Raw genomic sequence first — 72,089 nt, forward strand, 5'->3', positions numbered from 1 at the left:
CAAAGATGAATATTTTACTCTTATTAGCAAAATGAACTGCCCTTAGCTTACCAAAATGGCAGTATAAAAATAACAGATTCCTAAATTTCAGCATATTATCACTGCATTCAACTGTCGAGGGGAAAGAATAACTTATGGCACACTGGCAATTATGCTTGTCCAGGAAGAAAACCCAGCTGACTCACAACATTTTCAAAAGTATTTGTGGTGTTCCTGCAGTCTCATGACCCAACAATCCTGCTTAAGCTGAATTTTAAATAACAATATTCACACACCCCATACAAATACTAATATACTAAACCTTAGTATATTTTCTTCTAGCCCATAAACAACTCTAATGACATCGTATGACTTTAATTTTGATCTTTGGGCTTATTTATATCACCCTACTGTTTTACAGTAAAAAAAATTTTTTTGCCAGATTGCAGACACAAGGACAAAAACATAGTTGACAGTGAATTAAAAGCTCAAAGGAGGATCAACTTAATGTCTTTGAGGTTTGGCATTTGGTCACATTAAACCACTGCACAATATAAACATCACTAATACCAGAATATCCCAATTATGCAGCCACCCTTATGAAAACAGACAAACATTGATGAATGACAAGTTATGGCTAACAGCGCTGATCTACTTGCTTACTTTTACAAACCCTAACATGTCTACTTCAGGGTCTTGCAACAGTTCATCCAGAAGCCTTGTATATTGTGCATTGTACTCAATATATGGCACAGAACACCATACAGGCACTGCAACATCTACAATGTTCTGTATTTTATTTTGTTTTATATACATTCAGCAAAGACAGATGTCTCATCGCGTATCCAATACTGTGAATATACTGCAGTGAAAATGGATATTATCAGCATTAGGATTTTGTAGTTTTTAGCCCATATTAGAATGTCATTTTAAAGCTAATGATTGATGACGACTAACATCACAGTAACATACTACAAAAACTGAACATAAGCATACTGTCAAGATTTATGGTTTCATTTCCCATGGTCACATAAGTGTGGAAGGCACTCACTTCAGAGCTAATGACTTTGTCAGTAAAGCTGGGGCCCTGTACATCTTCAAAAAGTTTTTAAAAATACATACCTATAAGTCCATTAAAAACAAGTCGTGCAACTCTCTAAACATGTACACCAACGAGGAGGGGGTGAAAGAAACAGATCTCTTGAAAGATTTAAGCATACTCCAAAACTGGATAAAGCAAATCTAGACTTTTTTATTTTTTTAACAATTTGCCAAGACTGGAATGAGAGATAAATAGAAGGCACAACAATTTTGTTTTGTTTAATACAAATACAAACTAAACATGAAAAACCTCCCTATTTCAATAAAAAAATTCACAAATTCAGGAAGAGTGTTTTAAAGAGTCAAATTCTAGACATTTAAAACCTATCCCACAATCCTTGTAAGTGGTAAAGCAGTAGTGAGAATTCCTTTTCGTGATCATGTACCAAACAGAAAACATTCTATGGATACCCTTTATTCCACTTTTACAGCGCCACAGAGAAAAGGGTGAATGTTGATTTTCGAGCGGCAACACCTTCAGACCAGGGTTGGGTATTTCAGGTGATCCCCACCTCCCCATGTGATAAGCGGCTTTCCTTGCCCTTGAAATGTTTGTCAAGTGCTAGGTTCTCTCTCCCACAGACTCCAGAACACATGCAGCTGAAAAGGATAATTCCACTGACTGAAACGCTCCCCATTTCAGTAAAAATAACAAAAAAGCCACACATTCCATTAGGAAAAACCACTGGTACCAAAAAAAATAAAAATCCAGTCCATATGTCTGCAGCAAGCAAGGATTCAGTTCAGTTCTTTTTAAAATCCACTTTTTCCTGAAATATTGTTCCACAAAGCTGGAATCTGGGACAAGGACTAGAAAAAAAAAATCACGAAACCAAACACAAACAAAATGGCCAAAATAGTATCAAACGTAGCAGTCTATAACAGGCTAGGGCCACATTCCAAGATACCCAAGGCTGAAATTCACAAATCTGCAGGAAGAAGGGTTTGTCTCATCACATCAATCATTGGCGCTGCCCGATGCCCCTTCCAGTGCCAAATCCTGGTTTTTGAGACATCCCTCCACGTGGAGGACCTCGAATCCCACCTCCCAGCCCCCCACGGGTGCCACCAGGCCCACGGGGTCTGTTGTCTCGGCGATCACCCTCCCTGGCTGCTCGTGTTTTTTTCTCTTCCACATTCAAACGCACTTCACCTCTGAACATGATTGGCTGTAAGAGAAAAATAGTAAACTACTATCAATAACCTAGACACAAGAAAACAATCACAGTAAGGGCAAATCTGAATTCATTTGAGGTGTTATTTCACAGAGCAGATACTGATATTAAAGAAAAGGAGACTTGACCCCCAAGTTATACGAAGTGTTCTTATGGATCCAGAGATCCCTTGCCTGAATTAAGGGCTCTTCCCTCCCAACCTCTACTTACCTTGTACTAGCTGGGTGCCAAAATCACCTTGTCCAAAGTCATGATGAATTTTTAAAAAAAGAACTTAAGCTTCATCAATTCTTCTGACTTGCAGCTTCAGCATGCATTCAAGATTTTATAGGAAGCTTTGCATGACAATGATTTCAAACCACCACCAATTAATGTTGTAGTTCAGCCAAGGGTTAATACATACTCAAGGCATGACATTCACACTTTGGCCTTTCTCTATGGTTCCTACTCTAAAGCAGGGAGAGTGTTTGTTGTTTTGTTTCTAAATGGAATCTGGGAATGGAACCTTGCCTGTTGAGTATCCTTGCTCTGAACAAAAGCAATGCAAACAACATTCTAGTTCGCATCCTTGAAATGGTTATTTGAAATGAGCAAATTTAGTAGATCTCAAGTATGACCCTTGTCACTTAAACATTACTTGTTTGAATTTAATGTACCCTATTGCCCAGGATCTTCTGAACCGGTTCTGGATCATCAAACACCACAAATCCAAAGTTAGGGAGTTTTCCTCCACTGTTGATACGTAGTTCCACCACATTCCCATAACCTGCAAGAGAATTTCCAAGTTCTTTGATCACACATTAGACTGTTCCAGAGAAAAAGCATGTACTCTTAGACACAAACCCCCAAGCCCCACCACTAGAAAAACAAAGCCCGTGACTTACTTTGGAAAAAGTCCTTTAGTTCTGATTTATCCACATCATGAGGGAGATTTCCAACGAACAGCTGGTGACTGTCTGGGTACCTCACGATTCGTCTAGTTTCCATATCACTCTGCTCACCTTCCCGCACTTAAATTAAAAATAGAGATAATATACTGCAAAAAAATTGCATTTAATATTTTGAATGTCATGACACTTTTTACAATAGTTTATGAAAATCATTCTAGAGATAAATTTGCAGTTCAGTCCACTGCTGCCAAGAAGCACCGCCCAGAGCCCTCCGGGGATAGGGTGGTATAGAAAACGAAACAATAAATAAATAAAGTTGTGGCAGATTTAAATGGTAAAATTGATTGTATTTTATTTGACCTGTCTTAATTGTTTTCTGACCTTCTTTTCATTGGTGATTTGTAATATTTTGGAATACCAGCCCTTATGGTTTCCCTCTGGACATTAAACTCTCTACTATTATAGAGATAACATTTCAGATACAACCTACAAACACTCACAATTTTCCCTTTCAAAGCCTGAGTCATCAACATGCAAGTGCTTAAAACAAAACAAAAAATTTGTTGCAGCATTTCAAACATCAAAATATTGGGATGAGCTTATTTTACAGAACTGAGTGCTTCTGGGTATCATCAGAGAAATTAAAATGTTCAATAAATAGCACCCAACTTAGTAGGTTTAAATAATGAGGGGGAATACTTTTAAAGCTCCTCTTACTTGGTCTGGGACCTCTTTGTGGGGGGATGTTTGTCCGTTGCTCTCGCACCCTCTGGTCCCGCTGAGATCTCTGTGGTGGAGTCTGGGATTCAGTCTTAGACTCAGGACGGGGCTACAAAAATGCAACAATAGAAATGTGATATGCAGAAACCAGGCAATGTTGTATCTTACAAAAATATTCCTCCAAAAATATTCCTCCAGAGCTCCTTGGGGATGGGGTGGTATAAAAGTTTAAACAATAAATAAATAAATACATTTTAACCACTGTGACATTTATGGCCCTTGGAACTTCAGGAGGTAAGGGATTACATTCAACAGTCAGACTACAGAAAGCAGCCAATCTTCTTCACTTTTCAGGGTCTGTCTTTTTGACTGATGAGATATGGAAAATCAATCTGAGCAGGAAGCTGTAATGAGAAGGTGCTCCTTCTCATGGTGCACCCCATGTGCCTGAAAGGATGGTGGCTGCTTGTTGTTGTCACAATACTGCAGTCTCACTGGCCGTTCAAATGCAAGGGTCCTTCCTAAAAGCTGTAATGGTGTGCCAGACCAAAAAGGTATAGCCAATCAACAAACTAGGATGGTTATGATGTTGAAGACAGGGAAGAGACTGTACCTGCAGCAGAGAAATTAAGACTAGCAAGCTTAGTAGCCTGTCCCAACACAATGAAGAAGGGTGGGAAGGAAAAGGAAGCTGAGCTGCAGAGGAATGCGTTTACAATTTGGCCTATTTGTCACTCCAATACTTAGACTGGAGCTGCCCATCTAGAACTAAATGACAACAGAAGTTTATACACTTCACTCCTCCCCCTTCCCAGACTAGCTCCAGTGAGCACACAGGCAGGCTTGCCCTCTCAAATTTTAAGAGACTGAAACAGTACTGACAGAAATAAAGAAACCTTCTCAAAATAATTTGACCATTGTCTGGAATGACAGTGAGCAAGTCCATCAGCACTAATCAGTAGGCACAAGTGACACTTGTGCAAACAAAATACACAGCACTTCAAATTACTATGGACATACCAGCTAAGAAAATTCATAAAGAAGGCAACACCAAAAACGCAAAATTACATTTTTTCCTACTACTTGTATGCTAACTTAAAGATGAAATGCTTGGATTCCCTATAACAACTATCATAGTTATTTGGTATGAGAAATTAATGTTAACTCAATATTACATCTAGTGGGCCTTGGCAGTTAAGGTCATCAGTTGCTTTAAAAATATATTCCTACCTGTGAAGCAGGTAATTTGACAACATGAGGCGGTATGCCTGATACTGGAACAGCTCCACTTGGTGGAAGATTCTTACTGGTTACAGAGGCCCATGATGATGTCTAACAGGAACAAACAATATTTTAGGCATTTCTGAGAGAACCTACATGTCAGTGCTCTTCAAAATTACACAGGGTACCTGTCACATTTTCACATTTTTCTTCAAAATGACCCCACATATCACTAGCTAATCTTTTCAGGAGGAACCATTTATACGGATATATATCAAACAACATCCTTTCAAATTCTCCCAAAAGCTGGGATGAGATGTAGACATGCTCCAACAGTGTTGTTTCCAAGATTAACCATTCACAAAATCCATATGTTGAATAATGATAAGGATTGAGACAATCCCTCAAGAATGACAACAGGAAAAGTGGCTATTTTTATATTGAGCTGAAAATAATTACTGCACTGATTGAACATCAATTATGAAAATAAGCCAGTAAATCCACAAACTTGCACACACCCACCAAGTCATTCTTCTCCTCACATGACTCAAAGTAATTAATAACCAACTAGTTTTGTTGATGTTCAAATACCATGTCAATTTGACTACAACCCAGGATTCTAAATAATAAATCCAATTTTAGAATCCATGTCAGTAGCAGTTTATGTTCTACCTGATTTGGGCATAACAAACTGCAGTCTGTGTTTTCATGCCTTACTGTAGTCTTCATGTTGGAAGTCTTCATGTCACACGGAGGGACAAAGTATAGAAGCCCAAGCACTTCCCGACTCATTTGTATTATGAGCAAACCAGAAAGAGCTCGGGCTATCTGAAGGGGGGGAGGGGGGTCTGCAGGAATTCTGGAGGCCATGGCTACCTAACATTTCACAGCTGCACAGGGCAACTACACAAGGGCCAGAATCAACAATAATGTTCTGTCATAAATCTAACACTATTACTGACACATAAAAATTATGAAACATGACAACTAGGGAAGTGTGTTCAGATATTTCCAGTCTCAATAAATATCCTTAAAAATACCTTACTGGTATTTTCCAGATATATTTGGGTATCTGGATGGTATCTAGGATATAGGTAAATGGGCCCCCAAAATTCTGGAAATATTCAGGAGTAACCAAAAATAAAGGGCCAACATTTTAAGACTCCCAGGAACGTTTTTCTTTAATTTTGCTTTGTGTGTGTGTCAGTGTCTTCTTGCCAAGTTTTGGTGGCATGAATTCTGTACTTTGAGATTGGTTCTGTTGACCCTGAAACACTGTGTTTGGCTGAGAGATACATAACTGGATTTTTTTCAAGCAAGCATAATGGAGAAAGATTTGTGACACAATCTACCTAAGAACAACATGAGGGTTTTGAAAGCTTTTGACAGATCTCTCCCATGTCTGTCTGTGTGTGCATGTGTAAAGTATTGTCAAATCACAGCCGACTTATGACAACTCAGTAGGGTTTTCAAGGCAAAAGTCTTACAAAAATGGTTTGCCATTGCCTTCCTCTGCATAGTGACCCTGGAATTCCTTGGTGGCTTTCCAACCAAGTACTAACCAGGACTGACCGTGCTTAGCTTCTGAGATCTGAAGAAAGCAGGCTAGCCTGGGTAACTTAACAGAACACCCTAAACATGCAGAAGAACTTGATGAAGAACCCCAATGAAAATATAATTCACATATTACCCTGGAGTCCTCTTGTACCACTGGAGCTGGGTCTGCCGGAACAGGAGAAGGACTTTTTTCTACTGTTTCCTCAGGAGTTGTCTCCTCCAGAACTGGCTCAGGTTTTTCTTCCTGGGTCTCTGGTTCGGGCTCCTGTTCAGGCTCAGGCTCAGCCTCTTGTTCTGTCTCTGCAGCTGGTTCTTCCAACTGCTCTTCCAAGTCATTGCTGCAGAAGAGAAACGTATTCACTATGGCAATCAACTCAATGTGGGTAACAACTAAGTTCCCAAAATGACACCGGTTGGGGCAGTCTATGAAAAAAAAAGGAACCAACATGTAGCCAGGAGGCAGAAACCTTTTCCCTGGGTTGATTCCTGGAAGAAGTCCCAACATTCTCCCCTTCTTGGTAAGCGTTTGGCATGGGGTTGAAGGAAGACAGGGTAGCTTTGATTCTGCTATGAAAAATTGGAATCAGGACGCTTGTACTGCCAGCTATTAAAGGAATGATGAAGGAAAATACCTCTGCTTGTTATTTTAGGATTGGGGTGAGATACCCAAAGACTATGACATGGATGTCGCTATCCAGAATTTGCAGAAGGTATGTCAAGCATCGCTAATTTGCTGCTGGCTGAAGCCAAACCCCTTCAAGGGGAGTCTCCTGGCCTAGAGCCTTAGGATTGTCTGGCAATACTGAAGGCAAGTTGTTCCTAGGCAATCTGGTAGTAACACGTTGCCATAAAGATAGCCACTTTCGTTTCCAAGGGAGCAACTGAATATAAACTTATGACCAACTAAGGGGGAGATTGAATTGCAACCCTGCTATAGGATGGGACAATAGATACAACCATAGAGCTTGTCTATGGGAAAGGAACTTGCAGCCTTCCTTCTGAACTCTATACCGACTCTGCAGTTTGTTAGTAGATGAAAGCCCATTAGCGAGTCTAGACCAAGCAGAACTCGACAAGGTCAGGAAAGATGTGGCAATAAGCAATACAATAAAGGGTATTGTCAAGTGGCACGAAGGCATGTTGTGCCCCAGGTGGGGCAGAGTGGACTGATAAGATCAGAGCTTTGGCCATCCGGACCAAGTGCTCCGAGAAGCGACACTAACCACCTGAGGGTGAAGACACGGGCTGTCTTCCTGTCGAGTCCTCAGGACAGGTCTGAAAGGTGAAAAGACCTATCATCAGAGCCTCTTTTATCATGGCGCCATGTGGTTTGGCTCCAACTAGCCTTGGCACCAAGCAGATCAGCTCCAAAGAACGTTGGCACTGGTTAACAATTTTTCACCAATCTTCACCTTAGGACCGTTCCTTTGACAGAGTTCTGAGTAGCTCAGGTTAGAGAAAGCCTGGAGGGTCCCATGAGGCACAGAAACAGAGGCTGGGGAATGAGATACCTTCTCGCCTTGCTCTGAAGTGCCCAAAAGAGCAAGAGACTTTCCATACAGGACCAGCTACAGATCCTATTCTGCCTGGCCCTCAGTTAGGAGGCACAGGAGTTTCCAAAGAAGACGAAGCTGGAACCAAAAGAGGCAATTCTCATGACTAACAGTATTAGCCATATTGAACGTGTAAGTCACACAGCTCTTGAAAAATATAAATGAAAATACCCCACAGCGTCTGAGGTCTGATGTGTAGGGAAGAATGTCAGCAGTGATGAAGAAAGAGCTTCTTGAAAGAAGGGCAGAGGCCTACGCAACTTCCATGGTAGAAAAGAAAAAAAAACACAATTTTTGACAAGAAAATAATCTCACAGGGTCAGAGGCCTGATGTGAGGTAAAGAATAAGAAGAGCTGAAGGAAAAACTTCCTTAAGGGCAGAACCCTTCTCATCATCCATGGTAAAATAGAAAAAACTCACAATTTCAACAATGAAGCAACCTCACAGAGCCTGAGGGTTGGTGTGAGGAAGAGAAACATCACCACTGAAGCAATAACTACTGAAAAAGGGCAAAGACCTTTCCAACTTTCATTGTAGAAGGGAAAAAAATTCACAATTTTGATGAAAAACTGCCTCACAGGGCCTGGTGTGAGACAAAGAACCAGCAGAGCTGAAGCAAGACCTTCTTTTCCCATGGCGGTAAAAGAAGAACTGAGGGAATAGCACTCCTCCCCCTCCCATTACGTGACCAATTGGGTGGGAATTTTCCCTCCCAAGAAGAGGGAAAGCAAGTGCTCCTCAGAACTGTCGAGGAGACAAAAAGCTCGAAATCTGTGACAGGCCTGTGTAAGGGCAGTCCCCAATGTGGGGCTGCATAGAACACCCACGAAGATAAACTGATATTCTCAAATTAATATTCTTCACAAGCACTGTTAAAATAAAAATAAAATTTCCAAGTCGTGTCCTAAAATAAACAAACTATATACTTAATAACCTATTAAATGACTTAAAACTTATGGGATCAGTTAAATACTATTATTCAGGAGAAAGGGATTGTTGTTTTTTCAAACACTGCAGCCATCAGTAGAAGAAGAAGAAGAGTTTGGATTTATATCCCCCCTTTCTCTCCTGTAGGAGACTCAAAGAGGCTTATAATATCCTTGCCCTTCCTCCCTCACAACAAACACCCTGTGAGGTGGGTGGGGCTGAGAGAGCTCTGAAAAGCTGTGACTAGCCCAAGGTCACCCAGCTGGTGTGTGTGGGAGTGCACAGGCTAATCTGAATTCCCCAGATAAGCCTCCACAACTCAAGTGGCAGAGCTGGGAATCAAACCCAGTTCCTCCAGATCAGAGTGCACCTGCTCTTAGCCACTACCGCTCCCAAACTGTTAAGAAGGGGTGAGAATTTACCTGACAGACTGATCGTAGTAGGCTGCAGAATCATCAGCAACTGCCTCAGGCGTTTGCTGCCTTTCTTCAGGTTCTTCAGTCTCTTCTTCAGATTCTGATGGCGTCAAAAGACAATTTGATCCATCAACAAGAAAAAGGTTGATCGTACAAGTCAAATAGGCTCAATAATTTGTATAGGAGTTACATAGAAAGGCCACTGCAGCTACCTGAAATACTTATTTGACAGTCCTTGTACAAAATAATTTTAAATCTTTACAAATTTGAAGGTGGCCTTCTATTACTTTCAACTCTTACATCTATACAGCATGTAAATGTTAAAAAATATTCATACAATATACCAGTCTCAACTCGAAAGAGGAATGGGAAATTGAAGGGAAGTGGATGGAGCATCAATACTCGTTAGTATGGTTATGAATCCAATCTAGCAGTTCAAAACTATTTCAAAAGTAATTGAAAGAAAACCAACATCTAGATTTGAGACCAGTAGTACATTCGAGACCAATGAGATTTTCAAGATAGAAGCTTTTAAGAGTCAAAGCTCCCTTTGCCAAATACAAAGCTCATACCCAGAAAATCCTGTTTGTCTCTAACGTGCTACTGGGCTTCTATCTAGCTGATCTACAGCATGGCTACCCTTTGAAACAGCCTCTGAAATACATCCGCCTTCTGTTCTAGCTGAAGTTTATAAACACTTTCCACCATCACCCCACTTAATGAATGTTATAACAGTCTAGTCGTAAGATTACAAAAAGGCATGATTGAGTAGCTATTATAGCTTTATTTACTAGATTAACATCCAACTACTACAATAAAAATGCAACCCTTTTCTCAATGTTTTGTTGCATAAAATATTTGCGAGAAGCAATCTTGGGATCCTTCATCAAGATCTAAATTCTCGCATTCCCAGGATGTATTTGGGGAGAGGGAGAGAGTCAGAATTCTAAAACCATTCTCTGCCACATCTGGTGTTGTAAAACACAATTCCCAAAAGACAAAAAGGTGAAAAACATGTACAAAGCATATCTGCCCGTAGGTGCCAGTGTTACCAGTTGAGGAAGAATTTTTTTAAAAAAATTAATTTTTACCCAAATACTTGCCAAGCACCTTGAAACTGCAGTAACAATTCCATATTGAACCACAGGAAATTCATCTCTCATTCCTTCAAAGTGGGTGGACTACTACTTCTACTGCTGAAGTTTTAAGGCCCAGTTAATTGAGCTATTTCATTTGGTCTGATGCTGTGAATTCAATTATATTTCCTTTTGGTAAGTAGCTTGAATATAGATCTTTAAGTTATAATGTACACTGTTCAATATTCACAATTAATCCAGGAGAGAATTAATCCAGGAGAGAATATACTAGTGGAACTTTAAAGAGTAAGACAAATCACATTACTTACCCTCAGCAGGTTCAGTGTCTAAGTCACCAAACACTTCATCCTGATAGCGGAAAATGTCATTATGAACATAAAACTTGTTTGCAACAGATCCCTACAGAAAAAAATAAGGGCAAAATTAAAATTTCAATCAAGCATTCTCATTAATTATGGGACTACAATAGTAGTGTTACTCTGTCAGCATAACCCTATTCACTTGTAGGCCAGCTCTGTTTTGCTTCTTCATCACAGAAGAAATTCTGCTGCTGCCATTACTGCCAGTCCATAGATGTCCCCAAGTTATGCTCCATCCAAAACAGGTATTCCAGACACTGGCAGACAAGAGCTAGGATACAACAGATTCACCAGTGTGTAACAGAGCCGAAGAGAAGGGCAAATTGAGATTGTTCCCATAGAAGTTGAGCTGATGGGGCTAACCCTAACCCTAACCCTATCTACAGCTATTTCACTATTGCATTCAATAAACCAACTGAACAATTTCTAAGCTAGAAAAAATTAAGTTACCAAATGAAAGTGGTAACCCCTTAGCCCAAAATACTTTCGAATATGCCACACCTATTATTTCAGATTGCCATCAAGAAACAAGTTCACTCTCAGCATATACTTGTCCTTCCCAGGTGCAAACTACTTACATTAAACATTTTGAATGAACTGTAAGAGAAGTTCTTTTTTATATCTCCAAAGATTGATTTTTACAGTAAAGTTACAGATTATGCACGGGATTACACTGTTAAATTAAACCAATCCCAAACACAGAATATAGCTATTTAATAGTTTTCACAGTATAATCCCAAGAGTAACACCCTTCTGAGGGCACTGAGTTCAGGATTGCACTGGAAGGACAGTATAGCATTTCTTCATCCCCATGATTGTTCAAATTAGTTGAAATATGATGGATGTAAAGAACCAGCCCTGTCAGCCTTCCAACACTATAAACCAGGTACTTGACATGGGATCAAATACTGCTTCAAGTTTCTGATCTAACCAACAACCACTGAATAAGAAATGCAAGGAACCTGCATGAGTAAAAGGAAGCTTGCTCTGTACTGATACTTAATAACATAGAGGTTATTGACACTGTGAACTCCGTGTCAAGACAACCTATCATGAAGGACAGGAAATGGGCACAAAAATGATAGTTCTCTGAACTGTAACCCTTACTAGCCATCACAGACACTACAAAGTAGCACTCTAGAACAGCCACATCATTTCAAATACGTTTATTTGGAACTACATCCATGAATGCTGCAGCAGGAGGCAACGCCAGTCCATTACTCCAGACAATTTTGCTTGGCACCCAGAGCTGGTTGTCAACTGAAGCGATGGAGGCGAGTGCTCAAGACCGTGGCAGAAATGCTGGGGCTCAGCCTACACAAAAGTACATCTGGCCAAACACAAAACTTATTTCCCCTTCTTGCGTGTAAGCCCATCATCATTTTTACAGGCTGGTTCTGTTCTAAGAACCTCTGGCCAAAAATGCTGTCGACCCAATTTACATCATCAAAAACATCAACTTCTTCACTAGAGGAGAAATTCTCTACTGTAGCAAGGCAGAAATCTCAAAGAAATTATGGACACAATAAAGGAGGGAAATAAAACATCATAATAATATTACATTTTAGTGTCTATTTGCTGATCACTTCCACTTCCTGGGTTTCACACCACTGCTACTCATGGATTTAGAGAATTCTTGGCCTTGTAACAAGCAGTACTTTTCTACTGCAAATGACAGCTGTCTTGACTTAATTGGCAAAACTCTTCTCACACATATTAGGAGACAAGGCAGATAATTAGGTATAGAGAGGTTTGTTGTGCAGTGGCAACTAAGCCACAGTACATGCAACACATGCAAACATCTGGACACACAGATGCGACCGAGTTGTTAAAGACTCAAAAGTGTAGGCGTGCCACAGAAAGTGGCAGAGAGAACCCAACTCTCCAACCCTATGGTCCAAGGCTGTAGAAGTAGAATATGTATATTCAGCATGCTGATTTGTGGCCAACAACTTCCCCAGGACACATACCTCCGGAGCAAGGACGAAAGTCTGCATGAATCTTCGCAATGGCTGAGTGTTATTGGAGAGCTCGCCCATGACCTGTACTACAACTCCATCATTAAGAGTAGCGTGAGCATCCACATGACGGATCTTTGTGTGGCAATCCTTAAAGTTCAGTGACAACACTTTCTTGTGAATATCCTACAGAAGTCACATTAAAAACGTATGAGACACTTTGTAAGAAGGAAATGAGCAGTCAAATAGAGGAGTCAGGAAAATAATCACACATTCAGGTTGTGTGAAACCTACCCTTTTGGGTTAAACACTTTAAAAGTACAGTTTTTCTATTTCCACTGGCATCACTTCCTCTATTTAAATGTAGGCATTTATATGTTAATGCTACCACTATCCTAAAATGCATTCTGTATACTAACCTAGCACATATCTGCTTGAAACTACTGGAAAAAATAATACAAAACTACTAAACAGAGCAAATGAGGTACATAGTATGAAATTTGATCTTGATACCTAGAAATTCACAATATTTCTGAATAGCTTGTGATGAATTAACACACTATCTTCTCTCTCACACACGCAAGGTGCTGACTAATTTGAGAGACTTTCTAAACACTTATACTGCCTGAATCCCACTTCAGAGTCCGTTACAAAGAAATTTCACAAATGCTTACAGATTGCCCGTGGACTGCATCTGCCGGTTTTCCATTTGAATCCAAACCACCATGGACATAAGAGGAATTCTTTCCATAAAATCTGTGAGGGAATAATTTACATACATTTTACTATGCATAGCTTCAACTTATTACATGGGCTCTGACCGCCATAAAATGTAAGCAATATTATTGGTTTTAGGCTAGCAACCTCTTAGTTAAGAACACAAGAAGAACCTTGCTGCATGAGACTAGTAGTCCATCTACTCCAGCATAGATCACACATGGACAATCAGTTCCTTTGGAGGGCCAACAACAGGGCACGGGCTGGATGTTTGCCTGATGTTGCCTCCTGGCAACTGAATGCAGAGGTTACTGCTTCCGAACATGGAGCTTCCCCTTTTGTCAGTTTGGCTAGAAGTCACTCATAGACCTCTTCTCCGTGAGTCTGTCATTTGAAGTTGTCTATGTCTGTGACCATCACCACAACCTCTGCTCTGAAACCCGAATGGGCACCCGTCTCAAACAAACCTTCAGGACATTTTGCTGCAGCCAGAGCTTTTAGAGCAGATGGCAGTCCCAGACAGTTTCAAATCATTCCCGTTCTAACAAACTTTTGTGCATTTTGGAAGCACAGACATATGGAATTTATGTTCTAATAGCCTTGAAGCTTGTTTGAGACTGATGTACATCTGGATTCCAGTAAGTTTAGTAAGTGTTTTGTACCGAACAGGATTTTTTCAGTGTTACTGGGTCTGTTTTTCAGATACCTTCTGGGACTTTTGCAATGTTGTAATTTTGGACACAATTTACTTATAACAAGATTTTCTTTGAAAATAGATGGCAATTGCTGCAATCCTTCTTCAGTGTAATTTCTATTGGGCTGTACTGTGTGCACTGATCCCCACTTAATACAAATGGTGGCTTATCTGTCTAGGGCAGCATTGGTGGCAGAGCTTCTTACTGAATGTGTGGAATGCCAGTTGCAGACTGCTGGATCTGTATGCCTGAATTATGCATTGCTTTATCATGTAGCTGGTGGATGTCCTGGGTATATTTTTGCCCTTGTTAGATGCTATGATGGTGTGCCCTGCAAAAATCTAGTGTGTTTTTTCCTTATGGTGCTCTGGAATGGGGCAGAAGGAGGGAAAGTAAATTTCTTGTTCCATGTGGAATTGAGAGTTGATCTTAGAAACGAAGATCAGGTCTGGCCTTTAAAAAACCTCATCTTTGCACAAAACACACAGCCCGTCTGGCGGAAAGAGCTCTGATGTCCTTCTGGCTGAAGCAACCACTGTCAGGAAGTGTACCTTCATCCTTAGCCACTTCAAAGGCACTTGTAAACTTATTTGCACATTCTTCCAGACAGTCACTGAATTTTAGAGGGCATGAGCAGTGTGCAAAGGGCAGTCTCTTTCATAGCAGATGTCTCTGCAGATATCATGACCTACCACAGCTACCAGAAGGGCAGCGTAGCTCCGGGCTTGGCCAACAGACTGCCACTCCAAACCTATCCTCTTGGCTTATCCCTTTGAAGGAGGAAAGCTAGACAAAATCCTGATAGAAACAAAGGACAAGAAAAAGGCTATGCCCAAAAGCCTTAAAAGGAAAGACAACAGAATCCCCTTCCAGCCCCACTTTCGTTCATTGCATGCCCTTCCAGGGTACCAACCACATTAGAGGAAGTCCTGACAAACCTCTAGAGCACGGGTGGCCAATTTATGGTGCTCCAGATGTTCATGGACTACAATTCCCATCAGCCCCTGCCAGCATGGCATGGCAAATTGACAGTCTGTTGGCTGTCTGGAGCTACACTGGAGCTACACTGCCCTTCTGGTGCTACACTGGAGCTACACTGCCCTTCTGGTAGCTGTGGTAGGTCATGATGTCTACAGAGACATCTGCAATGAAAGAGACTGCCCTTTGAATACTGCTCATGCCCTCTAAAACTCAGTGACTGTCTGGAAGAACGTGCAAATAAGTTTACAAGACTAGACAATACAGGTTCTCGCTATTAGAGCTGAGACAGTTGAGGCTCTGATTATTAAGGCCAGGATTCCGTGCGCACACCTAGAGAACTGGTCAGCTTTGAGATCAAAGGCATCCTTAATTTGCACTTCACCATCTTAGCATTCGTATAAGTAGGCAAAGGATACAGTTTGTGAATGAATTCAGGGAACTGTCTGCTAGTAGCAAGCTTCTACCCCTTCTGTTTGAACTGTACTTCAAAGATCACAGGAAAGGGAAAAATCTTTTTTTGGGGGGGAGTATAGAAGTACTAAGAAAGAATTTTCTCCCTTGTGTTTTGATTTAAAGTTAGGCTTTGGTCCTCCCCCCTCCCCATCTGCAGTGGCCTTCAGGTTGAGTGCTGCCACTGATTGGGCCGGCAAGTATTGATAATCCTCTACTCTGAAAAAAACAAGAAAACTGCTCAGTCACATGAATCTCTTCTGAACCTTCCTCCTCTGAAGAAAACTTGCCCTCCTCCCTTACTTCCACTTCACAATCTGAGGAATTTGGGAGACCACACTCTGGACTAATGCTAGGTCTATGGAAAGCAGCCTTGGTTAGCCAGGTAGAGGGGGCACCTTTTCTTCCACCTGGGGTGATTATTCTAAGTGGAACTCCTGTTCCCCATTGAGAAGGACCTGGAGCCTTTCTGCCCCATAGGCGCACCTTAAATAACAGACAGCTCTTTCCTCCTGACTTTTTTTTGCTGGAGGTCACCCTTAATGACTCTCATTATCTCACAATTTATGCTGCTGCTCCCAGAAGCATGTACTTTACCAGGAAACTCTTTTCTGAGCTAAACTGGATAGCGCTACCAGGAGACATGCCCACCCAATCTGCCAGCTGACCTGCTCGGTTCCAACCTCTTTGTCATTAGAGAGGAAATGTTCCTCCTGGCAGGACATTCTTCCTCCCAAACTGGCTTGGAACAAGAAGCAGACCTGTTTCTTGTCCAAAGGCACAAAAGGTCTAGTTTTTCACAGCCCCCCTAGTAGGGGTCTGTGTTAGCCTTGCGTTTGTCTGGAGGATAGGGAAGAAGATGAGGACAAAGTGAAGAATAAGTAAGAGTATTAAGAGACATAGGGACAGAAGTACTAACTGAAAGTAATTTGCTAAGAAAGCTAAGGACATGCAACTAGACAAACAGCTCTCCCAGGAGGCAGGAAAGAACTGGAGAAGAAGTGGGTATGTTCCAGTAGATCTAGGAAGCAACGTTTTGCTCCTGCCTCCCCGACTGGTTACTGGAAAATATCCAGATGTCCTTGAGCTCAAAGGGAAAACTAATAAGAGGTCTTTTTAAAAAAATAGGTAAGATTGGGTAACCAAGTAAGCATGAGAAGGGAGAAAAAGCGGAAAGGAAAGTGAAAGATTAACTAGAAAGTCCTCACTAAGCCTACCTATGCCAGGCAGAAAACTAAACTGACTAGCAACAGCCCAACACGGCAATAAAAAGCAGAAGTTTACTCCCTGGGCAACCCAGGAATAACCCACATTTGGAGATGAGCTCCCTCTCAGAATGAAAATGGCACAATTTATAGAAAAGCAGGGGACAATGACAAAACCTCTGGCATATCTGAGTAACAGTTTCAAATTTCACAGCCAGCGGCTAATTACATGTATTTTTCAGTTTATATACCACAGATTATCACAATACCAAAACTAGAATTGTTTGTTACCTGTGCAAGTAATCTGGCGCTTGATTCAGCAGGGTATAGTATTGCCTTACAAACTCCCGCCCAACCAGCAGGGGACTTGGCTTCTCCATCACCATTTCTTTGGTCAACTGAAAACTAAAACCAAATGCAACAAATAATTAGAATAATGTAGATAACTGTACCAATTTTTCCATACCTTGTGTGCTTTCTGTACACATCATTAACACTGTAATCATGAGACACTGATGAAAAGCTTTAAAATGATAACTAATATCCTATGCCACAGAATTTAGCCAGGAACCACACTTTTCCAGCTAACTTTACAGTCAACTAGAACTCACTTGTAACACTACCTGGTCTGCAGCCAAGACATCTGTCTCAGATGACAGGGCAGGATGCGGGGGGGGGGGGGGTATCTTCATGTCATCATGGATTTCAGTGCTATTTGCTATGCCTTTACTTTGTCAAAGCAGTAAGTTTTTTTCCTGCCAAAAGTAGGCAACACAAATGTTCCTGGAAATGTCACAGCTTCATGGAATACTGTCATCTACCATGATACACATATTGTTTTGGGGAGGGGGGCATAACTTGTTTTTAAGAAAACCATGCTGACTTGTGATCACAGTATTCCCTTCTGCTCCATACCAAGTCATGGCTAGGATGGAATGTTGCAAGCAGAATGAATTTATTCTAGAAATGCTATATTCAAACAGAAGCAAAAAAACCATTTTATAACTGCAGAGATTTAGCTTTGTGTTACCCCGCAGAAAAGTTTGAGAATGAAGATATATAGTGACGACATTTTGTTGTTGGATTTTCCCAACACTGAACAGTAACTCAGCACTGACATTGCATTAAGCATCAAATGATGTGGTATCACCAATATGCAGATACTATCCAGTTCCACCTCTCTTTCCCACCTAATCTGAAGGAAGATGTTAATGTGAACCATTGCTTGGAAACAGTAATGGGCTGAATACTGACAAGACAAAGGTGCTTGGAAATGGGCGGGAGTTTGCATCGTGTTTCCTCTTCTTTTTGCCTTGCGCCTGCTTTGCCACGCCTGGGTCGGCCTGCCAGCTTCCCATGCAGCTTCCGATGCCCTCCCCTGGGTCGGCCTGCCAGATGGGATAGGTAGGCCTCCTCTGGGTCAGTTTGGCAATGACATCTCGGGCCATGACAGCCCTGGTGGCCTCCGCCGCTGATTTAATGAAGGACTTTGGGCCCTCCTTCACCTGATAAAGTTCTTTGCCTCTCAGAGGGGAGAATTCCCTGATGGCCATCTTGGAAGGAAGGCAGGGAAGGAGAGTAGGCAAACAAAGAATAAACTATTCCAAGAGTTGGAGAGGAAATATGAATGAAGATAAAAGATATAAGAATTATCACAAGCACACACAAAGAGTAGAGACAAAAAAGTGGTAAGAGCAATAGATGAGTAAAGGAGCTTGGTAGAGGTCCATGATCTCACGTCAGAGGCAGAAACAAAACTGACTAAGATGGAGCTTGGCAAGATGGACAGGAAGTGAGAAGATGTTTCTGCCTCCCAGAGAAGGGACAAAGAACCACCCATCCAAGATGGCCTCCGCCTCCAGGAGAACTAGCTCTTCTCCACCAAACTATAGCATTACTCCTTTGTCAGTGGCTCTTGCTTCTCCTGGCCCAATGTGACCTTCAGCAGAGAGGTAGGCTGCATCATCTCATGGAGATTGCCTAGCTTCTTCCCTCCACCTGCCAGGATGTTCACATTTTTCATGTTTGCACATGCACATTCTTCTGTTTTTGAGACTTAGAACACCCAAACCCTTTCTGGGTTTTTTTTCAAGTCTTTATTGGCATAGACAACAGTACAACAATAGTAAAAAGACTGATTAAAAAAACATATACAGTTCAGGAAATAAATGTTAAATGGAGGAAATCTACTGGCATTTAGTAATTTCCAGGAGAAAGTCTGCCACTATCATACAGAGAGAAGGATCAGGATTGTCCAACAAGTAGTGTAATCTAAATAAATTGGGGAGATCGGGTAAATGTAAAGGAGTAAGATTCACATACTTGGATCAGATTTCCTTGAATCTGAAACAGTGTAGTAATTGGTGGGCCAGAGATTCAATTGAGCCATCATTACACGGGCACAATCTTTTAGCATTTTCTTGCTCGTTAAATCTGCCATGTAACAAGGCAGAAGGCATAACATTAAACCCTGGCGAGAATTGTGGCTCTCCTTTGAGCAGGGTTTATTAAACAATACAGGTAGTGTGCCAAGTGGCCCTGTTCAAATGGGAGAGAAAAATACAGGGGGAGCATGTTTTCTTGGCTGTGGTGATTATCCAATAGTTGACCTTTTAATTTTCTATAAGCTTCTGAATAGGACAAATGGCAGAGTGAATCCACTGACAGTCCAATAGAAGACATTTTTTCTTTGATTATGGAAAACCAGGGGTTGGAATAGGTGTCAGAGAGCAGACGGTGGACCAGGGAATTACAGTTCGAAAGAAAATGGATTCGCAGCCAGAATCTAAAGGCCCTCAGCCAAGTGGCTGATTCCAAGGAGTTTTGACCTAACTCCAGACAAAGGGCTGCATAGGGCGTGCAATTTGGGAGTCCAGTTATCTTATGAAAAAAATTGGATTGAAGGGAATTCAAGGAGTGGTTAATAGCTTGAATCCAAATTGGGACTCCATAAAGCAATCTCGAAGTGACTTTGGCATTGAAAAATTTGAGGGCAGGAGGGATAAAGGAATGGCCACAGCTGTAGAAGAAAAGTAGTAATGCTGACATACTGTTAGATGTAGCAAGAAGAGCGGCCTTCCTATGGGTTGCCCATGAAAGGTTATAGGAGAATGAAAGGCCGAGGTACTTATAGCACTTAACCTGCTCAATTGGGGTGCTATTCATTGCCCATGTGAGCTTCTTAAAGCACCTAGAGAAGACCAAAACCTTGGTTTTTTCATAATTAATTGTCAGTCTGTTGGATTCACAGTAATCCACACAGCACTTCATTAAGCGTCTGAGGCCAACTCTGGATCGAGAGAGAAGGACAGCATCATCTGCATAGAGCAGAATTGATACATGGGATGTACCCAGTTTTGGGGCATACCTTTCTGTATTTAAACTTTTCAGATTTTGTTGAAAAATGTCCTCTCTCTCCATGGCCCTGATCCACAAATCTGAGTATCCACAAATGGGACCACACTGACTATTAGATATATTGATTTATTAAGAATTCAATATAAAACCTGCTTTTAATTTCTCATCAAACTTTAACATCAGCAATTACATATTTTATATGCAAGGCTTCTCTAAAAACAGACTGTGCCCTAAAGGCTTAATTGCCTAAAATGCATGCGCCGACTCTCAGGTTTCTCAGCACACTGAAGTATGTCTTCAAACACTGAACATTTTTTAGGTCTGACAACTATCTAATGTGACAACCACTCCCCAAAATAGTATGAGTTTGACACTTTTGTTGCTCAGAAACTGTTGCCAAGAAAAGGTACGAATTAACTTTCACCTAAATCTTCCAAACAATTGCAATAATGTTTCCTCAAATTGTAAGTACAAATAATTTTAGGATTATATTACCGTGCTCCTGAAAAATCTTTTCATGTTTTCCACCATGCAAAGATTTCTTTAGGACAATGTCAAACAAAACTTAATACATTAAAATAACATTAAATGTTCAAAAAGCATGGCAAAATGAAAAGAAAATACAAGACCTCCCAAACTCCCCTCCCACAACTCAGCTGCATTAAATATAATTCTAATTTATGGTCGAAAGGAAGTTATGGCACATGTAATATACTACTTACGGGCTATAAAACATACAGGAGCATTTATACTAAATGCCAAGTATACTGTGCTTAATTCCAAAATTTTAGCACTACAAAAGGCGATTTTTCAGCTGTAAGCACTACGCAAAGTAAGGAAAAACTAAGTTTATTCTTCTTTACTGGTCCAAACAGGGGTGTGTGGAAAAACCTATTAAGGGCAGCTTAAACCTAAGTCAGTTTTCTGTTACCTGAAATTTAACATTATGTTGCAGAAACATTCTCAAGCTTAACCTCATAAGACTAGAAATTTGTTTTTCAATTGAAGTTAAAATGTAGGAAACTGAATTCCTTGCCTAATACCACACCAGGTGCTTTTCTTGTTCATGTTGTACCATTACAACCCTAGTTATCTTGCAGATTTGGGCCTTCACTGTAAAAAGTTATCTGCAGAACAGGTCACACAGCCTATCCAGCAGGAGGACAAATACTCAGCCCACAACTTCTTGATAAAATTAAATTTACACTATCACGGGTAAATTAAAATGCTTGGTCCTCTACTGCCTTCCATATCTGTTCATGCTTAGTAACACAGTCATTGTCATGAAGCATTGTGAGACAGTAGTTTATTTCAAGCATTAATTTCAGACAGGAACATTAAATTTATATGCCTAATATAAAACACTGATATTTTTGAAAGAGTACATTTTAATTACCTGAAATTATCTATGCTGTATTTCTGTTTCTATTAGATTGCAGGTACGCATCTAACTGTACTATTGGCATGCACAATTCTGTTGTGCTTCATTCCCATTATATATAATACAAAAACCACAGTAACTTCACTGCATAAAGAAATGGAAGAGGATTCATTTAATATGCCACCCCTCCCATTCTGGGGTCGGGACAGCGCTCAATATACACACACACACAAAACCATTTAAAAGTATATAAAACACCAATAAAACATACTACTAGATCAGCGATTCTCAACTTGGGGGTCGCGACCCCTTAGGGGGTCAAGCAACCCTTTTACAAGGGTCACCTAAGACTCTCTGCATCAGTGTGGTCCATCTGTAAAATGGATAAATGTTAGGATTGGGGGTCACCACAACATAAGGAACTGTATTAAAGAGTCACGGCATTAGGAAAGTTGAGAACCACTGTACTAGATCCAAGCAGCAGCACAACCAGAGCTCCAAGGTACCCTGATGACTAGATAAAAAAGCCCTGGCCCTGATTGAGGCAATTCAGATTTTCTTAGGGCTGGTATTTGTCGGGCAGAGAGATCTTTGTGGAACATACCATGAGAGATGTCCCTGTAGGTACACCAGTCCCAGACAATTGTGGGCTTTGTGAAATAGTACAAGAACCCTGAATCTGATTCAGTGCTCCACCTGAAGCCAGTACAATGGCAGAGCACAAGTTGTATATGCATCCCCTGCATTCTAGATGAGTTGGAGCCTCCAGGACAGGACAAAGAGAAACCAAGCCCTGCATACAGCAAATTGCAGTAGTCTAGCCCAGAAGTGACCATCAAATGGATCACAGTGACTAGATAGGTCTGAGTCTTGTGGTCTGGCTGCCAAGCAAGCAAGGAGAGCCACAAGGCATGAGGGCAAGTCAGCAACAGCCCAAGGTCTTTCGGAGCAACACAATTCTAGATGATAGCTTATTTTAATCATATCACACTTCCTATTTTGATGGGAGACCACCAAGAAATTCCAGTCATTATGCAGAGGAAGGCAATGGAAAACCATGTCTGTAAATCTCTTGCCTTGAAAGCTCTACAGGATCACCCTAAATCAGCTGTGACTTGATGGTACTTTACACATACACTTTATCTTGTTGAAACATGCCAGAATCTTATTTTTAAAAAATACAAATATTTAGTATTACATATAAAAAAACACAAGCAAAGGGTTGGAGCAAGCAAAAGAACCATGTGAGGCCCATAAAAGGATGGTGGATCATCCATGTTCCTGCCAGCTGCCTTTTCCGATCCAAGAAAATGTTTATTCTGGGGCTCATGGGGGTGCCATTCAGGCATGTAGGCTGCAGTGTTAAGGAAGCAAAATTGCCCCCTTCTATTAGCACAGCTCTGCTTATGCAAGAAGCCCCTCCATCACAGCCTCCTAACCTACCTGGATTCATTCAACATTTATTGGAACAATTATATCCTGCTTTATCTTCACAGATTCTAAGTGGCAAACAATGCTGTAAGCAAATTGGAAAGACATCATTAATTAAAAGATTAAAATATTCAAGTATGCAATATATGCAACAGAGATTCCTGGGGCTGGAAAAAAACTGCTGAGGAGAGGAGAAAGTCAGAAAGATTAAGGGCAGTCAGTGCTGTGAGATTCAACTCTTAACTTGCTGGACATTAGAAGAAATTTAGCTCCTGCCTAATATTAAAGGCCACTGCAATGAAGATAGGACATATACGGTATTCTTTGGCAATTGTCAACCCAGGGCATGAATTCAGGGCATGAATTCAGGAGTGTGATCTGGCCTAGCAACTACTTTGAGAGGGAAGGGATACAAAAGAGTAGGGTGAACTACAACTTTATTCTCCCCCTCACAGTCATTTAATTCTTTGTTCCTTGTTAAGGGTTCCTTGCTCCCATCCTCCACTGTTTCCAATGGAAGCTAATAGTCGATGGGGCTACCCTTTTGAGGGTCCATAACTTTGGACCCTCTGAACCAAACTTCACCAAACCTGGGTGGTATCATCAGGAGGGTCTCCTAAAGATACTCGGAAATGTTGGTACTGCTAACATAAACATTCCTCCCCGACAGGCACCCTCAAATTTTCCCCAGATTCTCCCTTTAAATCACCCCCCCCCCTTCTGAGTGGATTTAAAGGGAGAATCAGGGCTTACAGAGCTAGTTTACTGTTTTTCTTTGAAATAAATATTCAAAAGCATTTAACCTACTGATACCTCAATTAATGTAATTTTATTGGTAACTATTTTTATTTTTGAAATTTACCAGTATCTGCTGCATTTCCCACCCTCGACTTATACGCAAGTCAATAAGTTTTCCCAGTTTTTTTGCGGTAAAATTAGGTGCCTCGACTTATATGCGGGTCGACTTATACACGAGTACATATGGTATATATACATATGGAAACATTTAATAACCATTTCCAATACTGGATATTTTTAAGATAGATTCTGATAGTCCAAAACAAATTGATAAAAAACCCCACTGTTTAATTACTGTTATAAAATTCTAGTTTTTTCCCCGCACAAAATATAACTCAAATTGTCAAAATACCATCATGTGTTTTACAGGACCACTGATCAGCCTAACATGTATCTGTCAACAGTACAACTGAATAATTTTTTCACTGGCTTAACAGCAGGATCTTAGAGATAAGCTTATAAAAATAGGATTACATCTCACATGTTTTATTCGTTATTGTTTCAAATGGTATCATAGCAACTGAGCACAAATCACTTATTTATCTGAAGGAAGTGAGGCATAAACACACACATATTTCAGAAAGTTTGTGAATGAAAAAAACACTAAATAGTGCAAAAGGGATACACCATCTATGTTGGTGCTGAACTTTTCAGAGCAAAATGTGAAGAAAAACAAATAACATTAGCTTTTAGCTAGATTAACAGTAACTCAAGTACTGTCACTTGCTTTCTTGTCCTGAGTTGGCACTCCGTGCAAAAGCTATTGTCAGACTGCAGATTTCAGACCAACAATTCCTTCAATTTCCATTCCACATAAAACAGCTGCTACTATACAAATAAAATCCACTATTAACCAGCATTTCATCTACTGTCACTAGTGTCAGGAAGGAAGGTGACCAGGAAAATATTTGCCCCAACTTTTTAGCTGCCTACCATTAACAAACTGGCTATATAAATACTGGATGGGGATGGAGAACCCTAACTCTTCTAGCTTCAATCTGAAGATGGTTTGGCCTTTGCCTTACCACAGTGGTTTTTACAGGAGAGAAATAGCAATATAGGCATGTGGCAGAGGTGATGCTGAATTTCTGTCTACATTATACCTTGGTAACAAAAATGAGTGATAACCCAGAAGGCCAAACAAGGTGGTATGAGAAAACTGAGACAGAATGGAAAAGGAAGTGATTTGTGTTAAACAGGTATTTTAGCATGACTTCTGCAACACACTGTATACAGACTGCACTTGAAAATAACCCAGAAGCTTCTACAGGTCCAAAAAGCTACACACCTCTTACTGCAGTGGGCCTCAGTTCAGAACATCTGAGAAGTAATTCAAAACTTACTTTGTGCATGATTCGCAAAGAGTACAGTAACTCCAAACAACATGCTCTCTCCTCAACATACAACACAAAAATCTTACCTCAACTAACAATGAACAAGTTTTCAGGCCTGGCTACTATAGAGAAATAGACTGTATTTAAACAAATGTGGAGTGCAATGTTTTCCTCTAAAAAAATTTATACTGTCATACAATTTCCCTCAAAACATTTTCTGTCCCACACCAATGCTTTATCTTAGTGCACATACAGAAATATAAACATACCACCCATTATATTCCCTATTGATGGGCTTCTGAGATCACATCAAGATGCTGGCGTTAACTTTTTAAAAACTAAAATGCTACCAAACCACCTGGAAGAAAGAGAAACCCATGTAAGCAGAACATCTGGCAGACCTATAGTACAGCTTAAGGTTCCTCCACTGTGTGAGGCGAGATCTTCCACAGGTCCTTTGAGTTTTACATTGCTTAAATGTGACGGAAGGAAACGGACTTTTGGATACTTAACTTGAATGGCCCTTCTCCTCTGAGGACAGGAGGGCATCTTGTTTGTGTGATTCCCACCACTTCCTTCAGGGAGGCACGAATAAATTCTTTGCACTGACTCCTGTAGTGGGAGTCACTCTTCCTCAGTTCAGGTAACTCCAACAGCAATTCAACAACTTGACTAGAACTAACTGTAACTGGTGTAAAACTAGAAAAATAGCATTGCAGGTGCAAGAAGTAGAAAATGTAAAGACCACAGAGAAGATGACTTTGGGAGGGCCAACATGTCCTCCTGTTTTCACAGGAGAAGGACCATTCATAGTAAGCAGCCAACAGTCCATTCTTCCTCTGAGGCAGGAGGACATCTTGCTCAGGGGAAGAACAATATTTATTTATTTATTTATTTATTTATTATTTCGATTTTTATACCGCCCCGTCCCCGAGTATTATCCCACTTAAACCACGCTTGATTATTTTTTCCTTATCAAATATTTCAATTAAAGTATTTGTTGCTACAGAAACATAAAACATGTTAACTAAATATAAATTTTAAAAACACATCAAATCAGATCTGTTCCATTTAGGGTACTGGATACTTTTTCAGAAATGTTTTCTAATTTCTTTCTTTCTGGAAGACCCATTTCTATCAATTTCATAATAAGAAACTAACGGCTTTATTGTTATCATATACAGAACTTGAGACTAAATTGCCTGAACTACAATAGAGACTTCTATGTAGTTCCAGGAGAGAATCCGTTGCAGCATATGGCTGACAACAGAAGCCCACAAATACTTCTTCAGTGTTTGTGCTTCTCATTAACCCCATAAAACCTATAGCGCAGTGGTTCTCAACCTGTGGGTCACGACCCCTTTGGGGGTCGAACGACTCTTTCACAGGGGTCGCCTAAGACTCTGCATCAGTGTTCTCCATCAGAAAAATGGATAAATGTTAGGGTTGGGGGTCACCACAACATGAGGAACTGTATTAAAGGGTTGCAGCATGAGGAAGGTTGAGAACCACTGCTATAGCGTATGCAGAGATCTTGAAAGAGCGACCGATTCTCTCTCACTAATCTTTGGAGAACTCAGAAGAAGCATCAGTTTGCTGGCATTTCCAACCTCCTCCAATTCCTGATGCACAACAAACCAAGAACTTTCCAAGTTCTCTGCATGATTAGAATACCCTATACTTAAGAAAGAATTGCAAATTGCAGCATCCTATGCTCCCATAGAACATGCCTCTTTAATTCTTACCATATGAGAGTCAGGAGAAAGTAAAATGAAGGAAGAAAAACTCTGTAGTAAATAATGGAAAGTGTATTTTGATAAAACTCTCAGGCACAACTGGTAGAACTACCAGCATGCATGCATATTAAACTAAATTTATAGCACTAAAAATACTGAACACTTTAATAACATACTACTGTTCAACACAATATAGTATATTGGCTGCCAAAATTATTCACATTTAAACAAAAAGTTATTTAAAATGCTGTAATTCTGTAGTGTAAGAGTTTATTCTCAATGCCTCCTCAGATTTCCCAATTTTTTCTTTTGGAAAATTCTTCATGCCATACATTGAATACGAAACTCTTATAAGCATTTTTCTCATCCTAAACAAAAATGTTCATAGGATTTTTTTTAATGGTCCCACTATTTTTCTTCCCGTGTTTCCCCAGTGCCCAATTTTTCCACTATAAAAATCTTTAAAATCTTCCAAGGCCTTCACATTTTTAATTTCCACTCAAACTACAATCCTCAACTGGTTTTGTTCCAAAGGGCCTCAGGAACCTTAAGAGCAGGTCACCACTATGGATGCCAAGCACAACTATCTTGACCATGATCTGCATACTGGGAGTTGTAAAAGAAACACACAGTTACTTTAAAGGAATACTTTTCAGTTCTAGAGCACTGAGTGAAATACAGAATATTATTTCCATACACTTTCCAAGGAAAATGAAACCAAGTAGATAACCAGTGGTACCCGGCCACACGTTGCTGTGGGTTATTGTGGTGAAATGTGACAGTAGCAGCAAATCAATTGCAGAGGCCAGCAGTACGGACTCATGGAAACGCGCAGCCTGATACTGTGCGATGTCATTGATGTGTGTGACTGCATTCCGGGGGGGGGGGGGGGGGGGGAAAGGCACCCCTCCCACACATCTATGCCGGCTGGTCACGATCCTTTACCTGGGAGTAAGTGTGGTTGGTGGCAGTGGGTGTCGCTTCTGATTAAACCCTCAGAGGAGAGCGACGCAGCCATTCAAAGTATGTCACGGTTGCTTTACCAAGCTTACTCCTGAGTAACGTGTGCCTGGTTTTCTGAACTTTAACCACAGTATTCAGGGAATCTAGGCTGGCTGGCCCCTCCCTCCCGTCCCTTGCATGCCACCCCTCCCCCTCCCTCCCTCCCCTCTCCCTCCGCTAGGGTGGGTGGGTCATATCCAGATGCTGGGCCCCCTCCCTCCCCTCCCTTGCATGCCACCCCTTATTATCTCCCCTCCCTCACTTCTCTTCCCTTGCATGCCTCCCCCTCCGTCCCTTCCCTCTCCCTCCCTCCAGCTGTCTTTTACATTCAAGCTTGTTCAATATGGGTGTGGAATATGGGTGTGGAAGTAGGTAAGTGGTGGTTGGGTGTGAGGGAGGGCAGAATTAGGAGTGTGAGGATGAGCTGAATGTGTATGAGAGTAGGTATGTTGTGTGGTCGTAGTGGATGAGGATGAAAGGTACCTGCGTGTGAGAGGGGGAACCCCACTTGACGTCTCACACGGCAACGTGTTTATGTGTTTCACTTCCACTCGAGTTATTACCTATGTACTGTTTTCACTGCTCAAAGCTGGGCATCTGAGCGAACATTCTAAGGGCACGAACATTCTAAGGATGACAATTAACACACAGTCTGCTTCATGTCCTTCACCATAGAGTGCCAGGAAAAAGGCATTTTACCTGGGCCAGGTGTAAAATTTCAGGTATGCGAACATCTGAAAACATTCTCGCCTGGCTGACTACAGTGGCTGGGAATTTTCAGAGGAATTGGCCCAGCAGTTCCTGTGCTAGACCATCAGGAACAAACTTACAGTTTGCTTTATATATATATATATATATATATAGATTATCAATATGGTCCAATAGTTATAATTCTCAAAATAGCCAGATGTGGAGACTGGAGCCATGAAAAGACCAACCTAACAACAAACATGAAAAATACCCCACGTTTGCAGAAAAATTTGAAATCTTTAAAAAGTGACGGATTAAAGCACACAAAGCAGCATTAAGAAACAAATGCTTTGAATGGCTGCTGCTAAGAACCACAACAGTATTGTCACCCTTCAAGCCTTAGTTTCTCAGCATAGCCCTTTTCAGGGTTATTTTGGCCATCCATGTAAAATGTGGCAATAGCTGCCAGGCAACAGGCAACTTGCTAAAACCTGACTTGCAATACTTACCCACATGCAGTGTTTGCTACAGTTCAACAGAAGCCATCCCAAGAAAACCTGCATGGTACAGTGGATACAATTTCAGGTTTGGATCTGGCTGATCCAGATTCAAATCCCCACTCTACCATGGAGTACAGTGGATGGCCTCGTGTCAGTTACATACACTCAGCCTCACAAGGTTCTACTCTAAGGATAAAATGGAGAAGAGAATAATGTAAGCTGCTTTGCATCCCCACCAAGACGAAAGGCAGAATACTAATGAAGTAAATATATAATAAATATAGTTGAATAAGGATAGATGAAAGGTATGTCAGTGAGAAAGAAAAAGAGAAGAAAGCAGGGAAAGGTGAGAATATGGGAGATGCCAGAGGAGGAAAAAATATGAGGAAAGATACAGGGAAAAGAGAGGTGCCTCTTGCAAGTTCCTGTAGATTCCCCACGGCGTAAATGGGCCTAGCACAGTGGCTGAAACCATGAAGCTTTCCCAGGGAGACGCTATCAAAGGGAAGGAAGAAAAGGTGAAAAAGGAGGGTAGGGGGAGATATAGGTGGGAAGATCAGATGAAAGCCAGAAAAAGGGGTCTTCAAGCAAGAAAAAGAGCAAATGGTAGAGAAATGTAAATGAGCTCCCTCCCCATTGTGGGTCCCTTGCTTGTAAACATTATAACTACGCACTGTTCATCCATCTGACTACTCAAGAACTTTACTTTTTTAATACAGAATCCACAATAGGTGGTGAATTTAAATACAGTTGAGGATTGTGTACAAATTCAACAGCAGCAGCACAGCAATTAAACTGGGAAATCTCTGGTTTACAATCTCATTTGCCATAAACACACCACGTGGCTTTAAGCAAGCTTAAGAAAACAGAAGTTCAGTGGCATCTTGAACACTGAGTGGAGGACAGAAGCTAATCTAGCATGAGCTTTTGTGAGTCACAAGCCCCCTTCAGCTACCATCTTCAAGAAGCTGATCAGTATTTTTAGTAATCTTTACAACCTTTTAAGGTATGCCAGTATTTAACACCATATCATTTTTGGTAGCTGGTAAAATTATCCCTTTGTTGTGACTGTGTGGATTACTAAAGTTTGTTTACTTTAGTTGAATATTACAGCTCCCACTTATTTCATGTAATATTAATACTTCATACAAGAGTGCTAATGCTTTGGTCCAATCAAATTGGACTTTTAAAATGAAATGCTTTCGAAAGAAAAATCTATCTAAAGGTAGTTTTTTAACTTAAGATATAGTATAGTCCAAAGATTATTAATCATGAAATAAGGATTGGTTTTTACTTATGTAGAACAAGGCTGTATATTCATGCAATGTTTAAATTATTAGGTAAATGAATCTATTAATCCATTCACAATGTAATGCTTTTCCTTGGGTTACTTTGGGCAATTTTTCAATCTAGAGAAATTGTCACTGTTGCTTGATTTTGCAGTTCTCAAAACTGTGAATTTGTTTCTGCAGAGATAATATGCTTCTTCACAGCAAAAATGTTATTAAAAGCACACAGAGTAGAGGAAAAGACCTTAACCCCATTGTTCCTTTGTAAATCGAAGTACACAGAATCAATCCCTTACCTCCAAAGTGCTAATGTTCGAGAAGTTCAATGAACAGAAGACTGTTTGGATTGGAATAGGTCTGCACAAGGAGCGAAGTATGTGGAAGGAGGGCCTAGCTAGCAGTAAAAACTAAAGTGAAACCTTTTGAGCAGAATACTGTACAAGTCTTGGCATCTTTGTTTGTATAGTCTGAGGATTACCATATTATTCTCCCTGGAGGAGAAAACCTATAATGGCAACAGGCCATAAAAGAGACCCAATCTGAGAATATTTTAATTAAGTTCCTCTACCTATGGGTAAGGCAGGCATGCTTGCAAAATGAAAACTCTGTAGTAAAGACATGCAAGGCCTGGTGGCCCAAATGAAACATCGTGAGAACTACTGTTTATGTTGAAAACCATGATTTGAATCAAATCCACTGTAGATCCAATGGGGCATGTCAATGGATGTAAAGGCTCAGAGCATTACCTCCTGCTGCTGCAGCCAAAAATGCTGTTCCTAAGCTTCTTGTTCCCCTGGAACAGCATTTTGCGGGAGTTTGGGCAGGAACAGCAAGAAGGCTGTGATCAACAATCCTTCCATCTACAGAAATGCTACTTTGGATCTTCCCCTTGAAACCACTTGGATTTAGTATACAAAAGCTGGCACTCAACTGGACATGGTAATTGGATTATATTACCTAGTTAGTACTTTCTGGATTTGGGCCAAGCCTTTCTGTGTCACGTACAGATTCCTAAAGCATTTAGTTAGTCCCATTTAACTGCAATCTTATGCCCCTAAAACTTACTTTTTGGGTAACAAGGGAATATTCTATGATAGAGATGTGATCTGGTGCACCATTAAACAGATTTATGCTTGTATTTCCTGTATTAAGTGCAGTCTGAGAAATGTTTAATTTAGTGGAAACCATGGATTGCTACTGATTTGAAACTAGCAAAACAAAAACACAATATGCAGTTCTAACTGGGAAAATAAACATAATCCATTGTTCATTTTTTACAGTACTGAAAAACAAGGGTATGTGCAGGATTGAAGCCCCTACTTGTCTTAAATTATGATAGGGAAGGTGGGGAAAGCACAAACTGCAACAGTGCATTATTTTAAGAGTCTGCCAGACCCAGCTCAAGACTTGAAGACTCTCACCTGTGGTAAAAAGGTCAAATGCAACAGACAACGCTGTGTGCGCAAAAGACATTACTTGTAGTGAAACCTGATCAAATCTGTTCTATTTTTATTCACTCTCAAATTCCCTTATCCTTCACACTCACAATTTCACCTCTGTAACTTATAGATAAGTTAGGGAGGTGAAATAGCTGGTGTGAAGGATAACATTGGATTTAGAAAGTAGACAATTAGTTCAAATTTGGAAAATCTCTGAAAAGCTTTCCTTCTTCATACAACTGCAACCTAAGCATAATTTTCTTTATGGTACACATCACGTTAGTAAGATACAATTACTAAAATATACTGTGGACCATAAGGGTAGATCCATTTACCTTCTTTTGTTAATGAAAAAAAGAGAGGAAAGGGTACCCCTTCGACTATGAAAAAAACAATGCTGAGAATCATGGGACCTGCATGGATACAAAGTCATGCAGGATGGGGATTGTAATATGAAGGAGACCTGAGCAAGATTAAACAAAACTGCTGGCTGGATCCAATCCAGGAGTGTAAATATTAGAAGGTTTTGGAACTGCTTTTTGAAAAACTGATTTCATATGTCTTTAGCTTGTCTATTGCAGTCACGAAAATCCTACATGTCCTCCAATAAAAAATCCAAATGTCAGTTTTGAGCCTAATCTGCCTCTAAGGATCTAACTTCTTCTGTTCAATTAAAGCTGCAATATAAAAGTGGGCAAATTAACAGAAGAATCTCCATCACATGAAGAACCAGAAAGACAATGTCTTTTGTTCTCTTGGTACACTTATTATTCCAGGGGGAGTGAAGGTACAAACAAAGGATTGCTTCCTTTGCAACCCATGAGGTACCACTCTTCATTTTACCAAGGAATATAAGAATAGCCAACTACAATGCATCATCTTCCTGCTTGGCTTTGTTGTAGCTCCCTTAATTTTCCCATGAAGCTGAAACCTTACTCTCCCTTCATATTCTAGTTTCTATTTTAAAAAGGCATAGCTCAAATTAATTTTCTGTGGGAAACTAATATTTAGAACATGCACTAATATATTCAGCTGTCCTAAATAAAAAATGCCAAGGAAATAATTTAAATATACTTTAGTTATCTACTTTCTGATTTCACACAAAGACCCTACCAATTATAATTCAACTAGCTTCTTTCAGATGCTGCCGTAACTGCTGCCAATTCTGCTTTACTCAAAGTGCAGCATATGGTATGTGAAAATTGCTGTAACAAATTGAATTCAGTTGCTCAAATTTTAAGTAATTTGCCCTTACCATATACTGTACTAGCACCCACTAATTAAAAGAGGTTTCTGAACAATGGAATGTTGTGTCCCAAATTTTAAAGTTACCACTATGTAACACTAATACAATGAGAAAATTATCTTAAAATATCATTTAAACATGAGTTAATTCGACTTCCAAGAAGAATTAGATTGCCTACGTTACTCAAAACAATAATTCTGTACAAGCATCTTTAATATCTGAGATGCCGTTTAATGAGATTCATAGCAAACTGGCATGCAACTAAAGCTCAGAAGATCTGTCTACATTTCCTAAACCTGGCACGTCTATCTATGAAAGGAAAGGCAGACAAAAATAGAACAGACTAGAAACATGGCCACTTGCTACAAATACTCTGCAGTTGATTGCGATGTGCCACCTCACCAACAGTGTGAATGTGTGCGTATATATATATATATATACACAGATATATAGACAAATACAGATATTTATTAACAAGCAATGATGCATATTAATGGTTCACATTAGGCTACTTGAACTGCAAACAATTACGAATGGAGGAGTGGAAATTGCTAGCGACTTCCAAAATATCTGATCATGCTTTTACAACATGCAGACTGACCTTGAACAAGTGCCCTTATTTTTAAGTCGGGGGGGGGGGGGGGGCTAGAAATAACGCACATTTTCTTCTCTTTAAATCCACACTTCAGGATCTTTTAAGCACAAGGCTCGAGTGACACAAGGCACTGGACAAAGCTTGCGGCTCTGTATCCAGGTTTACACAATGAAGCCGCAGCTCGGTTCACTCTGCGGCCCTGCCCTCTTTACAAACGTCTCTTTTTCACCCCTGAACTGAAGGGCACTATTGTCCTCCGCCGTTTATTTCTGTTGCGACACAGCGCGGTGGGGTTATATCCCTCTCTCTTCAGCAATGGCACAGCCTCCCCTTCCCTTCATTACACCCAAGATATAGCCTCCATTGTGCGTTTCCGCTCTCGCTCTCTTTTTTTAAAACGAAGCCGGCGGGCTCGTTTTATGCGGGGGAAAGGCGGTGAAGGTGGTAGCGAGGAAAGACGACCCCTTTTCCCCGCTTCCCACTGCAGGCCACTGGGCACAGGCGAGATCAGGGGACCTTGGCTGGACTGAGGGGCGAGCTCCGTGTCTCACGACGCGCGGGGAGGGTAGAGACCGCGGCTTTTGGAGCAGCCAAGGACCGCCCCAAACACAGACCCAGAGCCAGCCCCAGCAGCACATCCAGCGGCATCCTGCTCCTGCTTTAAACCAACCCCACCTTCCGCTGGATCAACGCCCACCAGGGAGAGAAGGCCTCGTTTCCCGCCCCCGCCCCCCAATCACCCTCCTATCACATCTTTCGCAGCTCCCCGAGCACACCGCAAAGGCCCAGCCACACACACGCCCGCTCCTCTCCGTCCCAGGCCCACCGGCTTCCATCCCTACTGCGGCACAGCAGAGCCTCGCCGTTCCTCACACGACCACCTCACGCCCGAAACACCTTTGCCTTCCCTCCCCCAACCCACACACAGGCGCTTATCCGCCAGCATCCCCCCTCCCCGCTAGGAGGCCGCAGACTGAGAGGGAAGAGGGGAGGAGCGGCCCCCATTTCCCTCCTGGTCCCCCGCGTCTATGGCAACGATAATTGCGAGGGCGGATCAGCCTGTCCTGCGAAGGACAGAGCCGGAACCCGCTTGCCCGCCCGTTCGTCCACCCACCTGTGGGCGAGACGGAGCCGGAGGGGAGCAGGAAGCTTCAGTTCGTACGAAGCGGGCAGATAGGCCGAAAGAGACGGGAAGCACCTCACGCAGCGGCGTGTTCAGCCGCCGGCTAAATATACCCGGCGCGCAGCCTAACTCTTTGCACGTCCTCAGCCACTCAGGAGCCGGCTTTATTTCCACATCGGACGCCGATAGGCCGTAGCCAAGCGACATCCTGAGCGGCAAGGAGATCAGCCATTCACGGCCCACAAAGTTCAAAGCCAATCAACAGAAGTGACATCCATGCTGACCAATAGATGTTGAGGACAGGCTCATGAGGGCTGGGCAGTTAGTCTGGGACTCCAGTGGAAGCCAATGAGACGACGCTCAGGCGAAAGGTTCTGCGGGGGCGTGGCTACGTTGCCCGCCAAGGATAGGTGCGCTGCACTGTGGAAAGCCCTAGAAATCAAGACCTAGAAACCCCGTATAAGAAAGGGCGTGAATCCGGAGCAGCGCCGGACGCAGCGGCCTATTGCGAAGAACTTAATCCGGTGAGTGACATGATGACGGCTATACCTCCTTAAAGGGGAATACCTTCTAAAAAGGGACGCGTCCCGTTCGGTGGCGCTGACGTATCCGCCTTTCCCATCCCTCTCTCTGCCTAGGTTCGCGCTACTGTGAAGTCCTGAATATATCCTCAGTTTCCACAGAACCAACCCAAATGCCTACAGCCTCCGACCCCAACATCTCCATCTCATTGACTGCAGATAGGAAACCTTAAGACAATACAAACTCTATGTTTCAATACAAATACTATTTGCTTCTCCTATTTGTCATTAAGTCTTGAGACAGGGCCCGGGAGAGATAGTTCTGTCAAAAGGTTTATTACTAAGCCCGAGAGTCTGTGCATATTTTAATGAACAATATCTTGGAAAATAAATAAGAACCTCACAAACAGGTTAAAGCTTATGGAATTAATAACAATTTCACTCAGCAATATATTTATGCTACACTCTGCCAGACGAATGCTTAAGTGGTTCAGGAAAAAATAATAATAAAGGTGATGGCAGTCTTTAAAAATCCACCCTTAACAGGGGGTAACCTGGGTGGATTAAGTGGCGGCATTTGGACCATGACCACTTTGGAGAAGTACCGACCGCTACTGAGTTTTTTCAAACAATTAGGACAGGAATTGTCCGATTCTAAAATTAAATACCATACATCATACATCAAATTGGAAGCTCTGATGTAATCATTTTTTTAAAAAAATATTTAATAGGTTGGATGGATGGCCTTTCCCTGGCCCATTCCGCACAGGCAGAATAGTACACTTTTAATCCACTTTCACAATTGTTTGAAAGTGGATTTTGCTATTCCGCATAGTAAAATCCAATTGCAAAGTGCATTGAAAGTGGATTGAAAGTTCATTATTCTGAACGTGTAGAAGGAGCCTGGCTAGGCTCCACTTCCATTAGGAAGTTATAGCCTGATGTGGCTATAATTGTTTATATTTCAGTTTGGGCATATGAAGCAAAAATATAATGCATCACCATCGAACACAGTAAAAGGTGAAAATCATTTTTTTAAAGCAGTAATAGGATATTTTTTAGAAATTAAACCAGTTCTTAAAGTTAGTAAACAAAGTTAGTGCAGAAGCATATTCATCCAAGCACCCTATAATACATGAATACTTTAAATAATGTCCACAGTGTTTAAATGTAAGAGATATAAGAGTACATAAGACAATGTAAAGAACACTGCAGTTACAGTATCAGACTAAGATCTGGCAAATCCAGGTTCAAGCCCCCACTCTGCTAAGCCTACATTACATTACAGAGTTGTTGGGATAAAATGGAAGAGAGAAGGAAAATTTACAGTTCCCTCAGCTCCTTGGAGGAAGGCAGCTGACTAAATAAACTTAAGTTAGCTGTACATTATCAGGATGCTCAGATACAGCACAACACAAGGCTTCTTCCTGAATTCTAATGGAGACATAATAAAGGGGCTCATCTTATCTTGAGACACGGTTAACATGACAAGATGCACCTGTCATAAGAACATAAGAATGAGCTTGCTGGATCAGACCAGAGTCCATCTAGTCAGGGGCGTAACGAGGCAGCCCTGGGCAAACTGTAGCCCTGGGCAAAACCTGAGTTGGACACACACACACACACACACACACCCCCGGGGCGGCCACTCTACCATGACCAAAAAATTTTTGCACCAGGACATTGGTGCCTGCAGGGGATGCATTTTTAGACATATCAGCACCACATTTTCAGCATATCATCAGGAGACTGTCCTTATGCTACTCTCCAAGTTTGGTGAGGTTTGGTTCAAGGGGTACAAAGTTATGGACTCCCAAAGGGGGTGCCCAATCCCCCATTGTTTCCAATGGGAGCTAATAGGAGATGGGGGCTACAGTTTTGAGGGTCCATAACTTTGGCCCCCCTGAACCAAACTGCACCACACCTGGGGGGGTATCATCAGGACAGTCTCCTGATGAGCCCCTGAAAGTTTTGAGACTGTGCCTTCAGAAATGTCCCCCTCCCCCCATCCTGCAAACCCCATGGACAGCAATACAGAAAACTCAATGCAGAACAAAGATTCTTGGGCAAATTTCTGGGATGTTCCTGCAGGGGGCGCATTTTTTGATGTATCGGCACCAAAATTTCAGGGTATCATCTGGAAACTGTCCTTATGGACCCTCAAAAGGGGTACCCCATCCCACATTCTTTGCTAAGGAGATGGGGGCTACTTTGGACCCCCTGAACCAAACTGCACCAAACCTTGGGGGTGCCATCATGACAGTCTCCAGATGATAACCTGACATTTGGTGCTGATATGTCCAAGAATGCCCTCCCTGCAAGAACATCCCGAAATTTGCCCAAGAATCTTTGTTCTGCATGGAGTTTTCTGCATTGCTGTCAATGGGGGTTGCAGGCTGGGGGGGGGGCACATTTTTGAAGGCACAGTCTCAAAACTTTTAGGGTCTCATCAGGAGACTGCCCTAATGATACCCCCCAAGTTTGGTGCAGTTTGGTTCAGGGGGGCCAAAGTTATGGACCCTCAAAACTGTAGCCCCCATCTCCTATTAGCTCCCATTGGAAACAATGGGGGATAGGGGGACCCCCTTTGGGAGTCCATAACGTTGGACTCCCTGAACCAAACCTCACCAAACTTGGGGGGTCGCATAAGGACAGTCTCCTGATGATACGCTGAAAATTTGGTGTCGCTATCTTAAAAACTGCGCCCCCTACAGGCCACAAGTGGAAAACCACTAAAAATACCCAAAAACTAACCCAGCATTTTGATGCCCCCCCACAAGGTGATGCCCTGGGCAGCTGCCCACCTTGCCCAATGGGCATTACGCCAGTGCATCTAGTCCAGCACTCTGCTACTCGCAGTGGCCCACCGGGTGCCTTTGGGAGCTCACATGCAGGATGTGAAAGCAATGGCCTTCTGCTGCTGTTGTTCCCGAGCACCTGGTCTGCTAAGGCATTTGCAACCTCAGATCAAGGAGGATCAAGATTGGTAGCCATAGATCAACTTCTCCTCCATAAATCTGTCCAAGCCACTTTTAAAGCTATCCAGGTTAGTGGCCATCAAGGACGTAGGTAAGGGGGGGTTCTCAGGTTTAGACCCCCGCATTGCATGTCCGAAGCTTCCCCCCCCCCCGCCCCGTTTGTGGGTTTTTGTATTTTTAAAGTGTTTTTTTGGTTTTTGGCCTGCAGGGGGTGCAGTTTTTAGGCTAGCGGCACCAAAATTTCAGGCTATTGTCAGGTGACTCTCCTGATGATACCAGCCAAGTTTGGTGAAGTTTGGTTCAATTGTACCCCTGACAGCAAGCACCCCCCAAATTTTCCCAGATTCCTTCGGCATAGATTTAAAGGGAGAATCTGAGGGCCCCAGTTTAAACATTGAAAGTGATGTTGTTTCAGGGTGGGGGATAATCCACCCCAAAACAGCATCACTTTCAATATTGTTTTATCTGGGGACCTCAGATTCTCCCTTTAAGGTGGATTTAAAAGGAGAATCTGGGCTCCCTAATTTAAACACCATTGAAAGTGATGCTGTTTGGGGGTGGATTCCAGCATCACAGCAGTCGCCCATTGGGGGGGGCGCAAACCTCACATTTTGCACTGAGCTCCATTTTCCCTAGCTACCCCTCTGCCTGGAGCGGAGAGAGAAGGGACTGCCGGCAGGTGGGGGAGGCGGGGCGGGCGGGTCACGGGAGTCTTCCATCCCTTGCCTTGGAGAGCTGCTTTTATAAGCACTTAGGCTGGGGGTGGGGCTTGGGTAGGTGTGGCCACGCCCCCAGAGGCAGGTGGGGGCATGGCCTCGCCCCTGAACCCCCCCATAAAAAATCTATACCTATGTCACTGGTGGCCATCACCACCTCCTGTGGCAGCATATTCCAAACACCAATCATGCATTGCATGAAGAAATGTTTCCTTTTATTAGTCCTAATTCTTCCCCCAAGCATTTTCAATGTATGCCCCCTGGTTTTAGTATTGTGAGAAAGAGAGAAAAATGTCTCTCTGTCAACATATTCTACCCCATGCATAATTTTATAGACTTCAATCATATCCTTCCTCAGACGTCTCCTCTCCAAACTAAAGAGTCCCAAACATTGCAGCCTCTCCTCATAAGGAAGGTGCCCCAATCATCCTCGTTGCCCTTCTCTTCGATATCCTTTTTGAGATGTGGCAGCCAGAACTGAACACAGTACTCCAAGTGTGGTCGGAATTCCTTCTATACAATTCCAAGGTGTAGGAATCATGTCTTCCCTCAAACCTAGTTACCATACACAGGATAAAGGCAGGATTTATACCCTTTTCTTCCATTTATAGTCATGCAGTATTTCTATAAACGTCAATGGTAGCAGAAATAATTAATTTATATAAAACAACTGAAGAGCACATACCTTTAGAATTTTCTGTGTTACTATTTTCCAAGGTACATAGCATACCTTAGGTTGTGCACCTGATTTAAATAAGGAGTCTGACACTGGGCCCCATGCTTCTGTTTCTCCTCAACTGGCTGCCACATCCTGGACCTCCAGATATTGGACAATAATGATAGCCTGTAATCAATATAAAGGTACATACTAAGCAGCTACTAATGAAATATTCTACTAATGAAATATTCTGTCAGTAGAAAGATGGTTAAGGCTCTATAAACCTGGCATCAATGAATATAAGACTTTCTTCCGCTGCAAATATCCATTTGGTTGGACTGCATGGCTTCAACTCCAAATGTGCTTACTACATAGTGGGAGCAATCTCCATTGACTGTACTGGGATTTGCAATTAAACTTGTATTGATTCTGACTACCAAATTAATTAAGCTCTTCTTGGCATTTTCAGAACGCTTGCTTTGTAGGGCCATTTGCCAGATCCATTTTACAGCTACACTGTAAATCTGAGGCTGAGGAGTGATGTTAGCTGTAGATCCCAAGACTGCCTTTCCCCCACTCTCAGACTTTGGTGGAAATTTTCCTGGAGGCATATGTAGTCGTGACCGCGAGGTCAGCGCAAGAACGAGACGAGACGCGGAGTTAACATCTGGTGGAGATCGCCAGCAGCGGGAGCGCGGAGGTCCGTGCTCCTAGCGAGTCTGCCGCGTGCTGGTTCCTGGCACCTTTTATTATGATTCTAGCGGGGGCGTGTAGAAGGGCGGAACGGGGGGAAATCCGGGAGAGCGGGAGACTGAGAGATCATCATGTGATGCATGATCTCACCTGGCTGCTACGTGCGGAGAGGAGCATCAGCGTCTGAGCCTAATCCTCACCTGGGGGCAAGACCATTGTCCCTGCGCCCGGTGACTGAGCCAGACAGTTCATGACCCGTGACTCATAGGGGGATGAGGAGTGGGGGTGCGGTGCGACCAGAAGGCCGTAGGAGCGTAGGTGTTCCAGCGCTCGACCACGGTGCTGCTGGGTCAGCGGTGCATTACTACATCTCCTCCTTTTTTACATTTTAGAAGGGAGGTCGAAATGCTGAGGGGCAATTTAGGGGGACGCTTGTCCCCTCCGCTGTTTGGTCGAGTTGACCGAGCTGCTTGTGCAACATTAGAACTTGGTTGCGGGGCAGGGGAAAGTCGAGGGGCTTCTTACACACGTTACAGGCAAAAGTAGATATGCATCGAGCAAGGCAAACTCCAATAATAAAGCATACAATCAAACCAATGAAGAATTGAACAGTAGTACAGTATCCGGCAACTCATGCACTTTCATATGAATCAACAATGACAAACAATCAATGGCGGCACGATTAGAATTGGTGGACTTCGCAAGGGCACAGGCCAGAATGGCCGATAGTCTTGGTGTTACAGGAAATAAGTCCGGGGATTCCCACAAGGGAGGTCGCGAGGGAAACATACTCCGCCTTGGCTAGAGCCGCCGCGTCGCTCCGGCAAAAAGGGGGGCCGAAGGGAAGGGGGAGCGGCGGCGGCGGCGCGTGGGCTTCCGGGGTGGAGCCTGAGGCAGGACGATGGTGAGGCGGCAGCAGAGAGTTCCGGCAGACGGATGCAACAACAACAAATAACATAACTTCTAAAATTAAAGCATGCAATAACTTCCATGATCAGCTGGGTTACAGTACTCAATAATCCCTTTGGAGGTCGGCTCCAAAGGGCATCATGTAGATGGAAACAATAAACATAGCTAAACAATACAAAGGCTAGGTGATGAAAGGAAAAGGGGGGCAGCCCATGGCTGCATAATTGTCCAATGCACGGCTCTTGCTGTTTGGCCACCAAAGCCTTTAGAGCGATGGTGGTAGAGTCCATGGGTTTCTCAAGAACGTAGAGAGAGAGCTACTGATAGTCTTTAGCATTGCAAGTTCAGTGAATCTCACGAGCAAGGCTGCGAGAGAAAGCATGTTCCGATAACAATCAGGTGGCTGGAAACAGCGGAGAGTTCCAAGGGTTAACCTATCAGGAATTTTCCTGGCTGCAACTTCAAACTCCAGCCAGGGGGCGGCAGAGAGGGAGAGAGAATGGCGGCTGTAGATGAGGAGCAGCGACACACAGCGTCAACCTCTGAGCCATAGCTGGCCCAGGCAGAAGGACGAAACGTTGGCGGCGGCAGCGAATTGCTCCCAGATGTTGGTCTGGTCAAAGCTCATCAGGGGGTGGCCGACTGCCACCGGCAGGAGGCAGCAGAGCAGGCAGAGAATGGTGACTGCCGAGTTGGCGGTGATGATCGCAAAGATGGCAGCACAGAGACCCTCGGGTGTCTCGGGATAGCCTTGCTGGCGCAGCAGCTCTCGAGCTTGGCTGGTGGTTGCCTTGACATCCCCACAGGTCATCCGGGTCTTTGGACCGTCCGGGCGTCGGCGTCGGTGTCTCCGTTGGGGCCGCGGGGCGGGATCCTCCAGAGAGATCTGTTCCATCTCTGGGATGGGATTGGTTTCCTCCTGGCGCCATTCCATGGGCTGGCCGGTCATGGCGAGTCGGAGTCCACAGGGGACCTGTAGGAAGAAGGACTGAAACACACCCCCTTCCCCAGGTTATGGGAGGGGGCCGGGTCCCGCCAGGCTCGGTTCTAGAGCGGGAGGTCAAGATCGAGTTTTTGTTTTTGTTTGAGTTAGAGTTTAATATAAGAAGGCTTATTTTGCAGCCTGCGTGAAGGTTGCTTTTAATGCAATCTACTGGGGGCCGCCTACTCCTCTTTCTTTAAATTGTTTGACAGGAAGGGCAGATCCTGATGGAAGCTGGCTTCAGGGGGGCTGCCATCAGGGTGCGTCAAAGCGAGGGTCCGAGCCTCGAGGGAGGAGGGGGCTAGCGGACCCTGAGGGAATTGTGGGTGTGCATGCTTAATTTGCAACACAAAAGAGGGCTTGGATGCGCTTTTGGGTGATGGATGCATCCGGGAGACAAAGCAATCAGGCGATTAGGGGTAAATTTCACACACAAAGGGGGAGGGGGTCTTTCTTTGCAGGGAAAATGTACTTACCGTGACCTTGGTGGTTAACGCCGAGAGGCTGGAATGGTGCTGAATTTGTAATCGAATTATCTTGGGGAGATGCTGCCCGCCGAGACCGCTCCTTAAGGGGCGGCTTCGGTCGAGCGCCAGGGCCTGCATGCTGAATCCATACAGCTGCCCTGGCGCTTTGGCAACCACCACCCACCCAGATCATGAGTGGATCTGTGTCTGCAGCACCCCCTTAACTTGGGGCCTGTCCTGGCAGTGCTGCGGTACCAGGATGGGCCCAGATTTTAATCCAGGGAGGGCCAGTCAGCCAATTGGCCCTCCCGCCTTTGCTGGTTGAAAAATAGAAGGAAGGAAGGAGGGAGGGGGAACAGCTCCTGGGCGGAATTTAGGGAGCGAATTCAGGAGGCAATACAAAGGGTACGCAGAAGAAAGAAAAGGGGGGGGGGGAAGGTTTTGGAACTTCACCTTCCCCTCCTGTAAGGAGACCTTGGGCGGTTTGAACTCGCTTCCTACCTTCACAGCGGAGGCTGTGTAAGGTAGGTGTGGCCGAGAGAGCCCCCAGGCATTGTGACTAGCCAGGTGTTCCCAGCGGAAAATGTGGGAGCACGGAAATAATTCTGGCTCCATATATAAACTTGTGCTACGCCAATGTGGTAATGTAGGCTCAGACAGCCAAAGAAAAGGGTTCTCAAGGAAAAGCTTTAAAGAAGAATTTGAGGGTTTAACTAAGATGGAGGCGGCTCGAAGCAGGCTCCACAGGCATCCTAGGGAACATGCACGAGCTGTGTCCTGCTCAAGGCTGATGCTGTAATGGGTGAAACCTTTCAGGGCACTGGCACACATAATCAAAAGGAGAAAAACTTTAATTGAGGCACAAGAGCATAGCTTAGAAGCAATGGAAAAATCCCTCTTATGAAGGGAAAACTTTAGGGGTCTCTGAGAAGGGGGCAAGACATACAGAACATATATAGGCATACAGAGCACATATAAAGCAATGAGGAGGATTGCATCTCTGATTTGAGGTCTTGCTCTCTGGATCTTGCAGGGCGATTCCTTTGCAGGCTGTGATCCTGCTTTCCCTGAGGTACTGACGATTTTGCTGCCACTGGGAGCTTTGAGCTTAGGGCTTTGCACAGGCTCAGAGGCTATGAGATCTGGTTTGAACCTTACAGCTGGAGAGGGCCAAGGGGGCTTCTTCTTCATGAGGGATTTTGGGCTTAAGGCCATTGTGCGAGCATCTTCCCCTTTCCATGCCTCATTGCCCTGTAGATTGGCTATGGGGCATTCTGAGGAGGGTTCAAAACGGCAGTCCTCTTGGTTAATGAGACGGACTGGGCATAGTGCCAGAATGTTGGCGTTCTCTTCCGTCAGCATTTCTTTCTGTTGCAATTCAGTGACTGTGGACTCTGCAGAGATTTTGAAATGCGCGCCACTCTGGGGCACTGGCGGAGGCATGGTGACTTTGGAAGTAGAAGGGGCTAGCAGAGCAGGAAGTATAGACGTGGGGGGGAGCAAGCAACGAGATTTAGATTAGCTGAACTTAGATCAGACTCGAGTGAAAGCATAGAGGCAGGATGATCGGATGAACTTGGCAGTTCCGGCGGGATGTTTGTCCACACCTGGATGTGGATGGCTCCCTGATGCGTGGAGTCGATGACCCCTGGGATGATGAACAATCCCTGTTCAGCGGCAGAAGCTTTTGGCAAGACCAGCCCAATGGTCTCCGTGGGGATGGGATCACTACACTGAGCTGGAGCAGCGAAGATCTCATGGGGGAGCTCCGGGGGAAGGGTTTGAGGTGCGGATCTTGGTTCCGGGCTGGGGAGATGCCCGGGCGCGGGCCTCCTCAGCGGGCATTGGGAGCACCTGGTCTTATACCTCCCTGGGGGTCTTCGCCCTCTGGGGGGAGACCCCCCTCCGTACGGGATGTAGGCCCCCCCACCGGGCAGCCTACAATCCTTACGGAAGTGTCCTGGCTTGTTGCAATTGAAACACTCGTCTCGGGGCTGTCTCATGGCAGCGGAGAGGGCTGCGGCTAGAAGGCTGGCTTGATGGGCAAAAGACCCGATATCCTGGCAAGCCTTAAGCATGTCGGCCAGTTCGGGGTTCCTACCTAGACCTGTGACTGCTTTGCGGCACTCAGCGGAGGCGTTCTCTTTGGCAAGGCGCTTAAGCGAGTTCGCCCTGGGCCTCCTCGTTGTCAACCTGCCTTTTGAGGGCCTCTTGGAGCCTGTTCACGAATTCGGCATAGGGCTCCTGAGGCTTCTGCTGGACGCTTAGAAAAGCTTTGGGCTGGCCGTCCGGTGCTGGAGACTTTCAAAAACGCCTTTGTAGGCGCATTCAGAGGCGACCGTAAAGGGTGGCCTCCGGCAGGACAATGCGTGCGCTGGGGTTAGCGAAAGCGTCGCAGCCATAAAGCTGCGCGGTGGTGTAGGCGCCGCCGGAGGCTGCTCCTCTGCTTATGCATTGCTGGCGGTACTTGCTTTCCCAGATCACATACTGTAAAGCGGGGTTTAAAAGCATGCGAAGGTGGTTTCCCAGTCCTTCGTCACCATTAGGCGGCTCTTGGCGCCTGCTTCCAACATGCCCCTCACATAGGGCTGGTGATTCCTACGTCCCGCATTGCCTTGCGGAGCTCAGTGAGAATGTTGTAACCTAGCGGTACTCGACAACTCGCCGAATGATGCCATCCTCCCCTCGTTATCTGTGTAGTGGACCGGGGCACATGGCAAGGATGTCGGCATCGTCTTCCGTCAGGGTTTCCTTCTTTGCAGATCGTGGCTAATACGCTCTGTTAGAGTTTTGAAACCCGCCATTCACGTGGCGCCGACGGAGGTGCGGTGGCTTTGGAAAATGAAGGCGGAGCGAAGGGAGGAGGCGGCCGAGCCGCGGGAGAATTTGAAGGAGGCGGGAAGCAAGGGAGGCAGAGGGAGGACAGGCGTCCAATTTAGTGGATAGAGAAAATTCCAGGGGTGAAACTGAAGCTGAAGGGTCGAAAGGAGGGCGATCTACAGCAAGGGAGCCATAGACCTGCAGGCTGATGGCGACATAACATTGCCTCCACGCCAGTAGCAGTGACATCGGCGCCAGCGAGGCTCTGTGTGAAGAGTGCGCCCGATGTTTTCCCAATCCTTAAGATTCAATGTCCCCTTTCTGGGTACCATGGACATTGAGCTTCAATCTCCTCAACCAATTTGGCGCAGCTCCCCTCTCTTTATGGAGACCCTGCCGCATTTCGCTTAAGCGCTTTCAGTTCCGCTAACGTGCTTGTCATAAGCCCTGCTTTTGCAAGCTCCCATACTTACCGCTGGTTCGCCAGACGAGAGAGTGTCCTAGAACTCGAGTCCCTGGATGCACGGATCCAGCGGACGGGCTGTACCGAGAGGTGGGTGCCTGGATGGGGTGATCCAGCGGACGGCGGTACCGCGGCCCTATTCCCAGGCGACGGTAAGCAGGGGTGGAGGTTTGAGGATTCCCGGGTTTCGGCACCAGCTTGTAGTCGTGACCGCGAGGTCAGCGCAAGAACGAGACGAGACGCGGAGATAACATCTGGTGGAGATCGCCAGCAGCGGGAGCGCGGAGGTCCGTGCTCCTAGCGAGTCTGCCGCGTGCTGGTTCCTGGCACCTTTTATTATGATTCTAGCGGGGGCGTGTAGAAGGGCGGAACGGGGGGAAATCCGGGAGAGCGGGAGAGCGGGAGACTGAGAGATCATCATGTGATGCATGATCTCACCTGGCTGCTACGTGCGGAGAGGAGCATCAGCATCTGAGCCTAATCCTCACCTGGGGGCAAGACCATTGTCCCTGCGCCCGGTGACTGAGCCAGACAGTTCATGACCCGTGACTCATAGGGGGATGAGGAGTGGGGGTGCGGTGCGACCAGAAGGCCGTAGGAGCGTAGGTGTTCCAGCGCTCGACCACGGTGCTGCTGGGTCAGCGGTGCATTACTACAGGCATATATTTCCCAAGCACCTTCCAAATCTCAGAACTGGACCATTCACTCTGCCTGTGTCCTTCATACCTCCTACTCCGCGTTACAGCAGGACTACTGAAGAGCGGGAAATGTGCATAACTGAGAATCAATCCCGAAGGGAATGCATGTGTAACCCCCATGCCCAGAATGGGTTGGCCCAGAATGGGTTGACCCAGTAAGGGGTGGAGACTCGGAGCAGCAGAGAGGCTGAAAGAGCTCTTTTGCAGAAGAACAAGGCTACCAGACTCGCACCTTGATTTCTATAAGCCCTTAACACCTTGTTAAGGTAATTTCAATATTGTTGGGAACTACTGGGAAGGTAGTTGTTGTTTTTGCTATGTTGTAAATGTTGGAGTTTATTGTTTCAGGGTTTTCTTGTGTGGTTGTAATGGGTGAGAGTTCTCCTGGAAACCTTCATCATGTTGCAACCTGTTCATCAAGCCCTTGGAGTCTTCAGGAGCCAGCCAACTTGCAAAGAAGAAATTGGACTTGGCAATATCAGTAGACTGTAAATAGAAGGACTTGAAATGCAACCTGAACAGGACCTTGAATTGTAATGTTAAATGTTGATGTTTTAAAAGTGTTAATTGTAAAGAAAAGTAAACCAATTGTTGTTTAAAAATTGTTGTTGCAACTCATTCCAAGTACTGCCCCACAGAACCCACAAGCTGAGGTTACACATGCACAATGTGAAGGACACCATGCATGTGTAAAAGCCCTACATTGATATTTATGGGGCTTTCAAAATATACATATTTTAAGGCTGAGAGCTAAATCACCCCCAAAGCCCAGAAAATTGCTATTACATAGCGACTTGTGCTTTTTCTTCCAAGATTAACTTGTCTAAAGGGAAACCTAGTCTTTTTTGTTTTTAAAGGGAATGTAACTATTAGAGCCTCATCTTGGCAATAGCCCTTTAGTGAGGGGTGGAGTGCCATAAACATTTGATCTACAGTTGTTTAATATATATTTGTATTTGAGATGTAAGTCTTTATTGCTAGGTATCTAATCAACAACGTGGTAAAGCTTGCAAAGCTTTGGGGCCTTATCAAGTCATCAGAGCATGCTACTTGCTTTGCTTTCGTTTAGGTTTCAGACTAAAACATCTTTCTACGCAGGCTTTTAATTAGGGGTTCTATCAGTTTTTAATGGTTTGGTCATTTTTAGTGTCAGTTTTTATACTGCTTGTGTCTTAATTTAAAAAAAAAGTAAGCTGCCTTAAGCAGGACTCTGAAAAGATGGCATAGGTTTAACCCTGTGGGCCTGGAGGTTTTTAAAGGGGGGGGGGACTTTGTGTGGGAGCTATACAAGGTCTCTGAGAAGACAAGAGTTTTCTGAGGGGGAAAGAAGGACTAAAGTCACTGGAGGAGGTCCTGTGCAGAGATCAGCATAACCTGAGAAGAAGCCTCTAGCTGCAGCAACATTAAAAGACTCAAGAGCAGCAGAGACGTGGCAGAGAGCCAGCCAAGCCAAGCTGCAGCAAAAACAAACCGCACATGCAGAATAGAGCACTTTCAAACTGCTTTCAATGCTCTTTGAAGCTGTGCGGAATGGCAAAATCCACTTTCAAACAGTTGTGAAAGTGGTTTGAAAATGCATTATTTTGCATGTGCGGAAGGGGCCAAAGACTTGAAAATGTTTCAGAAAGGCACTCAAAGGCTCTTATTACCTCCTTGATTCTACATGAACTTGTGCTGCTTAATGTTATATTATGTGTGTCCTGTTTTAATTACCCTTTCTCCCTTTGGTGAATAAACCTTATTTTCTTTTTACATTCTACTTGTGAAGAGTAAAATATGATTATAAAATATGGGGAGTTGTTTCAAATTTGAATTTTCCTTTATTTTGCCTACAGTAATTCCTGCTGAAGATGTAAGTGGGCTGGAGACACTGTTACTTTATCACCCCCACCCCCCTTTTCCATTAACCAACCCAGATTTTGTAATTTCATCTGGGGCTGGTGGGAGACATTGAGATGGGGGATCAAAAGGGGAAGAGAGATGCTTTGGGCCCTCCCTTGCTAAGATACCTTCCCCAAAGCAGAATGGTGGCAGCCAAGAAGGCTCTTGTCTGCTCTGGGGCTGTTGGGAACAGAAGAAGGGGATAAACAGGGTAAGAGGGGTCTTTGGAGGGTATACCCCAACAGTGACAAGCTCCCACGTGGGTCCAGCTTTCCACAATGCAGCTCCTGGATAAAATGGTCAGTTTAATTAAACTCAGCCAAGTGAGCACTATGACAAAACTACTTCAGGTGCTAAAATTGTATTTCAATTGCGGGGTTTCTGCCTCTAAAACATGGAGGCAATTCTAGTGGACAGATTCAGGCAAGCCCTGTGACACAGAATGTAGTCTTTCTTGTACTTGTGGCATAGGAGGTTAAGAGCTCGTGTATCTAATCTGGAGGAACCGGGTTTGATTCCCAGCTCTGCCGCCTGAGCTGTGGAGGCTTATCTGGGGAGTTCAGATTACACTCCCACACACTCCAGCTGGGTGACCTTGGGCTAGTCACAGCTTCTCAGAGCTCTCTCAGCCCCACCTACCTCACAGGGTGTTTGTTGTGAGGGGGGAAGGGCAAGGAGATTGTCAGCCCCTTTGAGTCTCTTGCAGGAGAGAAAGGGGGGATATAAATCCAAACTCTTCTTCTTCTTCAAGCATAAGGCTCTGGATTTGCAAGTGAGGCTTTTACCTGGATTTATGAATTGCCAAGTAAAGCAATGCATCAGATAAAAAGCAACTTTATGCACGGTACAAAAAAGAACCACTTGAAATACTCTGAGCAAGAAACTTTTACAAAAAGCTAAAAATATCAGGTGAGAAAAAGAAGTGTTCAAATGAAATAATTTTAACAGATCTGCCACACTTACCAAACGAAGCCAAAAAATGGGCAACTAAAGATCCATTATCTCAGTTCCATTTACTGAAAGGTGGCTTGGAAATTCCCTGAGAGAGGAGAATCTGTGGCATGATACTTAATAGAGTTGTCTTATATGAGGAGCTTTCGGAAGAAACATATAAAACAGCAAGTAAATTCCAGAATGGCTGTAGTTTAAGATAGCAGCAAGGGGGTAGAAAGTATTGTTGTCCTGTACTTTCTTCACAGCCTCATCCAAAGCTTGAGGGGACCGGGGACAGCACCGCTGCTGCACCATCCCACCATCTCCAGAGCGCTTTCAGGCAGAGCAGGAAGCCAAACCAAAAAAACTTCCCAGCCCCCCCCCCCGTCCCCCATGGGGCTAAATGGATGTATGGATGGTGTAAGTGCGGGGTGCTGGCTTGGCCCACTCACCCTGGGATCTGATCAGGACATGCACTGGCAAAGGGGGCAAATGCACTGGCGCAAGGCTGTGCTGCTCCCTCAAACTCTTTTGGCCCCTCCCTCAGGATGGGGCCGTCAGAGAAGGGTTTTTTTAAGCCATCATCCAAGCCACTTACTTGCCATCTCACTGTCAGAGGTATTTTGATATGTTCAGCTAGGAGTGTCCCCTCACTTTTGCGCGGCTGTTTATAAAGTGGAGCTTCACCACATGCTGCCAACTCATGAATCAGAAGTATGAGCTAGGCCTTTGCAGAGCCGCTATGAAACAAGTGACCAAGAGGAACAGAACCCTCTTGAAAAAATTCAGTGCCCATGCGAACGTCGTTCCCTACAAGAAACTTGCAACGAGCAAAAATAACAGCAAAGTAAATCTTCCTTTTCACATAAAGGAATTCTTCCTTGAGTCCTGTTAAACCCCACCAGTGTTCCTGCTCTCATCATTCATCTGCACTAACTAGGAAAATTGCATCATCCTTCTGCAACCCTGTAAAGAAGCTCAAATCCTGTAGAGATTTGCCCTTTGCAGAAGATCCATTTCAGAGATTGCCACAAATCCAAAAATACTGGGATGCAGGGTTCTGTTGCTTCTGAGTAGCAAAACACCAATTTCTCCACAAGATTGAATAATGCAATTATGACAGTGAAGGCATGGCAGGAGTAAAAGGCTGAAAACCACATCCTGCGACTGGACCATTAATAAGTCACAAATTTACCACTGGTGAGGGTCTACTGCATAGCTCATCTTCATCGTTATTTTTAAGCTACTACAAACTAATGAATCAGGGAACAGAAAAATATATATCACAAAGGATAGCAGTAGCAAACAAACACAATGTAGCTAGCTATGAGGTATTAAACCAAAGAACAAAGGTGTTTCCAGGGCATACCACAGAGGACCTACTTGGCCCACCAGTGTCTCAATAATGCTCCTTTCTTTGCTGCTTACTTGGGACTATGAACACAGTTCTGCATCCAGCATTTGGCATGTCACAATACATTTCCAGTCATCACTAACAATTGTGCTTCCAACTAATCTTGACATTTTACCAGAAATAAGTCTACTATACAGAAATCACACTGAGAGCAGGGAACTATTCTGGAGTTTCCTTTGTACTTTTTTCATAATGGAATTCATTTAGATGTATTACACAAAAGGAAGGAACAGGCCCATTAGGGAGCCAGCAAAGTCAGTTGAACAATTCATCAGCCTAACAGCACCAACGATATTTTAATCTCATTTTCCCTACAAACCTCAAAATATTAGCCTTGTTCTGCACTATTATACCAATTTAGTCATTTTTAAATCCTCCAGCACTCTAGAATCTTTTAAAATAGAAATAACTTTCAGCTTACCAATTACTTACTGGAAGTTCTTTTATCATTGCTTCTTAATACAATTCTCTTCCTTTCTTCCACCTATTATACAAAGCCTTGCTTGGCAGACCAGTTTAAACTGATAATCTGCAGAGAAAAAAAGAAAATGAGGTATTTAATATCTATTCCTATTACCTAAAATGCAGAGGGAATATTACATTCCCTTCAAATTCTAATTGCTTTTATAAACAAAACACTTTTCTTTTTTTCTCACAAATTATATAACAATGCTTTTTGTCTAAATCATTGTCGAAGGCTTTCACAGCCAGATTCAACTGGTTGTGGTGGGTTTTCCAGGCTGTGTGGCCGTGGTCTGGTAGATCTTGTTCCTAACATTTCGCCTGGATCTGTGGCTGGCATCTTCAGAGGTGTATCACAGAGGGAAGTCTGTTATACACGGAAACAGTGAAGACAAGGCTGCAGCTGGCTAACCAGTCAAAGCTAGTAAAAAGCACTCCTGGCCACAGCTTATCTAGCAGTAGGCCTGGGTCCAAGAGTCTCTTACCGGCTATGGACCTGTTCCTTCAAGAAGGTTGCAACCTCATCCAGAAAAGGCTGACATTTGTGAAGATCCAAAGTGCACCTCTTTATAAAAATGCCTTCCTGAACCATTCCATAATCTATAGATCTGTTCCTTGACGCCTCTTGGCGTTTTTTTTTTAGTAAATTTTATTTAAACAATCTGGATGGCCTTCTTAAAGACAGATAATGATTAGGCACCCGATGAATGCCCCCTTTTCTACAGGCAGTACTTAAACAAAAGGCAAGGATCTGTGCTCCAGTAGAGGGCACCAGATTCCCACCCTTGGACTTCTTTATTTATACTCTTTCTTTAAGGCACAAAGCATTTATACTTAGTTTAGATTAGAAACAACCATCCAAACAACAATAATTATGTAGTAGGAATGTTTATTCCTTAACGGGACAAACAATTCAGAGAGATCCGATATTTGTGGGAAGACCCCTGACTCAAATGGGCAGTGTTTTCTTTCAGGCTGTGCATATTCTCTACTGGCCAAAGTAAAATTAAACCCGTGGGGTGAAAGTCTGCTTTTCTACACAGCCTAAACACACACAGGACAACGGAGTGACCCATTCACAAGAGCAGCAACTGGCCCAAAATAACTTGAGGATTAATAAATTGATAATGATTAACACATAATAAGAGTTCCATAACGGTTTCTCTAGTAATATAAGAATGTCATAAAGGGATCCGTTAAGTAATGTGTATTTAATGTAGTTTTGGGTAGATATGCTCTTTGTTTCTTATCTATTCTGTAGTATTTTTCCTAATTCTGTTCTGTCTAATATACTCTGGTAATTAATAAACAAATTATTAAAACAAAAACAAAAACACAGGAGCAGCCACTGGGAGATACAGCAAGCTACACTGAGCTCTTTGAACCCCTGCAGTGGCAAAGAAGGCCGCCGGAGTCCCGATTGGGTCTGACTTGAATGGCAGCCACCAACGTGCTGAGCAATTCTCCCGCAGCGCTTCCTCGCTGGAACTGTCATCGTCGGCGATGAGGATGCCGGATTTGCAGCGCGTCCTTTGCAGCCATTAGCACTACGGGCAACGTTGCTGGGTTAGGCTGCCGTCAGACTACCTCGGCTCTCCCTCTAGCGGCCCCCGAGAGCAAGACGTGGTGCCGGGCTTTGCCCACCCTCCTGACGGAAAGGAGGCGGAGTAGCCGGCGCCGGTGGGTGGTAGGCAGGCAGGCAGGCAGGCAAGCGGAATAGCTGCCTCCTGTTTTGCGGCGGTCTGAAAGAGGAGCCGATCTTGCAGCTTGAATACCAAACAGGAAGGTTTGCGAGCTTTCAGGAGCAGCCATGCCGGTAAGTGGCCTCGCACGCTGGACTCCGAGGCCGGAGGTGGGCATGGGGCGGCCGGCGGCGCCTTCTTGGAGGCAGTTGGGCTCTGTGGGTCCGGCTGCCATCTCCACGGTGGGCCGGCTGTCGTTTCTTTCTCTTGAGGATGATGCCTTTGGAAACCCCCGTTTATGAGAATCGAGGGCCCCGTTGGAAGAAGCCCTCTCCTTCGCCCCTTGGCACCCCACGCTTCCTTGGAGCCTGTCGCTCCCTGGGAAAAAGTGGGTCGTATGTGTTGGGCGAAGGGCTTCCGTTTGTGGCCTTGGCCCAGTCACCAGAGCAGTTGCAGAATTTGCACAGGGGCTTTGGGTCAGTTGTAAACGCCCTCGGGTGAATCCTGTTCTTGCAGCATGGCCAAGGTTCTCAATCTTTTGTCATGTAGGCAGAGCCTGTCTTGGTGCAGCTTGAGCATGGCTTGAGAGCACAATGGTGGTGGCAGAAGGTGCCATCAAGTCATCGCTGACATGTCAATCCTGTAGAGTTTTCAAGGCCAGAAGTGCTCAGAGGTGGTTTGCCATTGCCTGCCTCCAGGTCAGGACCCTGGAATTCCTTGGAGGTGTCTCATTCAAATACCAGCCAGAGCCAACCCTGCTTAGCTTTGGAGATCTGATGAAATCGGGATAGCCTGGCCTATTCAGGTCAGAGAGTATACAACAGTGTACAATAACTCTGACTTTGTAGCGGTTGTTCCTTGGATAAAGGCAAAGTAAATTAAGAGTAGGTTTGATCAAGCTGTTGCTCCCAGAGGAATGGATGCTACAATGATGAGCTTTTCTTTCAAAGTTACTAATGCATTTATTTAGCAAAACTAATGCATTTATTTAGCCTGCCTCTCAGTACAAAATTCTCAGGGCAGGAAGCATATTGCATAATATGTCACAGCAGCCAAAATTGCAAGAACAAAAGGTTATTTCCTTGTTCGAAAGTGCCAAAGGAACCTTCCCATGGGGGTTCACTGTTTCAACATGAGCACTTCTGATTATTTCAGGCTAACTGCCGGGTTATTTGGATAAGTAACATGTCAGTGCTAAAGCCCTGCTTACAGCCTACTGTTATTCTCCCACTCACAAATGATCTACTACAAGACTCATTAGCAATCCCAGACATTTTGGAATTATTCCCTGAGAGTGCATTACGTCAGAACACCTGTAGTACTTTTTTTGACACCTGAGCTTGACCGGGGTCGTCAGGAAAAAATGATCCTGCTCATCATACTTTCATTCCCAGAAAAGTTCAGCCATTGTGACCAAAGTTTTCATATTTAAGAAAACAGCTATGTTTGAACTATTTCTGAGATCTTTAAATGATAAACCAGATGAGACCTTGAGTTCAGACATTTTTTCTTAGGCTCATCATAGGAATGAATTCGTTCTTTGATTTTCCCCCTCTCCTTGTACGGCTAGTGAAAGTGGATTGATTTGATTCTTCTCAAAGGTCCCAAAAGTTTGGCCTCTTCCTGTCCTGAAGGTTGTTTAGGTGGCTTGGATCCCAGGCCCTCACTTGTTTCATCCCAGTGAACTGCATCTTCAGCAGTAGCAGGAAAAACTGGTTAGTCACTCAGAGCTTGTTTTCTGATGCTTCTTTCTCTTTTTGCCACTGCAGTCTGTTCATAAGTGGAAACAAAAAGCCACAGAGATTTGTAATTCTCTCCGGGTTGCCCTAATTACTGAGGATACAAACTCTATCATATCTCTCATCATCCAGGGATAGGCTTACTCTTCTCATGGTGAAGAGAGACAGCACCATTATTTTTTCTGATGCATGAATACTAGTTAGTATTTCTTTTGGCAGAGGTATCACTCCATAATGAATGGGGACACCAGGAGGTGCCATGTCCCCTAATATGCTATGTGACAAAAAGAGTTTGTCAACTGTTATTCACTAATTGTGACAGTACTCAGAAATAAACTGTATGAAAGGAGCAATCCTTTTCCCTGATGCTTATTGGCTTTGTATTGTGAACTATGAGAGGATGATCACCTTTTTAAATGCAGAAGCTGCTTACAATCAAGTCGAAATTAAGGTGAAGAAAAGCCAAATATAACTTTAAAATAATCTTTCTAATGTCATCTTTTTATTTATATGTGAGGTTGGTTAAACTCTGTATAAGCTTATTAAAACTTATTATTATAATCATTTAAGTGTTCTGTGTAAAGAACTGTGGGGGAGAAAACTAGATCATACAGGATCTTCCTGTTATGGGTTTGGGGGCCAAGAACTGGCAAGTCATCAAAGCCCAGTGATGGCCAACCTTTTTGAGACCGAGTGCCCAAACTGCAACCCAAACTCCACTTATTTATCGCAAAGTGCCAACCTGGTAATTTAACCTGAATGCTGAGGTTTTAGTTTAGAAAAAACCAGTTGGCTCCCTTTTCCTCCGCCCCACCCCCTCGAGCAGGGGCCAGCCTGCTCTAGCCTCCAGCAAGTCCCGCGTGCACCGCTCTGTGCCTCTGCGCCCCGCCCCCCTCGGGCAGCAGCCACCCGGAGCACAGGCACCAGGCCCGCCAGCCGAGTCCTCCCTGCTTACTGCGGTGCATGCACGTCATGCTCAGTGGCCCAGGCCAGCCTAGATGTGTGTGTGGGAGGGTGATTTTCCGCCTCCCACATGACGAACTCTGTGTTCGCGTGCCCAAAGAGAGGGCTCCGAGTGCCACTTCTGACACCCGTGCCATAGGTTTGCCATCACTGTCATAGCCACTGGGTGGCTGTGGGTGCAGGGAATGTCATTTGTAGTACTGTTAGGAGTATCACCAGTTGCGTTCTCTCCAGATGGTCTTGTGTACACCTAATATCATGGTCTTTTAACTCTGTGGTTGGAGCTCTGTGGTTGGTTCAGTCCTCAAATTACTGATGTCTATTCTCTATAGACCAGCAAACTCATTTTTAAAAGTAAAGTGGTAAGCATGGTAACTAACTTTCCTATTGGAAGTTTGCTATTGGAAATTTCAGACAAAATACATACACGAAAACACATTGCCTCTGCACTAAGCAAGAACTTTGAACTGTCAGCTGCTTTCTGTTTCATGAGTGGGGAAAACAAGAGAATTGCTCAAAAGAGTGATCCAAAGTGAAAAAGAAAGCAGCAAAGCAACACTGGAAAGAAATCTTCACTCTTAGTGGAAAACCCCCATGGAGCTGTATGGTTCTGTGGTTACAGTAACTAATTAGTCAACATAGCTGCTTAGGAAATATATGAAAAACCGTTAGAAAACATCTGTAAGTAATTTTAAATGTTTTGTTTAATTTTTAAATCAATCTGAAGAAAAAGAGAAACTATAGTGTTAGCTGAAGAAATATTCTTTTAAAAATTACATTTCAATCTCAACAGCTTTTTTAAAAAGCTACTGTAAGTTAGATCCCCCCCCCCCCACTCCCTAACTTGAATGGCCTAGGATAGCCTATGCTTGTTTATCTCAGAAGCTAAGCAGGGTTGGCCATGGTTAGTAATTGGATGGGAGAACACCAAGGAATTCCTGGGTTGCTATGTAAAGGAAAGCAATGACAAACTACCTCTATAAGTCTCTTACCTTGAAAACCCTATGGGGTTGGTTGCGACTTGATGCCATTTCGCACACATACAAGTTAGATTCCCAGATGTAGGGTTGGAAGGCAGAGGATACAGCAGTTTTCTCTGCAACCTTGAATTCTGTGATGAAAGAAAGACAGGGTATAAATCTAGTAAATATTCATGCATATAGGCTCTGTGAATCACAGATTTGAGGCTGCTTTGACTGATATGAACTGAAAGTTGTTCTTTGTATAAGTTTTAGCATGTTGGAAGGAACCAAATAGTTACAATAAAGCTTGGACATCATGTACTTTTAATAAAGATAAGTTGTCAACTGCATTCAGATGTCCCCTTAAACAGAGTTTAAATAAAAGAGTGCACAAATCCAGCTTTTTCCAGGCCTGTGTATGCTTGCCTGACTTCTCTGTTTCCCCTCTCCCTTCTTGCATGCAGCACAATAGAAGAATGGTGATTTAAAACTATTTTTCCATGATGTACAAATGCTGATGTGTAGCTTACCCAGTGTGTTTCCCTACAGTGAGCTGTGGTTATTAACCAGATATTAATCCTCATTTAGGATATGATTAGTGAAAGAAAAATGGACTGGTTCATACACATGCCTGAATTGGCATGTCATAGGTAACTGATGATAATTTTAAGCCACTATTCCTTGATTTCACTGTATGCAGGAGGAAAGAGGGAAGGAAACAGATGTGTACACAAGTGAAATTCATACACACTTTGATTTAAGGTGTTTAAGTTGGATGACTGAATGTGGTCATTGTCACAGAATTATTCCGTGAAATCTATTGTACTGACCCCTCCAGTCTTTTTTCTGGTGATTTCAGAAACATGAGTTCTTTGTAGACATGACCTGCGAAGGATGCTCCAATGCTGTCACCCGTGTTCTCAACAAGCTGGGAGGTGAGTGGTGCTCAGTAAGCTCTGCCGGCTCTAACTTTCAAAACTTCATAGGCTGGCGTTAATGCTGTTGCTTGAATTCTGAGAGAAAACAAAGATTCTCTTGCTGGAACAATAGGACCCAGAATGCCTTTGGAACTATATGTGAATCAGCCACAGCCCCACCCTGTAATCCCAATGAAATATTGAATGGGAGTCCTTTGGCAATTTGGGTCTCCCTTCGTAAAACTGCGACCTTTATTCTAAAGTATATTCTTACTTGTGTAGACATTAACACACCCTCTTTAACGAATAGCATTTTCAGTGTAGCCCTTGTTTCTTTCCATGCTATATCTAAAGTAACCACGTAATTTTTTGAAGACTTCCTTCTTTCTGATGGAAGCTGTTTGGTTTATTGCTAATCACTGATGGCTGTTAAGAGGGTGTTTGACTTGAGGGAACAGAGCTTTCTCAGTGGATAACAAAATTTGTCCATTGAACCAAAACAAAATTAAGTCATAAATAATTTTCTGTAACTCCAGGAGCATCTACTGGAGGATGTTTGAACCTGATCCTGTCTTCAGTGTCTAATTGGAAATTTACTCTCTCTTTTTAAAGTTCCACAGGGAAGCAGGATAGCGATTGCAAAACCTTCGCCACATGCCATTTCATGCATTAGGGGCTCCTTATGGAAATTATTTCTTCTTTTGGTACTTTAGACCATGCAGCCACACACTGCTGGAACATGGCTATTGTCTGAAGTGCTCTGTTGTGAAGCCTTGTTACAGGGAAATTGCATAGCATTCTTTGATCATCTGATGTGGCAGATAGGATTTCATGCAGGTTCCTAGATGGAGGTATCTTACATGGAGGAAGCCCATAACATTAGTAGTGTTTATCACAAAGTTAACATCTCTTGGTATGGAGGGGTGTTCAGTCATGTGAACCCCGCACTATACTTGGAAGCAATGCATTCCAAAGACAGGATGTGTCCTTTAGAATACTGCTGAGCAAATGGCATTGTGTTTACTCTTTTGGTTTCCTGCAAAACAAGAGCACATCTTCCTTAAGGTGCCCTTGATAATAGGCATGGTTCAGGTTCATATTTCAAAGTTTGCTCAAGTATTTGACTGGTGAACTGGAAGTGCCCTACTCTTTTCATCTCTTCTCCAAAGTACATACAGAAGTGTTTTGGTTGTCATTGTACATTTTTAATTATAGATCCATGTCATTTTGTAAGTTGTTGTACCTGCCAGTTGTACCTACCTGAGTTGCAAAGTGATTGTAGGGAAGCTGCAACACTTCCCAAAGCTTTATGGAAGAGTTCAGCGCAGTCTGAAAGTGTTCACCAGAATCCCCTGAGGTTCATATTTGAGGGAAAGAACAGCTGAAGACAATCATGTTTCAAACAGGCAGCATCCAGACCATTAGTCTCTTGGATTTCAGAGGGATACCTCTCCTCCCCCTCCCCCCACCAGTGGAAAGATAGGTATTCCAACTTTGAGGAAATAGGGTTCCTTTCTGCACAGTGTCAAAAGAAGAAGCAATGCTAGCATCCTCTACCTTTCCAACTTAACTGATTTCAAATTGGCCCTCATTCAAAAATTGGGAGCAGCAATACAGGAGGAAATTGACTGTCAATGTACATATTGTTGTTTCTTTGCCTAGCTGTACAGTTCGATATTGATCTGCCCAACAAGAAAGTGAGTATAGAATCAGAACATAGCATTGATACCTTGTTGGAAACACTGAAGAAAACTGGGAAAAATACCTCCTACCTTGGAGACAAGTAACGGCAGAGGAAGATGGCTTGTCTGGTGGGCTACTATGCTGCAGGAAAGGTGAGTGGATATCTTCTAGAAAACAGCAAGAGTGCAAACTACAGAATGCTTGGGAAAGGATCATGGCTCATTGACAGACCATCTGTTTGTCAGGCAGAAGGTCCCCAACATCTCCATTTAAAAAAGGATCAGACCTTTGTTTGAGACCCTGGAAAGTGATTCTCAGCTCCTCTCCACATGCAGCCCAGACTGCACCACTAGATGAAGAAAATGGTGGAAAAGGATGCAGGGAGTGCCAGATGCTTCCTTCAAGACCACTTTGAATCTTGATAAAAGACTGCCCACCATTGGCGCTGTCCCTTGTTACCTCCCCCCCTAGCCTCTGAGATGATCTTGAGGGAGACATCTAGTAGGCCAGCCATCTCTTCCTCTCCAACTTCTCTTCCCATAATGCAGCCCAGCCACTGCCACTGTGAAGAAAGGACTGGACTGAGAGACCCCCCTCCTTCTGAGGCAACTTGAAGAAGCAGCTAGCATACCTTCCACACTGCTCTCTGTGTGTGTGTGTGTGTGTGTGTGTGTGTGTCTCTCTCTCTGTCTGTCTGTTCTCGTCTCACCCAGTAGCAAGGTCTGAGAGAAGGCAGCTTTTCATGAAAGACTCCTACAGTGCAATTCTGTACATGTTTATTCAGAAGTTGCAATTTATTTAATGGGTCTTGCTCCCAGGTAAGTATTCGGAGAGCTGCAGTTTTAGTTTTTTTTCCTTTCCTTAAATCTAAATGTCTCAGACATTCCCCTTCTCCCACCTGCCCAAGCACCCAGAAAACTTCTCCAGCATCCCTTCTGGGACACAGAAGTTGACTGGGACATCCCTTCTGGGACACAAACATTCCTTCTGGGACACAGAAGTTGACTGGGACACAGAAGTTGACTCAGAAAGCTGGCTTTCAACTGGAGACAGAGGATTGGGCTGCACAGCAGGGGGGTCTGCGAAGCCATGTAATGTGCTCATGACAACTTTACTAAACCAGCAATCCGTCTGAGTATGTATCCAAACCGATCAGTGTTCACATCCATTAAGCTCACTGGATGACCTTGGACTAGTTACTCCCTCAGCCTGGCCCCCCTATCAGGATGGTGAGGAGATCAAATGAAAGGAAGAACTATGAATGCTGCCTTGAATTCTTTGGTGGAACAAAAGCAAAAAGATGGATAGGATTAGGGTCAGGAGAATGGCCCATGTCCTGCTCCCTGTGTGCTGTGCAGACATCAGCCACACCATTAAGTGAATGAGGAGCAGCTGGAGAATAGTAGGAAATGAGAAGCTGCACTGAAGATAGCAACCTTGTTATTTTAGTATTATTCAGAAAAAGAAAGTGCATAGTTAATGGGGCATAGACAGTGGTGGGATTCAGCCTATTCGCACCAGTTCGGTAGAACCGGTAAAATGGAATGCATGTAAATGTATGTTATTGCATGTGTTCGAATGTTTGGCAAACTTAGTTCAGCTGTTAGTCTCAAGACAAGAAAAGTAACCTTGCAAGAGGCTGGAGCCCTTCCCCTGTACCTCTGCCCACTCACCTGCAGCTTTTTTGTGTTTACCAAGCATTGCTCAGGTACTTTCTAGGGTTTTTACTCTGCCCCACCCCACTTTCCTGGGTAGACCAGAACTTAGCCACAGTTATAGTGGTAGAAATATCCTATCTTAACAAAGCCTGTGGTTACCTACCCGTTACAAGTGTTAACTAGTGTAGCATTAGTGAATGATGATGTCTCTGTTTCTTCTGAACGAGATTTGAATTTTGCATAATTAAATTTCATCCTGTATGGCCTGCTTCTTGTCATCCCTCGAGCCTGCATCTGAAAAAGGTGGACTCTAGTCACAAAAGCTTAAACAGAAATAAAACTGTGCTAGTCTTCAAGATGCCAAAAGACCTCCTGTTTATTTTCATGAGCTAAAGATTTAACTTTGAACAAGCTAGCTTGCTCAGAGATGCAGGGATAGTGAACTCTGCTCCCAAGACCAGTGACTGTGTTTGATAAGGGCAGTGCACACACAGCCTTGGTTTTAGTGTCAAACTCCAGAGTCATTTTTTGAGCATTTTGGCTGTGAGAGTGTAATGGCCATAATCAAAGAGCAGCTGCTTTGGCTAGGGCATCCCACCTGAAGTCCAGCTTCATTAGAGGTGTACCCGAGAGTCATTTTATTTTTCTTGTAAATTGAATCTTGATTACTAATTTCATTTTATTCATTAATAGTCTGCCTTTCTCAGTGGATTTGAGGCAGATTACAAAATACAAATATCAGTTCAAACAAACAGTGCAGACCTCCAGTAAGCAATGCAGTAGGACTAAGATTACCGATTTGAAAAAACAGTGCAAACAAGACAAAAAATCTAAGGCATAATATACCAAAATGCAGTAAGTGGATTGCAAAGGTAAAGAGTGGTGCAGTAAAAGTAAGGGGATAGATACAGTAGACATTACAAAAGACCTTCCAAGCTGTCCCATTGGACTATGGGTCTAAGCCCTTGATAAAAATGCTTTCCTGAACACTTCTGTTTTGCACATTCTGTGAAATAGTAATAAGATGGGAGCCTTCAGGACCTCCTCAAGCCAGCTGTTCTGCAATGTGAGGGCCACAACAGGGAATTCGTGTGAATGGGCAGTTAGGATCTTGACCATTTGCAGGGTGGCACCTCCAGAAACCTCTGCTCAGATGAGTGAAACTGTCACGGCAGAGCATAGCAGGAGAGGCAGCCCTGCAAGTATGTGGATCCAAAGCCATTAACTGTTATGCAGATGATAACCAGTCTCATGAATAGAACCCAGCAGCTGATAGGCAACCCTGTGGAGTAATTGGAGGATGGATGTGACATGCATGCTCTGCCTGACTCCTGATAGCAGTTGAGACGTGGCAAGTGGCATTTGGCTCCAAGTGGACCTTCCAAGTTTCCTTCAAGGGCATACCCACACAGAGTGCTTTGCATGACTCTAGCCTTGAGGTAAGGAAGGGGACCATCTTTCAGGCTAAAAGAAGCTGAATTCCTGCATTTTGTGCAGCTGCATTCTCTAGCAATAATGTTGGTTCCAATATAACCCCTGGGCCTTTACCGGAGTCATCAGGTGTTTGCTGGACTCTGACAAAAGTGGGAAGTACAAGGTCCTCAGCCATTCTAGTCAACATTGCCTCTGCCTTGTCAGGGTGCTGTACCTGAGAAAATAAATATGTGCTTTCCAAATAAACTTACAGATAATCTCACCTACACACTCTCTCTCTCTCTCTCTCTCTCTCTCTCTCACACACACACACACACACACACACACACACACACACACACACACACACACACACTGCATCTCACTCCATTTTTGTACCATTTCTAGAAGAGCTAGTGCACTCCCTCCGCCTTCAACCCAAAGTTCTATTGTATTGTTGTATTTTAACCTGTTATATTTTGTTACATGTTGTATGCTATTTGTTATATATATGTTGTTATGGACTATGGCAATAACGCTAAAAAAATTAATTCAACAGGTCTAATGACACCTCAAAGGGTGGGCTTTTCCCCATATAGAAGAACTGTCTGTCTTAGTGCCCTACTGTCTTCGTGCAAAGAGCAGTACTGATGCTAAAAGCTGATAATTGAATCCTTTTCTATTTCTAAGAAGCACCAGTTTTGACAGAACGAAATGGATCAATAACCTAAATAGTGGACTTAAAGATATCAGTGGAGGGTCTTTGTTATTATCCCCACTGTAAACTCAGAAAGGTGGGAAAACCCATTTTTCTGTCTCTTCCTCTCTATGCAATGCTTGCTCTTTATGAAACTTCACATGTGAGCCAAGAACTCACCACAAAAAGTTGCATTGTAAAAAAGTAACTTTTGCATTTTACAGACCAGTCTGCTTACAAGAGTCTGTTTCTTTCCTTTGCACAATTATCCCAAAGATTGCAGCTTTGGCAGGGGGATGCCTAGAAATTGCAGGATTTTTAAATTCAGTAGTTTTGTAAGATTGTTGTGTGGGAGTAAGAAAATGCATGAAACAGTTCATACGTAGGATAAGGAAAACTGCCTGGTGTGGGACTATTGCTGATTGGTTGGTGTTTTATTTTTTTGACTACCGGAAAAGTTACAGAAACCAAGCTGTGTTTTCCATAACTTTTTGCTTCAAATGTAGCCCATTCAAATTAACCGAACTGCCCCTGAGCCTTTTGCATACTCTGCAGCTTCTCTCAGCAATCATAACTAGAAACTTGCTTTTAACTCACAGTTGAAATAGGTTAGATTCTGAACATTATTAAAGCATTGTGATCCCCCACCCCATTCTTTACTTCTCTAGATCAGAACTTGTGTAGTGAAAAGACCTGATGATGCAGTCAAGCATAATGTCAACTGTATCATGCAAGCATATGGATCAGACGTACATACCTTATGATTGCCAAGGCCCCCTACTTACAGCCCACCTGCCATGTATGGCAACCTTCCAGAGTCTCAATAAGCCTTCATAGAAACATAAGAGTTGGAAGGATCCTCAAGGGTCATCTAGTCCAGTCCCCTTCACAATGCAGGGAATTCACAACTCCTCTCCCCCTTTATTCCCCCAGTGGTGGGCTGCATTCAGCTTGGGGAGGAGGTCTCAGGTTGTACAAGCCTTCAAAGATGGAAGAGGGCTTCAGTTATTTGTGATTAATTGGTTTGGTCTTCTGTATTTGATATTAAAAGCTAATATTCATTCTAAACTCAGCCAGCAGGTGGTGATCTTGTCTAATGCTATTTTCTCTCATTTGTTTTGCAGCAACCATAACATGGCTTCAGTATGAAGGCAGATGTTTTCACTTCTGTTAGTCTCCTTCCTTTGACCACAATTGCCCTTCCAGATGCAGGAGAAGAGAGGAAGGGTGGGAAGACAAGATGCTTTGTGGAGGAAGGACTAAAATACATTTTAACCATAGCTGTCTGAATCTCCTCCTACAAATGTAGAGCTTATGCATCCTTCTTTTTGAGCCTTGTAATAAAACAAGGGGCTGCTTCTATTTTCAAGTAAACATTATGGCTCTTGGTGGTTTTTTTTCTTTCAGTCTTTTAGCTCTGGTGCCACGTGCTTCTAAAATTGAGGCATTACTCCTTTAGAAAAAGTGAGTGCCTTGCCTTTTTGATGGGTATAGTCATGAGATGTAGTCATGCAAACTGGCCAATTTGTGATATTCTGCGCTGACAGACCAAGGTAGGTTGAGGTAATAACATCTTAACTAGATCAGAAGTTCTCACAGAAATATATATTTCTTGACTTCAAATTATTTGATTAAAGCACCATTACACAATAGTGAGTACAGCAGATAGAGTTGGATATGGACTGTATTCTGCACAGAGATCAGTGAGTGTCCTTGGACAAGTTATCTCTGAGCCACCTCACAGAGATCTGTGGTTTCAAAAAATGACTCCCACGTGAACTATTCTGAGCTTCTTCAAGGAACAAAATAGAAAAATGTAATGTGATAATACAACTGGCTCCTTCCACTTCCTGAAGTGTTTAAGTAGGGTTCAGTTATTAGCTGGTGCTAAGAACAATTTCTTGTTATCACAGTAGAACATTCAGACACAAGCACAGAGGTTTTGTGTCCTCGCAAATCGTGTTGTGCACACCAAATTGGTTACATCGTGGCAGGTGGTGATACACACCTAACGACTAATTCAAGGTAATACATTAAAAACAAGTAGAAAATGTAGTATATAGCTTTTACACTAGCATATGCATTTCTAGATAACTGGATTAATTTCTTTCGTACATCTCAGGTGAAGAAAGTTGCTGTTTGGTAAACATATGTTTCTGTCACAGTTGTACCCATTATCAGGCAGAAGGCTTGAAGTAAGTACAAAGAGATTGTATAAGATGGAGGAATAAGTCTTGTTGCCTTCCTTTCCCCAGTTTATTACCTCAGTTCTAGATAGTAATAATCATGGGTACCAAAAAACAACTTTTAACAGAGATTCTTAAGACAGTCTCCCAAATGCATTCTCATCCCTTCACCATTCAGCTTTTTATAATAGGAAACAATATCAAACAATGTCCAACTATATTCACAACTTAAACAATGTTAAATATCAGCAGTAAAAATTGGGAACAATAAAAATGACTTCAAAGTGATAGATTTTGGGTAACTAGGAAGACTTTACATGGTACTTAGAAGGTAATTATAGTTCCAGAAAATATCGCCTAAGAGGGGGGAAACAATGAATCATAAGCAGGTCTACATAACATTTCCATTTTACTAAGTGTGGCTTACTTCTAAGAACGCATTCTTAGGATCGCAGCCAGAGAAAAGACCTTCTGTCCAGTAGACCCTCATCCAACAGGCAGCAAAGAGAGAGGGACTGCAATACTGAGCCCTTCGGGGGAGGGCGGTCTATAAACCCAATAAAAATTATTATTATTATTATTATTATTATTATTATTATTATTATTATTATTATTATTATTATTATTATTATTATTATTATTATTATTAAAAAAACAGGCTTTTCCCTTAAGTCTTGATTATAAGTTTAAACTTGACAGGACTGTATTCATTTATATTATTGCCCTTATATGTATTATTCAGAATGAAATAGACTTGAGTTGGAATGAAAGTCTGGATTGTACCGCTGCAGATTTCAGGAGCAAGACCTGTTTCTATGGCTGATTCCGCATGGGACAAAAACAGCAGTGTGAAAATGGTGTGAAAACAGTATAAACCCTTTTACACCGTTTTAAACCCTTTTACACCATTTTCACACCGTTTTCACATTGCTGTTTTTAGCCCATGTGGAATCAGCCTATGACTATCTTTTTAATGTGTTAGTCTCATTTGAAGCCAATTTGATTTTGTTTTGAAAATGCAGATACAAACTAATTTTATAGTACAATTGGTAGCTTATGGAGTAAAATTTAACCCCCACTAGTGTTTTACTAATATAATTTATATAGATATTAATTATTAAGTTACTGATGATACTGATATTCTGATTTTGCACCATTCTTACGCCCTCCACCCACACATTTGTGATGTTTGTCATGTTTTTGGTCCTCTAATGTCTATATTTGTCCCCAGAATACTCCAGATGTCAGCCAGAGCCATAAGATTAGTGGCTCATCTGAAAAATGTAGCCAGTGAGCAGTCTCCAAATCTAGGGCATGAGCTGTTTGTCCACACAGTTCTTTATTTGTTTGTTTTACATTCCTGGTCATTTTAGTAGAATTTTGGGTTACTTTAAAATCCACACTGATTTAAGTAGTATTTCTGCATAACATTGTGCTCTTTTTAAACATTTGATTTTTTTTGCTAAGTTTAACATAAACACTGCTGAACATCAAATCCTCATTTAAGAGTATGCAGTTTGTGTATTGAAGTCATATTAATACTGTTGATATCTGTTGGATCTTTCTGAATTTTATGAACTCAATTTAACCACTGGATTATTTATGCCAACACTGAATGGTCCTGTTTACTTATTTAATAGCTTTTCCTTTTGCTTTCTTCAAACCACCGATATATGCAAACCACAGGTCTACATATGTTTGCTCTAATGTTTTTCATAGCTAATTTTAGTGTGTGACTCTTCCAAGGAATCAAAATGGAATCAAAATGGACAAATGTGTAAGTGCCAAACTTCAGTCACTCACAGTTGAGTACAAAATTGATATAATTACTAGAATATAATATTATAGATATAATTATAATAGAATATAATTACTAGAAAGAACTCACTAGAATGTAAATGCGTTAATGACTGTTGTATAGGAATTAGTCCTCTGCATCACACAGCAATTTCTCAAGACAAAATGACAAAACTATCCAACAGTTGGAGATTTTTGGGGGCTTCATCCAGCCCCTGACCCAGTGTTTGTGTCTCACATCTCCATGAGCCAGATAAGAAATGGAACTTCATCTGGAATGGAATGTACTTCTAGGGCAAAATGGAAGCTTCCTCACTCTACCACTCTGTTTTTTCAGAATTTCATTTTGGCTTTCTGATGGGGAAAAGTCACCTCTCCAGGCTGAAAATGCTGCCCATTACCAGTATCTAGCCGTTATGTCAAGCCGAATGGACCAGGTTCTCATCTTCAGCTTCATAAGTTCCACCTCCTCTCTCCCTCCTCCAAGATTAGAATGACATTTTTCTACAGAAAAATCTAGTTTTCATAACTAGAGTTTCACAGAAGTTCACCATAACTGGATAAAAGAGCCATGAATATCTCTGGGAGAGGGAATCTTTCCATCTTTAATGGACTTTACATACATCACCGAAATAAAATGTCATTTTGTGTCTGGTAACATATCATTACCAGAGCACCCACAGTTCTCTTTTCCCCTGCCATTATCTTTTAATGTGTTTGGAAACCCTATCTTTACTATGTTTGTAATTTTCTTGGTGTTTTTAGTTAGGTTTCTGTGATGCCAAAATACATCCCTTTCCTTCTCTTTTCTAACCAAATCTTATGGCTCAAGTCTTTGTGGGTGACACCAGTGCCTTGTGAGTTCATTCTCTGTTTTTTAAAATGTATGTTAGCTCTTGGCAGGTAATTTTCTGCTTAACTATCAGAATGGTACACCATTCTTTCTTGATGGTTGGTTCCACTTTATGGACCAGGCTCCCTAGGGAAGTAAAGAAGGCCCTGTCCTGAGAAATTTTAAAGAGGTTTTATTTACCAGAGCTTTTTAATGGTGTGTCCATTGCAATCATTTTATCAGAATGGGAAAACAAATTGGGGTTATTTCGGGTTTTTTTAATCCTTATGCTACAAGGAATGCAACATATAAATTTATACCCTGGTACCTACAGATCAGTATAAACTCAGGAAAGGGGAGGGGGCAAGAGGTGAAAATGTATCCTCTTGACCTCAGATCTCTGAGCATAATTCAAAATGGTTATTTTAATAAATAGATGTTTATTAGATAGATATAAGATAAGATCAAGTTCCATAGCAATAAGCATTCTTATTCTCTTAATATCTTTATCCCTGTGATATGCTAATGTTTTGGACAAAATCATCTAGTGTAACTTCACTGAACTTTGCAATGGGGCTCATTTAAAATTGTAAATGTTCACCCTCGCAATACCCTTAATTACTGTGAAACAAGTTTTGAAGTTCACATAACCTGATGCTACAGTGTGACTGCAAAAGAAACACGGTGGTTAGAATAATTCATTGAACATTAGAACATCACAAAAACAAAGAAAACATCCATGTTCCAGAACATCCAAGAGCTTCAGCTGGGGGCCGAACTAAACGTTTCATAGAAATGCGCAGCAGAAAACTTTTTGGTCGTTTTCAGAGACAGAAGCCTGATTCAGGATGAGACAATTAAAAGCCGAGAACTGGTTGTGGTGTTAGCCTGCAGTTGCTTTGTTCCAAATTACTTTCTAACCCACTAGCCTCCCTTCCAATTTGGCAGTTTGGCAAAGTAAATGCATTCCTATCCCCACGTAGGGAGTAGCCAGAGAGGTAATTTGGAGGGGAAAGTAGCATTCAGGGAAAGGGTGCAGCACTCATACCTACTGCTTCTCTGTTCTCTGTTCTAAATCTCGTCCACGAAGTTTTGTTATTTGCATTAAATGTTTAATTATGTCCTTAAGAAAGCAATTTAGTGACTTTTTTCAGCACGCACTGGACAGCTCAGAATTTAATGAGGGTTTTTTTGAACTGATATTTCCATTTTGAGAATAGATAATCTATGTGCCATCTATGTTGATTCAGAACAGACAGAGCTCACAGAATGACATTTCTTCTAACTATGGGACTTTCTTGCCCCGGGGATCTATAAAAGTTTATAGCGTTTGGTGGAAGTACTATGCTTCATGTTTGGACAGGTTTTTAACAATATAGTAAGAAAATAATAGGGTTGTTGTCTAGCAATTTAGAACATGATGGTGTTTTATTGCACTATAGTCTTAGTGAACATGCCCACTCTGAACACGACAGAGAAATAAAATATGTCCTTTTACTTCCTGGGCTATGATTCTTGGCTTTTCCCTTTACTTTGATTTCTCCTTTTAAACGCTGTCTTCTTGGTACCTCCAGTTCCCTGAAAGTAGCTCCTATTTTTTCCTAAGGTTTTCTGTTCCAGCTGTGAAAGGGAAGGGGACAGACCAGCTGAAATGCAGCCACAGCTGTTGAAGTGTAGTGGTATTCCAGAAATGTTAGAGCACATACTGAGAGGATTGGGGAGGGATTAGCACTGGGAGAGAGCAAAGCAAACAAAGACATGATCATGTGCAGCCTGTGTACGGATCTTGTTAGCGAATTGGTTGTCATGTTAACAGGACAGCTTCCCTGGACTAGTTTGGTCATTCAATATTGACTAATATTTTATTAAGTAATTTTAATCTGCCTATTTCCTATGTGGGCCTTTAAGCAATTGCATCTACTACCACCCCCTGAGAGAAGAGGACACCTGTGGTCCTAGAGAAGGGTTACCAAGGTCAATAGACCTTGATACTTCCTCCCCCAGAATTACAGATGGTCCCCATATGATGGTTCTGCCCACTAGGTAGATACCAGGACCCAAACAGAACATTCTAGAATAAAGACGGACCTGGAAATGGCGGATGAATTCTCAAATGTCCTGTCATCTTTATGGTAAAAATACACACCTTCAGAGTAAATACAGTTTCAGGACTAGGATGCAGGCAATGAAAAGATATGGAAAGTTTACTAAAGCTTGAGCCTTACACATCCTGAGTATCTGCCTTCCTCTCTTTGCCCTTCAAGTACACTTTTTGCCACAGCTGCTCAGCTTTGGTGCAGAGATGCTAATCAAGCCACTTGAATCAGATAAATTATCTCTCACAAACTGAAACCAAAAGATCACAGGGCTTCACCTGGCTTTTTGCAAACATATTCAGCTACAGCAAGCACATTCTTTGCATCTCATTTTGACTTGTTTTTTTTCCTTGCCTGCATTCAGTAACGCACACGCACATAAACATGCAGCTTGAAGGGCTTCTTTTTCTACAGTATGAGGTGGAAGCCAAACCCTATGCAGTCAACTCAGACAGCAAGAGAAAGCAACACAACAGACCTTTGCAGTGCTTTTGCATTCCGCAGCAGCTGAGAGCTGAATTTTCTGCTCTTTATTTTTATCTTTGGCTTAACCAGTTTCCCTGAGCCTTTTATAGAGCTCCTTCAAAACAAAAATATTTGCATACCTGCAAGTATGTTTATTGGTGCTTTCATCCATTACATCTATTTAGTCAGTGCTGTGACTGAGTTTAAGCTTCTATATTAGGGAAGTCCAATAAAAGCATCATTTTAGGTTCCTATGTTTTCTTGCCCATTTGGGGCTGGCAGTGATAGTACAGATATACACTGTGATAGTCTGAAGTCAGTGACTGTGTGTTTGGGCAGAAGAGCGGTTGGAAAGCAACAGTCTAATTAAGGGATTTGTACAGTCCAAAGGCATAGGGAATAGCACAAAAAGAGCTGGTGACGCATGAGAAAAGAAGTGTTTGCGAAGGAGGAAAAATCAGAATTTTTAAGGCTCATGCTAGCCAGTTATCTCTGCCATCCATATAGTTTGAAAAATCCCTTAACACATCAGTATCATATGTTCTTTCCTGCTTAGCATCCATGGAGTTATCCCAGGGGTTTTTTGTTTTGTTTTGTTACACAACGTTCCTTTGTGATAGATTGCTTATTGTGCAGGTGCTGGACAGCTGCAGCCAAGTGGTTGTATATGGGGGCACGATTACAGCCTCACTGCAGCAGCAGAGATTTGTTTATGGTGTTTCCCGCTAGTTCTATGCCAATGTAGCCAACCAATGTAGTGGTGATCTGATGTAGCACGATTTATGGTCTAATCAGTGTCACTCTCAAGGGAAACTATTCATTAAAAAAAAGAAGGGGAAAAACTGTTCTTAGAGGCCTGGAAATTGCGGGGAAAGATAGTTGTGTGACAACTTGTGTCATAATATATAATAAAGAAGCCTGGCTTATAGAAGTTTCCAGAATTGTTTAGGGCTTGGGGGAAAGAGAAAGAAAGGGCATATTCATTATGACAGCCTGCTCTGGATGGAAGGTGGTTGGGTGTTGTCAAGTCAGAAAGTTCCCAGAGCAGAGGTCTTCTCCACTAACCACCAACATGTTGAACACTGATGTAGCTGAGATACAGATCAACCAGACAGCCGTGTTGTCATACAGTTGTAAGAAGCATTACATTTAACACATGCAGAGGGCCATGTACATCACATCAGCCCCTATCAAGAAACAAAAAGTGTTTTTGTGCCTCCTCAAGTCCAGCAGAGAAAACAGAAATGCTTGTCTAGGCTTTACAGGTAAGCAGATCAAAGGAGGGACATGCTTTTCTGGAAATCTGCAAAAGCATAGGCCACACAATTGTCTGCCTTTCTTCCATTAACTGGTAGGTACTGGAAAGGGGCTCATAACCAGCAACTGTCCCCATCTGAGAAAACAAGTTTGTGATCCATGACCTCGTTACATAATTCAGGAAGTGGCAAGATTGATTGATTTTGGTTTTAAATCAGCCACTA

The 72,089-nt window shown here is 42.9% G+C and overlaps 2 protein-coding genes across 3 annotated transcripts; one reads left to right on the forward strand and one right to left on the reverse strand.

Annotated features, from left to right (window-relative positions):
• Positions 1-1,211: 1,211 nt before the first annotated feature.
• G3BP1 (G3BP stress granule assembly factor 1) lies at positions 1,212-35,064 on the reverse strand. 2 transcript variants are annotated; one of them, XM_048490074.1, is made up of 12 exons: positions 34,915-35,064; positions 17,294-17,407; positions 13,629-13,710; positions 12,967-13,140; positions 10,946-11,036; positions 9,547-9,640; positions 6,777-6,981; positions 5,096-5,197; positions 3,863-3,974; positions 3,140-3,265; positions 2,912-3,021; positions 1,212-2,249 (listed from the first exon to the last, which is right to left on the reverse strand). In XM_048490074.1, exons 2-12 carry the CDS (start codon positions 17,386-17,388, stop codon positions 2,043-2,045), a joined length of 1,398 nt encoding a protein of 465 aa, XP_048346031.1. In that variant the 5' UTR covers positions 17,389-17,407; positions 34,915-35,064; the 3' UTR covers positions 1,212-2,042. The 2 variants fall into 2 exon arrangements, with proteins under 2 accessions (XP_048346031.1, XP_048346029.1); XM_048490072.1 differs by having other exon boundaries at positions 2,912-3,042.
• Positions 35,065-53,161: 18,097 nt separating this feature from the next.
• On the forward strand, positions 53,162-64,606 carry ATOX1 (antioxidant 1 copper chaperone). The gene is made up of 4 exons (XM_048487784.1): positions 53,162-53,334; positions 57,724-57,799; positions 59,444-59,616; positions 64,357-64,606. The coding sequence occupies exons 1-3, from the start codon at positions 53,329-53,331 to the stop codon at positions 59,566-59,568; spliced, it is 207 nt and encodes a 68-aa protein (XP_048343741.1). The 5' UTR covers positions 53,162-53,328; the 3' UTR covers positions 59,569-59,616; positions 64,357-64,606.
• The last annotated feature ends 7,483 nt before the right edge of the window (positions 64,607-72,089 follow it).

Source organism: Sphaerodactylus townsendi, linkage group LG03 (assembly GCF_021028975.2).
Source record: "Sphaerodactylus townsendi isolate TG3544 linkage group LG03, MPM_Stown_v2.3, whole genome shotgun sequence".
Lineage (NCBI taxonomy): Eukaryota > Metazoa > Chordata > Lepidosauria > Squamata > Sphaerodactylidae > Sphaerodactylus > Sphaerodactylus townsendi.

Excerpts from the sequence above, each read along its gene's own strand:
- ATOX1 (XM_048487784.1), top strand. Across the intron at positions 57,800-59,443 it reads TGTTCTCAACAAGCTGGGAG|CTGTACAGTTCGATATTGAT; the intron begins GTGAGTGGTGCT and ends TTCTTTGCCTAG.
- G3BP1 (XM_048490072.1), bottom strand. The coding sequence starts at position 17,388 with ATGGTGATGGAGAAGCCAAGTCCCCTGCTGGTTGGGCGGGAGTTTGTA. Across the intron at positions 5,198-6,776 it reads TGGTACAAGAGGACTCCAGG|ACATCATCATGGGCCTCTGT; the intron begins GTAATATGTGAA and ends TGTTCCTGTTAG. Across the intron at positions 3,266-3,862 it reads ACAAAGAGGTCCCAGACCAA|TGCGGGAAGGTGAGCAGAGT; the intron begins GTAAGAGGAGCT and ends TTTTAATTTAAG.